This window comes from Sparus aurata, chromosome 22 (assembly GCF_900880675.1).
Source record: "Sparus aurata chromosome 22, fSpaAur1.1, whole genome shotgun sequence".
NCBI classification, from domain to species: Eukaryota; Metazoa; Chordata; class Actinopteri; order Spariformes; family Sparidae; genus Sparus; species Sparus aurata.
Window position 1 is genome coordinate 13,642,753 of NC_044208.1, and position 72,089 is coordinate 13,714,841.

A 72,089-nucleotide genomic window follows, 5' to 3' on the forward strand; every position below is an offset into this window, starting at 1 on the left:
CTCAGGTGTGCTGCAGCGTTTCCCTTCGACTGCCTCAGGCTGCTCTCCAGTGAACTCACGTCGGCTCCTGGCGGCCGGTGGAGGAACTGCAACAAGCTGAGGATGAGACAGACACTCACTGCAGTTCAGAGCTGATATAAGACCTATTAGACATAGAGAAAACATTTTATGTAAATGTTATGTTACGTTATTTAAACCGTCTCAGCGAAAAGGAGAAGAAGAAACCGTGCGGTATACTTACGAATACATATCACAACTGTAAACTATAGGTGGAGCTGATTTTGTGTCTCCTTGAGGAGGATTCCAGACATAAAGTTGCACCAGATGCAATGAGCTCAAACAAAATGTGAGTTTATTTGAGTGTTGAGAAAAAAGTCGGGCCTAAAATAAGTTGCAGGGGTGCATTTTTTGGGGGGGCCCCAGGCTGTGTGCACGACCTGAGTATCGGAGGAATATTTCAGTTGTAGGTGGAAATGTGTGTGAGGGCTGATGGATGAGACGCAGCGCGAGGAAACACTGGTCCATTAAAAGTCTGAGCGCAACTCACTCAGGGGCTGGTCCCTCGTCCCAGCCCAGCGGAGACCTCTCCCTCTCTCCCCCTCTCCCTCTCTCCCTGCTCTAAGAGGATAAGCTCGTCCCTTTTTCTCCCCTCGCCGTGATTGGACGAGTCCACTTCTTAGGAATGGCATCAAACTATTTAAATAGCACTTTGTCCCCCCTCGGCTTAAAAGGGAGTTTTTTAGCGGCCGATACCAGCAGGGACAAGGTTTTTTTTTTCCATCAAGGACAGAAAAACACTTTGCAAGATTTAAAAAATATATATATTATTATTTACCGTCTTTTTTCACGTTGGAACTTTTTCCCTTTTAAATAAATTCTTTCCTGAGGATTATTGCTGCGTCTCTGGATATTTGTTTTCTTCGGGATTTTATTGTTTTATTTTGATCAGCTGTTGTCGCAAAGCAGGTGAGTGACAGATATTCCGAGGAATGCGTCTGTTTCTTCAGCTGCACCGGCAGTCCTTAATATTTTTCCTCATATTTTCAACCTGTTGCACGCTGATTTTTTATGATTTTAGTGTCATAAATAATTAGACTGATGTTTTTCCTTGTCCTTATGTGTCACAGGCAGCAGGTTGGTGTTGCACCATGAAGCTGACAGGGATATTTTTGCTATTGATGCTTTGGACCTGTGAGGGTGCGAGAGTCGCAGGTGAGCTTTGTCTGGTCCAACTTGAACTCTTCTTTTCATGTACGAAACAAATGATGATTTATTGTGAGGATGTGACATCCAGTGCGCTGCCACACAAAGCCTGACTGCTTCTTGTTATTCACCCGCAGAGAGTCGAGACGACAACAGCGTGTATGACTTGTTCGAGCTCGTCCAAGTCCCCAGGAAGAACCACGGGGTCACCCTGGTGAAAGGAGACGACCCGTACAGCCCCGCATACAAGATCCTCAACCCGGACCTGATCCCCCCGGTCCCCGAGAGCGCCTTTAGGGACCTGATCGATTCCATCCACGCCGAGAGGGGATTCCTCCTCTTGCTCAACTTCAAGCAGTTCAAACGCACCAGGGGAAGTCTCCTGACCGTGGAGAAGCAGGACGGCTCCGGACCCGTGTTCGAGGTCGTCTCCAACGGCAAGGCGAACACCTTGGACATAGTTTTCTCCACCGAGAACAAGCAGCAGGTGGTCTCCATCGAAGATGTGGATCTGGCGACGGGCCACTGGAAGAATATCACGCTGTTCGTGCAGGAGGACCGGGCGCAGCTGTACGCCGGATGCGACGAGGTGAACACCGCCGAGCTAGACGCGCCCATCCAGAGCATCCTGACGCTGGAGACGCCGGCCAGCGCGCGGCTCAGGATTGGCAAGGGAGCCGTGAAGGACAGGTTCATGGTGAGAGCATGGTCATCATACACGGGAGATTAATCCTTTCTGTTTTTTTAATGTTGTCAGGGGATTTGTTAACAAATCCTAATGTGTAATTGTGTCCAAATGCGTAAAAACGCACACGTTGCAGGAGTAAATGATTATTCCAGTGCTTATGGTGTAATGTCTTATTCACTTTACACACAATTGTATCCTAAACTGAACTCTGATACCTGCAGGGAGTCCTCCAAAACGTGCGGTTTGTGTTTGGAACAACACTGGATGCCATCCTGCGCAACAAAGGCTGCCAGAGCTGTGAGTAATCAGACATCTCGTGTGTTTACTCATCACTCATCTGCTTCATGCGCTGCCAGGTCCTGGCAAATCCTTATCAAAGAAAAGCGTATGCACTCGAAACGCTTGCTGATTTCTACATAAAAGCCTGGCTGTGAGGCTGCTCACCACTTGTCACACAGGAATGCCAGTTTACAAATATCTCAGGGCACTGTGGTCTCAAAGTATGCTCTCTGGGCTGCACTGTATTACTTCTCCTAAAGATTTATAGCAGTGCGGGATGTGCAATATTTAAAGAACAATATTCCACCTCATTAATAAACCAACCATAACGATGATGTGCAGATATGTGATTTGATTGCTTTTCTTTCAGCCATGACGACTGACACCATGATCCTGGAAAACCTTAACGGCTCCTCAGCCATCAGAACAGAGTACACAGGACACAAGACTAAAGGTAATCACTGCTGTGTGTGTGTGTGTGTGTGTGTGTGTGTGTGTGTGTGTGTGTGTGTGTGTGTGTCTCAGACAGGTTGTGGACTTCCTCTGAAGATTAGACTGGCCACTAGACTTAATTAATGACCTCTCTCCCTGTGTTTTTTGCTGTGCTGAAGATCTGCAGATGGTCTGTGGCTTCTCCTGTGAGGACCTGGTCAGCATGTTTAAGGAGCTGAAGGGCCTCGGTGTCGTGGTCAAGGAGCTGTCCAACGAACTCCGCCAGCTGGTAAGGAGGAAACCCACCAGACTGTCTGGTGGCAGACTGCTGCCTGTCTGCCTTTGTGTGTGTTTGCGTTGTCGGGTCGCATCGCCACCTGTGTGCAGCTGTCCGGCAAAATAACATTAGAATTACATTAGTGTACTGTGTGTTCAGCTAAGGAGATTTGGTAAATCTAACAAGTTTGGAACTGTAAAAGCACATGTGGTTAAGAACACTTGAGCACTTGCCTAAATCACTACTGAAATCGGCATAAATATAACCACAAAATGAAACTTTCATCATCCATAGCTCCTTTATTTTAGCAAATCAAAAGTTTAATATCCCAATGGCATCAGTCCAAAACTGTTTTCACTTAGGCATATTTTCTCTGTGCATCATATTTTGGATGTTTGTATAAGCAAAGAACTGACCTCAGGTACAGTATATCCATCGCTTTTAAAGATGCCATTTCAGAATTTTTCAAACATTCAAAAATGACTAAAATGATCGACAGAATGTAAAGAAATCACTGTTTTGTAATCATGTAAGAGACGCTTATGTGTTATGTTGCAGGGATATCTATTCAAGTTAGCATGCTAAACAACTAGCCCCTCGCCACTTTGTAAGGTGATAGTCTGATAGTTAACAACACCAACACTCTCCCAGTGCTCCGAGCCAGACAAAGTCAGCTAATAGCTACGCTAGCTGCACGGTTAAGCAGCAGTTAGCAGCAACTCTGATGATATGCTGCTCCCATTTGTTTGTGAGTATGAATTTATCAGGTTGCCAATTCTTACATAGAATTGGCAATGATTACCTGAATATAAGCACATAAAGACTGAACTCGTTAAAAAATATTTTTAAATGTTGATAACTTTTTCAAAATCCCCAGATGACATCTATACATATCTTGTTTTCATCTGCAACCAAAAGATAGTTGGTTTATTGGCACAGAGGAGAAAGGGGAAAAAAAAAACAGAAAATATTAGCATTTGAGAAGCTAAAAAAAAAAAAATTGAGAAGCTGAATTTTTTTAAAGGCTAAATATTTAAAAGTCTTGGTCGAATACATTCAGAACTTCAATACATTTGTCAAAAGAAGAAGGAAGGAATAACAGTTTTTGATGTTATGACATCTGTTTTTTGGTGTTGCAAAACATGTTTAGCATGCTAACCAGCTAGCCCAAGCTAGCAGCATTGCAAAAACCAACACTTCCCTAGAGCTGCATGGCTAACTGAGATAACTAGCGAAGGGCAGCTACAGTTAGAAGCAGGTACAGGCTACTTTGATATGCTGCCCCCTACTTGTAATGAGTACGAATTCAGCAGGTGGCCGATTCTTACTTATTGCATCTTTAAAAAATTGCTAAAAACGTTTAATCAATGCCAGAATAGTTGGCGATTCATTTAATAGCTGGCAACTAATAGAATAATTGACTTATTTTAGCTCTTAAACTCATACATTATACAGTAAATTAAAATACAGACTACAAAAAATAAGTTTTTGCCAAGGTAAAAACGAAATGGGATCAAAATAATCATTAAACAATATCTCTGTTTTGTCTGTTTCTTCTACCCCTCCCTCTCAGACGGATGAGAACAAGCTGATTAAGACCCGTTTTGGCATTCACAGCGGTGTCTGCATCCACAACGGCATCGTGCACAAGAACAAAGACGAGTGGACCGTTGACGACTGCACCGAGTGCACTTGTCAGGTGAGAGCTCAAGTGCATATACATCGTGTGAGGGGACGCACTCTTTGATCGGACATTTATATGTACACGCACTCGTATGTAGGAACACACACACTTAGCAGCACTCAACTGATCTGGCCAGTAATTAGTAGTTTAAAGGGCTGGCAGCAGGCCAACAGCCTTTACTGTTGTAATGAGAGGTCTGTTGTCAGAGTTCAACTCGAGTGTGGCCTGGAGGGACTTGACCAGCACTTTAAGTGATGCAGTAATTAAGAACATGGCCTTGGCTTTGAGAGGTGAAAAGAAGGATGTTTCTTGGTGCAAAATTGGCTAAGAAGATTCCTGCAACTCATAGGTAGACTTTATTTCCTGTTTTTCCCTCCTACCTCTCCTATACCCTCTTGGTCCTGGATCATATCCAAGAGGCAGAACATTAGCAGAATAGTCAGGGGCAGTTGTTACCCCTGAGTCACCCACACAGGTTGTGCTGGCAGGCTGGCTTTCCTTGTTTGAGGCTCAGTGCCCAGGCTGGCTCCACAGTGAAACCGACTTCCATTATTTGGACTTTGGCTTCATTCCCATCCTCCCCTGACCCAGTGGGCAGGTGGTTGTCGGCAGGGGTCTCCGTTCTCAGCCAGGCTTCTGCTTTTTAGTTTTTTTCTGGCACGGTAAATCTGGGCAAACTCAACAAAAGATGTAGAGCAGATGACTGAATGGGTTGGTTGCACGAACATGGAGTAAGACTTGAATAGGAAATTACCCCGCAACACGCACTTAGTAAAGTTTACACAATAATCAGCTCTTTGTTATTGAAACCGTATCTTAATCCAGCACCTGGAAAAAAATTGGAAGAGAACTGCAGCAGCATTTGGGTGATACGCATATATTCGAGCACATGTGTAACCGTACATTTGATCTCTGTGCTTTCGCAGAACTCTGCTACCGTGTGCCGCAAGATCTCCTGCCCCCTGATCCCCTGCGCTAATGCTACTGTTCCTGATGGGGAGTGCTGCCCGCGCTGTGGAACACGTAAGCATTTGTTTTCATTGTTCGCATTACATAGCCAAAGAATGTGCACTGTATTTACAGCTACGTAAACTTGCACCATAAGCTACAGCACAAATGGCCCCTGTAAGGTACAATTTCAACTAAAAGACACAGCCTTTAAACAGACTCATTTACTGAAAGAACCGTTTTTACGTTATGCGTCAAATAAGAAAAGCCACAAATATTTCCCCCACATGTAAAGGTTTCTATTCAAGAGAAAGCAAGCTAATTTTAGAGATGATTTAACTCCAATAACTTCCGAGGAAATGAAAGGGCGCTTATGTGTTTGGAACATAGGTGCTTTGTGCTCCCAAACATATTTGAATCTTCAACCTCAAATGGCTGTAATTTGTCAAATTGGCTTAAGCGGAATGGAAAATCGGTCGGCTGTTTAGTGAAGCCATCTTCTGCGTGAGGAGAAGTGACACGTTCTTCATACCTATGCAGGCTTGGCTGCAATTCTTCACTATAACCTAAATAAACAGAGGGGGAGTCACATTCATCCAGGCCTCAGCCACTTGTTGAAGTCATTACACACCCAAGACCATGTTTGCAAAATCAGTTTCCTCTTTGGGAAAACATAAGCCAGTGGGGCATCCCTATGCATCCTGAGGACAGTGGCTCTTTCTATTCCTCCAGCTTCTCCCAGTGTGTTAGTCTCTGCCCTCCTGCTCAACAGACGGCCTTTTCTCTGTCTAAGTCGCAGCTAAATCCACACTATTAGCCCTCCGCTTTAAGAGCTTTCCCTCCTCATTTAGGCTTTGGGGTGTTTCTGAGGGGGTGCTGCCTCGCTGGAATAGCTCTTTTATTGTGTCCCTCTTCCCCTCTCCCTCATATTCTCTCCCTCTCCCTCCTGCTCAGCAAGCGACTATGCAGAGGACGGCTGGTCGCCATGGTCTGAATGGACCCATTGTTCTGTGTCATGTGGGCGGGGCATCCAGCAGCGTGGGCGCTCTTGCGACCGTATCAATAACAACTGTGAGGGCACCTCTGTGCAGACCCGCGACTGCTACCTCCAGGAGTGTGACAAGCGTTGTGAGTCAACACAACACACTCTCACACACAAACACAAACTCATGATTAGAAGCCAGCTTTATTTACATGTAGTTCACAGGTCGTCATCTATGGGACATAAAGGTCCAATGCTTTGCTTCCTGATAACTGACCTCTGACCTTTCTTTGTGACTTTTAGTCAAGCAGGATGGCAACTGGAGCCATTGGTCACCCTGGTCATCTTGCTCTGTCACCTGCGGTGCTGGTGTCATCACCCGTATCCGCCTCTGCAACTCCCCCACCCCTCAGCTCGGAGGAAAGGACTGTGAGGGCGAGGGACGGCAAACCGAGAAGTGTCAGAAGTCTCCCTGCCCGAGTGAGTCCCACCAGCTGATATTCACTTCCTGGTTGTGTTTTGTATTGAAGACAACAATGAATCATGATTTTCTTCTTGTCTCCTTTAGTCAATGGCAACTGGGGACCCTGGTCACCATGGGACACGTGCTCTCTTACCTGTGGAAGTGGTTCCCAGATTCGAAAACGCGTGTGCAATGACCCTGCACCAAAATACGGTGGCAAAGAGTGTATTGGGGATGCCAAAGAGACCCAGTTTTGCAACAAGAAAGCCTGCCCAATTGGTGAGGCATTTTAATCACTTACAGAGCTTCTATAATTGAGGTCCATGCATCTGTATTATTTTAAACATGTTTACTGTGCTTAAGTTTACTTTATTACTGTTGTTTTATGGCATCATCTGTTTAATTATTTTGTTGTATATTTATATCCTGAGATTTCCCTTTGCCGTGAGATCATTTCTAGTAAAAACGGTTACATCTGCATGAAACCTTTCATCCTTTAGTTGATGGCTTGATAATGAGCCAGCATTGTTGTTCTCAGATGGGTGCTTGTCTAACCCCTGCTTTGCTGGAGCCAAGTGCACCAGCTTCCCTGATGGTTCCTGGAAGTGTGGAAAGTGCCCAGCTGGCTACACCGGCAATGGCATCAAATGTAAAGATATTGATGAGGTAAGAATTTCGAAGACCATTTAATATTGTTTGATGTCTGTTGAGACCTCTGCCAAGTCATCTTAATAATCACAATGTTGTTCCTTTCAATCCTAAAATAACAGTGCAAGGAGGTCCCGGATGCTTGCTTTGAGTTTAATGGTGTGCACCGCTGTGAGAACACAGATCCTGGCTACAACTGTCTGCCCTGCCCTCCTCGCTACTCAGGACCACAGCCGTTCGGCAAAGGTGTGGAGCAGGCGGCTGCAAAGAAACAGGCAAGTACATTAATGTCTCTGTGTTAAGCAGTTAATAGATACGAGATGAGGGAACTTATCATGAATAAACCCTAACCCCGAAAGTGTAAGGTGGTTTAAGGCACATGAATACTTGCGATCATGAATGTGATCTATTCACTCTCCAGGTGTGTACGCCCCGTAATCCCTGCCTCGATGGAAGCCACGACTGCAACAAGAACGCCCGCTGTAACTACCTGGGGCACTTTGCCGATCCCATGTACCGCTGCGAGTGCAAACCGGGCTACGCTGGCAACGGCCATATCTGCGGAGAGGACACAGATCTGGATGGATGGCCCAACGCTGACTTGGTTTGTGTGGAGAACGCTACCTACCACTGCAAAAAGGTATGGAGCAATGAAGCAACAAGGATCTAGTTATATTCTTTTCTGTTTGCTATAATATCTGAATGTCTAACTGTGTTGACTGTTTCCCAGGACAACTGCCCCAACCTCCCCAACTCTGGACAGGAAGATTACGATAAGGACGGGATTGGAGATGCTTGCGACAATGATGATGACAACGATGGCATTCCTGATGATAGAGTGAGTAAAACTCTGCAGATGTGGCAATAACAGAAGACAAGAAGTGTGCTTGTGTGTGTGTGTTTGTGTGTGTTCTGTGACTGTGATTGTGTCTATGCATTCATCATTCATGCTGTGTAATAAGAAGGCAGGTGGAGGGGGTGGAGGAAAGAGAAGGGGAGGGGAGTTGTGGCTCTGCAGGAAAGCAAATGTTTTTCCTCATCCTGCGCCAAAACCTCAAATTCCAATGGTGAGGTACAGCCCTGAAGGAGCAGCACTGTGTGTTTGCAAATCCGAACATTAGATTTGGGACAGGTCCTAAAAATAAAAGCACCTTTTCATCCGACATCACTGCCCCCCTGTAAATAAATCCAGTCAGGCTCATGCACCATACCTGAAATCCTACCCTCATCTCTTTCCCTTCTCCTTTGTCTTTCTATTATTCAAACAGGACAACTGTCCATTCGTGTACAACCCCAGGCAGTATGACTATGACCGTGATGATGTGGGTGATCGTTGTGACAACTGCCCCTACAACAGTAACCCAGACCAAACAGACACAGACAATAATGGAGAGGGAGATGCTTGCGCTGTGGACATCGATGGAGACGGTGAGGACTGGAAACACAACACTGACATCTTTATTTCTGTGCTGAAGTGAGGTCTTATATTTAGCAATATAATTTGTACTTATGTTTTGTGCTTGATTCGACAGGTATACTGAACGAGAAGGACAACTGCCCCTATGTGTACAATGTTGACCAGAGAGACTCAGATCTGGACGGAGTGGGAGACATGTGTGACAACTGCCCTCTGGAACATAATCCTGATCAGGTGTGTGGACACACTGCCCATCCCCATTTCCTTCCACCTCACCCACCAACAATAATCCACATTCATCTCCCTGCCTCTCTCTATAGCTCAGCATTTATCTGTCCTTCAATTGAGACAGAGCCTCTGTGATTAGCCCTGTGTAGCTGTCTGAGCTTTATCACGCCATGTAAAAGTGGAGTAAATCCTCTCTGCAGCTCAAGGGCACATCAGTTCAATAAGGCGTGGTGGGGGGCGAGGGGTCTTTTCAATGGCCCATTGACGTGAGCTAGCTAATGTGAGAGAAGAGGCCCCAGGCTGGGGATATTACTGAGGAATGGGCTGGCCCTGGGCTGTGTGCAGCATGGGCCGGCTCGGTCCACCTGTGCCATGCTACACTGAGAAATAGGAATGTGTTGAACAACAGGACTGAGGAAAAGGATGGGGTAAGGAGGGGGGAGTCTATATCTACACTGATTTGATCTGTAAAGATTGAATTGTACCCTGCAATCAAAGGCCAAATGAGACAAGTCCAGACATGGAATGCAGCAATGTTACCTGCTGGTCTAAAGACTACAAAAACACCCTCTTCAAAAGTTGCAGTCTCATTGAGATCTTTGAAAGAAGAATTTTTGATTCTACACATCCCATTCCTGCTCCCACCCACCGTCTCCTCCCATTCATCCCCCTTGTTCTTATTCTTTTCAGTGCCGCAGGGTGTGTCTAGTCCTGCCGAGTAGGGCTAGCATGTCTTCGCCCTTCAGTGCAGATGCTGGAGGCACTCAAGGAGCAAATTGGAGTAGGAGGAGCGACAGTCTTGTGGAGTGATGTTTGATTTTCAGTAGCTGCAACCTGCTGACAGAGCTTGGACAAATTGAGCTTGGCAGGTTTAAGGAGGCAGAGTGATTTCAGCCTAAGGAAAGCCTTTGATGAAAGTAGGAGAGGAAAAATGAAAGACCAAAGTTAGCAGGGTACATGCAGTAAAAGGAACTAGACATGATGGAATGTAATCGCCTATGTTAGCATGGTAATACTACATTGTCCCCTTAAGCCGTACATTAAATGATATCTCTGTTGCAGGTGGATTCAGATGATGACCGTGTGGGAGACAAGTGTGACAGCAACCAGGATATCGATGAAGATGGACACCAGAACAACCTGGACAACTGCCCATACATCCCCAATGCCAACCAGGCTGACCATGACAAGGATGGCAAGGGAGATGCATGTGACCATGATGACGACAATGATGGCATCCCTGATGACAAGGACAACTGCAGACTAGCCTTCAACCCTGACCAACTGGACTCTGATGGTGAGCATAACGTGCCAAGTCTAAAGGAAGTGTCCTTAATGGTTAACAGCATGCTGGAGAGCTTCCAAGGATATTATCAATGAAGATTATGTATATCTTTCAGGTGATGGTCGTGGAGATGCTTGCAAAGATGACTTTGACCAAGACAACGTGCCTGACATCTACGACGTGTGTCCAGAGAACTTTGACATTAGTGAGACAGACTTCCGCAAGTTCCAAATGGTTCCTCTGGACCCCAAAGGCACCTCGCAGATTGATCCCAACTGGGTAGTCCGCCATCAGGGCAAAGAGCTGGTTCAGACTGTCAACTGTGACCCTGGCATTGCTGTCGGTAAGTGTTGTGATTGCTTCTAAAATGCACCCAATTCCATTAATAGTTATTCAATTGAATGACCACTAACTTGCATTTTTCCTTCAGGTTACCACGAGTTCAATTCTGTGGACTTCAGTGGGACTTTCTTCATCAACACAGAGAGGGATGACGATTACGCCGGATTTGTGTTTGGTTACCAGTCCAGTTCCAGGTTCTATGTCGTCATGTGGAAGCAGATCACACAGACGTACTGGTCAAATAAACCCACCAAGGCCCAGGGCTACTCTGGCTTGTCCATTAAGGTGGTCAACTCCACCACTGGCCCAGGAGAACACCTCAGGAATGCCCTCTGGCACACAGGGAATACCGCAGGACAGGTAAGAAAGATGGTGGACTGGACATTTTATCACCTAAAGGATTATTGTGTTATAAGATAAGCTGATGGCTTTTCTCAATGCTCTAGGTCCGCACTCTCTGGCATGACCCAAAGAATGTTGGATGGAAGGACTTCACTGCCTACAGATGGCATCTGATTCACAGACCAAGAACAGGACTTATCAGGTAGGAAGATGATAGAGGTGTACACTTTACAAGGGTTTTGGACATCAAAGTCCCAAGCTTTTGACCTTACCAACTTAAATGTATTATTATTTTATTATTAATTTATTTATGTCTTTATTTCCACAGAGTTGTGATGTACGAGGGCAAGAAGATCATGGCAGATTCTGGTAGCATCTATGACAAGACATATGCGGGCGGCAGGCTAGGTCTTTTTGTCTTCTCACAAGAGATGGTATACTTCTCAGACCTCAAGTATGAATGCAGAGGTAAGGACTTCAGCATCCCAGAAAGTATTTGATGTTCAGCTCTTACAATCCATGTCCCTGAGGAGATCATATCAACCTCATTTTGTTATGTTTTTGTCTTTTAACAGATGTCTAAATGCACGGCGCAGGAAGCTCTGAGGAATGCACCTTTTTTGTATAAAATATGAACTTATGTATTCTGATGCAAAGTCCAGGGACCGATTTATCTCCGCAACTCTTTCTTCTGCGGCACGCACACTCGGACGGGCCGAAGGGCATGTGGTCGGCCTCAGGGTAGCTTGACGCTGGTTTGGGCAGAGTACCAACCTGTTGATTGCCAGTTGAGGATCAGAGAGCCCCTCCTCCTCCACCGCTAGCATCCACGAGAGCAGGGTGAGCTGGAAAAAGAAAAAAGAAAACAAACCCTCTAGATCTGCCAGTAGGACACAAACACCTTTCTATCCCAGCTCTGCCTGCTTTCTCACTCTCTGAAAGACCTCATTCATCTCTGTGCGGGAACGGCTCCCCATAGACAACTATGCACTTCCAAAATTTACATCTCTCTCTCTCTTTCTGTCTGGCTTCTTCAGCCTGTGTGCCTTTTCTACCGTACCTTCTGGATGGACCCAAAGAAAAAACTGAAGAAATATTCCCGTTGCTTTACTAGATCTGCCAGGATGTAGATTCTAATTGATACAACTTTTGAGGACTCGGAGGATGAAGACAGCAGTAACATTTTTTAAGGAATCTTTGTTGTTAAGGACTTGCTTTTTAAGAAGACGGTTGGGAGTGGCACAAGTGAGAAATAACGGGAACATGATTTTGTGGTGTATTTATGCATGAACTGTATGTGAAAGACTGGCCATGAATGAAATAAGAAAGTGCTTTTACGTATCGACCTAAGAATCTCTGTGGAAAGGAGGAAAAAAATAATAACATTTAGGTTAGCTGTCTTTTGAGCTTATAGCATCATGGGCTTTGTTGATGTTGTCTGGTTAATTAAACAACTCTCAGGGTGAGATGGAGGTGACGACCTTCCCGTGTTAAACCAGTAACAAAAAATATGATTATATTTTACAAATTATTTCTAGAGCCAGTGATCTCAAAGCCAGTATTGCTTCCAAAATGCCCCCATCTTTCAGCACAACCTTGGTCAATGAAGAGATTTATCTCCCTCAGCTTTTGAGGATTTCCATTTGAAATTGTGTAAATACATATAATTTATGGACTTTTGCCTACAATGTAGGCAGCAAAGGAAATTTTAATGCTAGTTTACTTTTTTTAAAAGTAAAAACCCATCCAATATCCCAATGAAAACTGACCTAAAATCAGGTACAGCCAGGTGTCAGACGCAGGATTGCTCACTCTTGTCGGTGTCTATTATCTCCAGTCGTACAAAGTGAATTAGGTGTGCTTCGGGGGGGGCTGTTTTGCATGAAGTGTATGTAACTTGTGTGCCTTTTCTTCAGAGAGAGATGAGTAACAAAGGAAATCTTTGATGTACAAATATTACCTCAATGCTGTTGTATAATTTGATCAAACAAAAACACAACCTGAGTACTTTTTTTCATATTCCTTTGAAATGATGGACATCTTAGTGCTACTGTAGCATGAGCTGTAAATAGTATGACATTTCATATCTAAAAACACATCGAGCTTCCAATCCCGTGATCTTCCCCGGTGAAAATGACCGTAAAATGGGAGATTCCTTTTTTATAGATAATTTTGCCTTATTATGTAAGTCCAATGCTGTTTTTAGCAGATAAATTATTGTTCTGTTTTGTCTTAGCTGTTTGTGAGAGGTTGATGTGTGTGTGTGCATGTGTGTAGATAAATGCTATTTAAATAATTTATCAGGATATGTTGCCTTACCAAAGGGCACATGTCCATCTGTATAAACGGTTTGCACACTGACGTGAGGATGTTCTGTTCTTTTATCATTTTTACCTTCTTTGTTATTGTGTATCATTGTTACCATTATTTTTGTACAATTAGTTTTGCTTGTCTGTAAACATTTTCTTAGTTGTACAAAGCAAAAAAAATGCTGTTTTTATTCATAGCAATTATTTTGTTACATACTTCAAGACAATAAATAGTTGTTAAAATTCTCGAGCATGTCTCTGCTTTTGTTTTGTTGGAGCTATTTTACCATGATTCATCCATGGTGTCCATGGTGATCAAGTCTTGATTAGTTGGAAATATGACTCTGATTAGCTCTATTTTAGCCCCAACACTCAACACTTCAACATACTCAAAGTCAAAGTGATTGCCCAGTTCCCCCGAGGCACAGAGTTGTACTCTCAGTCCTTTCTCTGCTGCAGACAGGCACACATCGCCTCTGTGATGAAGGACACATGAGGAATGTGACACAGACGTCTGCTCCTTAGCTTGATCTGCCTGACCTCTCTGATCTGCGCTGACTTCTGCAGAAGGTTAAACAACACAGAGAGCAAATATTAGGCCGACACAAACCTTGACTTTGGCTGACTGGCAGAAAAAAATCCACTGGTGGCAACGCAGGAACACAACACAGCAAAACTACAAAGTTTGACCTCATATACCATTGTGACGTATAAACACCACTGTAATGAGTCTCAAAGACATTTTAACATGATGGTCGTGCTGAGTTTATTGAACTGGGTGCTCCTGAGCGCAGTGTTGGGCTGTTTCAAAATTTTGCGACAACCCCGGTGTTGCCCGGTACACCGGCCTCTTTACATGAAAAGATGCTCAATAGATGTGGAGGGCAGTATTAATTTACAACAAATGACACTGAACAGCTCCTCTTGCAGCAGGTTCACATTAAAAGCATCACATGGCAAAACACGAGCTGAACCAAGTGCAATGTGATTAGTGAGCTTACCACTCACTGCTATTGTTCATCAAAAATAAACGAGCATTTGTTAAAAGCTGATCGGTTTGAAAAATGTAAGGGAGTAGTTGTTATACAGTCTGTGGGAATAATGATACAAGAAGGAGCCGTTAGATGAAGAGCTGCAAGCGACAGACTGCACCCCTCCGACTTCTCAGTGAAGTAACCAACTCCAGATCTGGAAAAAATAATGACTGTTTTGCTTGCAGCCAAACGCCACTAGCCATACGGTCTGTGGTGAATTAAAACAAATGCATAAAAAGTAGGATTCTTTTCGTGAGAAACTGGAAGTATGAGAAATACAATTTAGCACTTCGCCAAGCATAAATAAAACTTCAGAGCGGACAGCTGCACCATGTTCACAAGGCCAATGTCTTCTTCAAATACAGTGTCATCTTCTCAAAAGGTCACACTGCAACTGTTGATCACCTCAGGGAAGATAAATGGTTAATAGGTTAAATAACTAATCTTATGTGCACATAATTTCATGTGTTAAAAGCTCTATAGCGGCTCTAATAGGCAGGTTTGTCTGCTAGATTTCTATTCTACTGATTATATCCATAATCTCGATGGGTATAAAATGATGAGGTAGAAAAAGGAAGTCCTCTGTTGGTATATTTATCATTTTAAGAGTACTGGTACTGGTATCATGATTTTTTAAAATGACGCCTAGCCTTACAGAAGTATAAAGCAAAGGGTCAATTTGGTCCTTGAGTCCTGCTCCATCTATGTTAGACAATGTAGTGTATAAGGATGAGATCAGGAGTCTCAAGGCCTGGGGAATGAAGCTGCTCCCTAGTCTGGTGGTATGGCAGCGGAAACTTCTGTAACTTTTGCCAGATGGCAGCAGGGTGAACAGACTGCGGCTTGGGTCAGTGTCATCTTCAAAGAAAGGGACCTGATCTGAACAAAGTCAAGGACCCAGTCAAAATAGCTTCATGTTCTACCATTTAATGAGCATTATGTTCCAAAAGAATAACAGTACATGTAAGTTTTCTCTGTACTTCACAGACACCAGACAAAACAATGGCTCTCAGTCCAGACCAAGTTAACATAAGATAAATAGGAGACAGCCCGGCTCGTGTCTTGGGTCAGGACTCACTGGTCAGTGGTCAAATTGTGTTTCCGACACAGTGGTGCCTTCTAACATAGACTTCCTGGTGATGTAATTTTTATTGTCTGTTTAGCTGTTGTGGCTTAATCTCTGGTCATTCACAAAACCAAACTTCTTCAGTTTATAAAAAAAAGAAAAAGAAAGGAAGGTAAACAAGTTTCTTTGGCCAGGTTTTTTTCTTTTCTTGTTTTTTTGCTTAAGAAAGACCGACCAGACAGCGTGTTGAGACATGCCCAGTATGAGCTTGCAATGACCTTTGAGGGCTGAGGATGACTCACTGTTATTCTGTAGCAATCGAATGGAGAAAAACACTTCTGGGTTGCAAATTCTGGTCTTTGTAATCCACTAAGTCAAGTACAAACTCATTCTTATTGATAATGAGTTATTATGGATCACTACACTGTGGCAACACCGAAGATGTACTAATACCAGCTGCAGTTCTCACACGCCTTTGCCGGCTGTCTACCAACAGCCACATGTTTACTTTCAGGATGTGAGTGTTTCCACATTCAGAATCCACACTGGTTTAAAGAAGTTTGTCTTTTGAAGTCCAATAATGTCAGCAACGATTTATATATCTTTCTTATATTTGGGAAATTCAGATATTTAATATTTTAAATAAGCATGCACATGAAATGAGCTTTTGTAAGACTGCAAATAGTGACTATTATCATTACTTATGATAAATACCTTATTGATTACGCAATCATTTAATCAGTCATTATTTTGTCTATAACAAAACACCCTTCAAAAGTTTCTCCATACACTGAAAAATGATGTCCAGATATCACATCTAAAATATTTCACTTCACAGAATCTAAATTGAGTTACTTCTTATGACCTGATTATTTTATGTTTGTAAACAAAAATTCTGCACTTGACCCAACCTTAATTCTTTGCCTTGATCCAAATGATATTCTTAACATTTTAATTATTGAACCAAACTAATACATTGAAATTGAACCAACCTAATATATTCACTTTCAACTAAATTAACATGAATTAATGTTTGCATTGACACCACTTAATTCATTTACATATAACCAAACTCTTTTTCACATTATATTTGATTCTAATTCAATAATAACTTGTATTTTCAATCTCATAAACTCTATAAAAAGAGATTACAGCAGTTCAACAGCAAGAAGTAAACAAGGTAAAGTCCAGCAAGCTCCAGCCAGACACTCACCAAGTATTTTAATACACACTTACAGTGTAACAGTACGGGAAGTCTCTCCCGGCAAACACCCCTTCACTCAAGGCACCAACGTTTTATCATCTTTGTTAAAGCGACACAATTTAACCACAGAACAAGGATGTGAATTAACCCGCAACTGTCTTACACATCATCTTATTCACAAACGTTCACAAACCATAATTACACCAACTCCAACAGAATACCCAAGAGTCTTTGTGCCACAGTCCACAAGGGGCGGTACAAGATACTTGGCCAACAGATTACTTGTATTCAGATTCAGATTCAGAATACAAAATTGTTTTTGTTCCAATGCTCCGTGCAAAGAAGAAATAGAAATACAGCATGAATGGAAACAAGCGATAAGATTAAGATGTAAATAAAATAAAATATTAAAGTAGACATTAAATAAAATAAAATATCAAAGTAGACAAAGTAGACAGTATTGATTAAATGCATTTATTCATCTTTAACATATGAACCATATGCAACATATTTAACATTAAAACAAATGAAGGCTGACTGCCTAATCTAAAAGAGGGCAGATATTGTCTGGTCAATATGTTAGTAACCCTGGACTAGAACACTAAAACTTTAATTATTAGCAACTGCTTTGCTACTTAAGTAAACAATATCCGCAATGTCAAATGGTGCGTCTTGGCTAGCATGCTGAAAGAGAGCTACGGGAATTGACATGTGCTCTGACTGTGCAGTGTGCAGTGTGCAATGCGCATGCGCAATTCACATTCGACTCAAACTAAAAATATTACCTGCAGGTCATGAAGAAAAAAAAACAAATTGAGAGAAATCAAAAACTTTGTTTTGGGTCCTTTGGACGTATATTTATTTCAGTATAAATCAAACTTGATGTCTCTAAATGCAAAATGAATGAGTTTCACTATCAAATCAATAATTTTATCCTGTTTTAAATGGTAGTTATTAGTTTGAATGAACAACTGCATGTTACACTTTTTTAAGTGTAGGCTTTGGTCAGATTTAAATTTCTTACACAACGATAATCCAAAACCCCAAAATATTAGTTTAGAAAGAAACACTGGAATCTTTTACATTTGTGTAGCAGAAGCCCACAAATGTTTGCCTCTTTTGCTTGAAAAATGACTGAAACAATTAACCAATTATCAAAACAGAGATATTCTGTCCATTAGCAGATCTTCACCACTGCTCTAGATTGAGGGCACAATCTCAAGGAGACAAAGCATTTTCCACTACCTGCAGTTGTTTTATCCAGATACAGTGACGCACATTTACTCTGGTATTACTAGTTTTATCCTAATTAGAGTAAAAGGTATCCTGATTGTAAATATTTATGGAAACCACAGTGTGTCATCTTAGCCATTCTTAGATTTTCCCAGGAAGACCGGGACCTCAAACCGGTAGCCTTCCAGTCGCAAGTCATGACCGTGATTACTTGCCACACACACTCACACTTCAAATAATGACAGACCTGAGCTGAAAAAGACCCACCAAATTACCTCCAGCACCTTTAATGGGCCTACAAAAAGTACCTTTTACAGTAGAAGGATAATACATTTGCCTTGAAGTGTCGTGACTAATGCGAAGTGCTGACGAACAGGACAAAAGCTCAACTACCCTAGAGTTACAACGGCTTTATTTAGCTCCTGTAATCCACCGGGGGAAGTGGGGAGACTGCGCTCCATTTGCAGAGCCGGCCGCCACAATCAGCCTCAAATCTCAGACTTCAAAACTGAAACGCTACATTTGATCTGGCCTCCATCCTCCTCTGGTCTGTCATTCAACACCTTTGTGCTTTGTGCCACTATGTGTTGAGGTGTTGAAGTGTTATGTTAAGATGTAGGACCCTCCACTGAATACTGCCACATTTACCCACCGTGCACATTTATATGTACAGGAGCTGTAGGGAACCACCTGTACATACAGTATCTGAGACTCAAGTATGAATAAAATAACATTTTCTTCAACAATAACGACTAAGTCTGGAATGTGGTTTAGTCAAGGCAATTTCTTTCAACTATAGTAATAGCTGGGTGCGTAGCGAGGGATCAAAACAAAACCTCAATGACACCTGTACTCTACTGGGAAAAAAACAGCTGCAGGGCTCCAGAATTGTTAAAATCATCACTTTATTCACCCAGTGGTTATGTAACATCTGGAGTCATCGTGCTTTTTCGGTTTCACACATGCTTAGCTTTGCTGTTGCTAGACATCTCTCACTATTGAAGGCTTCAAACAATGAGGAAACCTTGGAGCCATTTCTGTTTGAAATAAGAGGCTAAAGAGCAGAGCTACTTGCTGCATCTTTTGGAGACAAAGCTCAGAAGGAATTTAACTGACCGTCATGTAAAACAGAGTCGGTGGCAAATCCTCACACATGAGATGCTAGAGATACGAAATATTCATAATTAATGCTTGATCAGATTAATAATAAACTTTATTTGCAATGCACCTTTCATACAAAAATTGCAGCTTTACATAAATAAGACATAGAATGAACATAAAGATGCATAGCATGCCATAACTAATATATTGATAAGGAACATGTGTCCTGTCATCCCTTGGAGGATAAATGATGTGTTTGGGATGCACGGATATCTTCCCCACGCTGCCTCCAATTTTATATATGTATAGCTATCACATAGCAAACTAAACTTTTACAGTCAAACTTAGAATGAGACCTACAGAAAGTGTATTGAATTCTGAGAGGAGGAGTAAACTCACTGGCGACAATGTATGCATCCCATTTTTGCCCTGGTAATGCTACATCCTGATGGTAAATCAGCAGGAAAGCAAGTTAGGTGATCAGTGTTAGCAGCCAGGGCAGCAGAGTCTTGAAGTGTGTTGAGCTAGAGCTGACAGAGCTAACAGATAATAGAGCTAAACACACAGCAGGACTGAGAGTTTCTGTTAAGAGGAACAAACCATTAAACTGTAGATGATAAAAACAAAGAAACAACATTTTGAATTCTGTGCTTAACATATATTTCAGGACGGTTAAAACGGTTTTCCAGGACAGTCTAGGGACGACAGTGAGGTACGTCTGTACGTCTAGGAGTTTGGAGTCAGTAGTCATTATATAATCACACACTTTCTGGCTCTTTAGGACAGTGTAATGAGTTTTACAACAATCATGGCATCAGGGGAACAAAGTTATTTTCATCATGTCAGACATAGTGACATAACTGTATTATAATCACGTAAACACTTTGCCTACTTTTCTGTAATTCCCTTTCGTAAGCCATCATAGAATAATTCCCTGTAGAGAACAATGTGTTTGCTGTGATTGTTGGCGGTAGCAGTGGGATTCCTGGCTAGGATGTGCTTTGATCTGTGCCCCCTGAGCTGGCTGCACCTGGCGAACTCAAACAGTCGGTGAATATTTTGATGGAAAACGTCGACCTTTATCACCTTTGACACGTAGCAATATGTAAAAACTCCATCTCCAAACATCACTGTAAGGATGTCGTAAATCTTAACTCTCAGGTCGGCATGCCTCCTGGGTAAAGAAACGGCAGGTTATGAAAAGACAGTTCACATTTTAAAAACAACGAGGTGAAAAATTGTTTAGCATTTCCATGTGTCTGGTATGAGAACCATGCATTGAAATCTATCCACCGACATGTTTTTGAGGTCCCCTACCGAGACGTGTCATACCTGATTGCACGCCTCTTGTTCCTTGCCACATCTGCTTGGTGTGCTCTCTGTCCATTACCACTGTTTGTTTTTCCAGCATCTTCTTCAGGACACAAGTGAGGCAGAGCAAGTGTTTGAATAGTGAAAAGATGAATGTTCCAAAACAACCCGAAGAGGACACATTATTGGCATCACTGTATGTGTGACCAGAATTCCATTATGGATGAAATTTGTCCTTGTTCCCTATTTTATTACTTGAGTTGAACGCCAAATGCCTGCTTTTGCTCCGCAGAGTGGAAATACCCAGCACATATTTTCCTTGACAGTACAAGTCTTCCACTAGGTTAACCACAATGAGATAGAATCACTTTTTCATGTGTGATGAATTATTAAAAACCTTAAACTGTTTTAGTATACCCAAGAGAGCAGTCGTGCAGCTATCCATGGAGAGCAACCTGCATAAAATGGAGCTTCAGAATTCAGAGCTGCTTTTCTTTTCTCTTTGCTGAATCTTTTTCTTTCCTAAAAAGTGACCGAAAATTGCATCTCAACTTGACTTTTTTCCTAACTGCTTGGTTTGTCTAAAGTTTTCGAAATGTCAAAAACCATAGTTTATTTTTTTTTAAACATTAATTTAGTTGATACATTTAAATATAAAGATTTTTTTTTTTCAAATTCTAATGGCATTTCCCAACATAAATTGTTCATTTATCTCTTGTTTTATGCAGAATACATGTCAGAGTAACCGACTAACCCTAACAGCCAAACATTGGTTTTGGCCGACATTGACCTATCAGAAAATAAGATGGCATTCATCAATAGCAGGGGCCAATGTTTATCTTATGTGTCACATCAATTTTGCAACAGGATCTGGCCTGTGAAATCCCTGCCGTCAGTTTGTAAGGCTTTGAACCACTTAAAAATTATTATCAGTGAGCAACCCAGCCAGAATAACCACTGACATATTGCAAGTTAACATTTCGTTTTGGTCCAGTTTTCAATTTCGTTTTTCAGACAACACTGTGCTTATGCTCTGGTCAGGTTAAGGCACAAAACCACTGGGTTAGGGTAATGGTATTGTTTGCCCACAAAACAGCTGGAGATGCCCTGACTGCCCATAAAAAATATACAGTTGTGTCATGCTAACAAATGTTAAAACACAGTTGCACACTGTAGTCACTGGCTTTCCAGCCTTCACACCTTTAACTCCACAGCTTTCCCCTCCACCTTCCGCTATGAATGTCGAATGTAACAGTCTTACAATGCTTTTGAAACAGTTACTTAAGGTTGTTCCACAAATATATGATGCACTCCTAAAAACAGATGATGTAATGAAGGGCAGAATGACTTTAAAACACTTCAACTGATTTTGTAGAAAGAAGACATCTTTGGTTCCCTGGCACAAAATGAGGAATAAATAACGTAAAAAACAAATAAACAGACATTGGTAAAAGTACCCGCTATCAGCCAAACTGTCATTTTACACATTGGCATTGACCCAGGCATAGAACGATTTACACATCTATTTTAATGTCTTATCTTGAACTTGGGAACACATACATGCATTTTACCGTCGAAATAGGGTTTGGGACAATTAGCTAACACCTCTCGCCAAATAAAACTTTACTGTTCGCTTGTGAGGATAGTATTTGTTTGGGATGGCCGTTGACAAAAACTTTGTTTACATTACCAAAGAGTGTGGTTTAATTATTTCTTTCTCCCTCATCTTCCTCTTCCTGATCTAACAACATGGCTGAGAAAGGTGGCGGTGGAAGCCAACAGTCCTCTGCAACTCCATATCTCAATCCCATCAAATCTCAAGGACTTATTTCAAATCTTGCTTGTAACACGATCATATATGCTGTTAGATAAAGAGGCTCTTATTGCTTCCAAACTGTAGCTTTACGGTATTTACTTTTCACATTTAGGCATTTATATTGTGCAGATGTGTGCCAAATACCAATGCCAAAAATTGCCCTAGCTTTGATATAAAATGACACTCGCTAATCTTTGGGGAAATGTTGAAATCAAAGGAGGTTTTTCTTCCTTTTGGTTCTCAGGATTTTTAAATGAGACATAAAACAGACTCATCATGATATAAAAAAAAATGTGATATAAGGCAGCTGTGTTTTCAATTTACAGAATATGTTTTGAAAAATGCCCCTTACTACAGCAAACATTTTTCTTTTGTCCTCATATAACAGTGGAAGTACGAGGGTAAATGTCTTATAGACAACAGCAGAAAGGAAAGACCCCAGACACTATTAGTGTGCTATTCATTAACCGGACTGGCAGCAGATGAGAGAGGATAGGGAGACTGAAGGAAGAAGCAATGGCTTTTAATTTCCTGAAGGGAGCACGCCCTGCTACTCCTCTACAGCTTCTGTTTATCCGACAGCCTGTAATTCCTTCTGGCCTTGTGTCGAGTTACAGACACAGCTTCAAACACACAGATCCCCTGCCACAGCAAAGGCAGCGTGTGCCCATACAGTATACCTCTACTATCAGTAGCAGTGTGAGTCAGCTGCACATCAGTGTCACTGTAGAATCAGAGCCTCTGATGACCGTAACATCCACGGGACCAGCTGTGGAGGTTTAACAGCACTCCAAAAGGCTTAGGAATGAACAGATTCAAACAATTATTAAGTACACTCATGGGCATGGCCACAACCAAATGTGTGTAAAGGTAACAAAAATACATTGACAAGACCAAAATTGATCCTTGGCAGTCATTAAATCCCAAATCAGATCCTTTTTTGTCACTTTTAATTTAGCAAAATCATTCGCTGACTTGCATTTGAAGCCACAGTAGCAGTCAGTCAATCGGTCGGTCCTCCACTGTAGTCCAGTTTGACATGTCTCAACAAAGAATGGAATTATGGATGGATATTCATTGGATATTCATATTACAGTAACTGTAAAACTAATGTCTATGTAAGTTGCTAATGTAAGCTTGTTTACTGCTCACACCAAAGTTGAGTGTGTAATCGGTTTGCTCGGTAGCATCATCTTTTCTGGCTTCTCCTACCTACCTAAGTGCTGGTGCTTGAGGATTGTGACCTGCAGTTTGTCCAGTAAACACACCGACCTCTTTGGCTGTTGCAATCCCTCCTGAGCTGCCGGCTGCTGCTCTTCTGGGTTTTGTACTCCTCCTCAGGCGCCTTTCATAATAGAAAGAGCAATAATTGACTTTGTTCAAAGTTCAAGGTGTCCTGCCCTATTGGGAGAAAAAAAAATGGGGTTACAGGGGATTTTTTTTCTGCAATGCCATGAATGGACACTGAGCCAAATGGGAAGTAAGGCTGTGTGGTGGCACCATATCTGGGACAGTGGGTAGAGCGGGTCATCTAGTGATCTGAAGGTCACCAGTTCAAATCCCAGCTCCCCCTAGTTGCATGTCGAAGTGTCCTTGAGCAAGATACTGAACCACAAATTGCAGTTGCAGCAGCCTCCGTCATCAGTGTGTGAATGGGTGAATGTGGCATGTATTGTACAGCGCTTTGAGCTGTCAGTAGACTGGAAAAGCGCTATAAAAATGCAGACCATTTAACGTGTTACCTGTGGCAACACAACCGCGTGCTTTTGATGAGAACTCGGGACATTTCCTGCCATGTTTGTGGTGACATGACAAGGTATTTTAAGTGTTTTTGTGCGTTAACGTAACCAGATCATTAGAACAGTGTTGTCGCAGCATCAATATGAAAATGTAACCCAAAGAAATTTAGCAAAGTAAATAAATATGACGTTTCAATATATCAATGGTTTGCAGAATTGTACATACACATACGAACATTTATTCTGGCAATTGGGTTGGTTCCTATAGCTTCAAGTAGTCCATAACTGTGATATAAGCAGTGTTCATGAACCCAGACAGCTCTAAAGTTGGCTTCAGGACACAGAGTTGGCCCTGAAAATGGACATGATGTCTTCTGTTCAAGCACTCGCAGCAATGACTGACTACCTAGAGGAAGTCAAGTATTCTCTGTGTTGTTGACCACAAATCGCCCACCCCCCCTCTCCACACAGCGGTGTGAAATATTAGAGATAGCTGTGGAAGACAGATTTCCACACGAACACGAGACTTCCCTAAAGGCCAGCGTTGCGTGAGAGACAGAGATGTAAACAGTCAAGATAGAGACACCTGTGTTTCCTTTATGTGTTGCTTCAAGGATGAAGTATGATACTAGTCACAACTTATTTGAATTGACATATATTATAAAGGTGCAATCTGGCCTAAGCCCACTGCCTCATATACTAAGTGGATCGTAAAAGTCAGGAATAACCCAGTAACCCATTTTAGAAGCAGTTATCTAGGCCATTTTCATTGCGTTCAGGTGTTTGTTTTTGTCAGCATCTGGCCTTTATAAAACGGCATGAAACTCTAAACTCTTTATTGCTCGCTATTTTTAAATAATGGAAGTAGTGGTTAAACCCTAAAGATGCACGCATTTTACCTTTTTTTTCAGAATCTGTGATGTTATGGTCCCTTTTGCACTTCTTGTCAAACAAGTCTTGGCAAGTGGCTGTCTTTTCACATAAAATGTATTTGCATGTAGGCTGACATATCACTCTGTCTTATCTCTCTCACCCGTGCTTGAAATGCTGCCTTTTTAAACATTTGACAAGAGATAAAAGTTTGGCTTGAGTCTGTTTCTCTCTGCTGTTTGGCCCATCGGAGCAGGAGCTCCTTTGGCAAAGCTGAACCAGGAAAGAACCAACTGAGAAGAAACAGAGAGATGGGCAAACCTCCAGTCGCGAGCTGCTGCCGATGCTATGACAAGGTTTACAGCAGTGACTAATGTGGGCCACAGGGCCAGGACAGACCCTGGGTTTCCATTCAGGTTGCATGCATGTGCCAGGCTGTGTGGCAGATGGAAATGGGGGGGAAAGAAATCGAAATGAAGCAGACTGACATGTGGGTGCCAATATGCCAGTGGGCATCACTAGGGGGGAAAAACACTGAACCGAGACATGCTTTTATGGAGCCATCAAGTCAAGGGACTATCTACAGTAAGCAGTCTTTATATTCATAGTCTCTGCAGTAAAAGTGAAAATCATTAGTATCAAAACTTAGAACAAGAAAGTGATGAAATGAACTCAGGTAATGTGTTTGGGTACAATTTTGAGGTACTTGAGTATTTGTCCCAAAATCAGTTTATTTGGCTGGGTTTTTTTTTTACATTCGCTCCAGCTGCCCAAAACAAACAGAGTCTTCAGTTATTCACCAGAAGTTAACTGCCTTGAACAAGGAGCAACTATTGACAGTTTTTTCTAAAGGAGAAGGCAGTTGAAGATCTGTCTCTTCACAGAAATGAAAAGATAATGGCTTGAAATGTCTTTTGAAACACTTTCACTGGAGGTAATGTGAAGTAGAGTGAGTCGGAAGCAACATTTTATTGTATGAAGGCCTGTATGGTCCTTGGAGGTACTTGTACCGTGAACTCGAACATGTACATGAATCCGACAGAGACAAATAACAACCCCAACGACAGAGACAGAACTCTTGATATATACAGGGAATAGCAGTTTGCAACATCTACCAGAAGTTCTGGATATACTTAAGGACCATACATTTTACATTTATGGTGTATTTTAAGTAATGATGGGGTCAGAATAAAAATAGCACACTACCTATCTAGAAGCGGTAGTGTGTAAATACGCAGATACACACAAACACTGATCCTTCCTGCTGGTGTATGATCTCACACAGGTACCGTATCCCTTTGATAGTGAAGGTCAGATTTGGTACCACACATATCTAATGGCAGATCTGTGTTTACCGGCAACATTCCTTCACCAAAAAGCTTCACTTACAAGCCTCCGCTGTGATTGGCCCTGTGCAACATTCAAGTCTAATTCTTGCCGAGCGGAGCCGCTCACAGGAAGGCATTCTGCTCACATTACTGGGTCAGTGGCATTGCTTTACTGGGCAGCCCACCTGGGATAGTTTCAAGTGTGAGCGGGAAATTCCTATTTAAAGGTTACGGGGAGAAGGCAGCGCTGTATCTCATATCAGGTTAAAGGTGATGGATGTAAAAGTTGAAGAGGTACGTTAATGAAGGCAAGATTTTACTTCTACAGATCGACTTTGTTTTAAGCGGTCACTATTGCAAATGTTTTCTAGAAAACCGATTCTCTTTTTTCATTCTTGTGACTGCAGCTTCCAAACAGGCGATGAGAAACGTGAGGGCGCGGTGTTGGGTTCCCTCCAGGCCCATTTTGTGTCCTCGATCGGTGGCGCGAGACAAAAGGAGCACAGAAACCAGAGCTCGAGGTAGTGCTGCACTTTTGCCGTGAGTCAGGACGGGGAGAAGAATGGAGTCCTTTCACCGTCCGGCCTGCCTGGCTGTACTGTACACCTTGGAGAAGCACTCAGTGCTGAGGGGAGATGGGTTGCCTTGATAATGAACACACACACACACACACAAACACACAGGATTTCCTCTGCCTGCCAGAGCCTGAGAGAGACAAAGAGGTAGGGGAGGGTTCCAGGCATTTTGTGAATTCACCCGCTTGCTGAGTCACGACACTCACATTTGTGTGGCGGAGGCACAAAGTGTGAAAGCATCTTCCTCGTCTCATCTGACACTGGAAAAAACAGACTGTTCATCACTGCTTTCTTAATGTGAGTGGGAGTCCTGGCACAAGCACAGCCCTTTGAGTCCACGTAGGTATTCTTTCACACACATACAGTACAATGAAAGCGCTGAGACGCACTGAGACAGAATCTGGCACACGTATTGTGCTCAGAAACCCAGAATAAAGTTCTGCAGAGTATCGCGGTGATCCCATGAGGAGAGCGTGCTCTAAAGGATGGCCCCCACATCAAAGACGTCTGGACCACAAATCAATGAAAAATGAGAAATTGCTTTGTGCGTCTTGGGCCAGGTGAGAGAAAGCCAAGTGTTCAATCAAAAAAGAAAAACAGAGAGTTTCCCTCGGTCGCCTCAGTTTGACTCGTTCTGTCGGAGCTGATAGACGTCTCTCAGTCTCTGCCTCGTCTATCAAGGCTGTTGTAGAACTTTATTATCAAACACGCCTGTTTCTGTCTAACCTGAACATAAAAGAGATGTAGGCTGAAAGATTGCCTGGATCAGGAGATCCATATGTGAAGACACAAGTGCGCAGCTTACATAACTGAGAATGTGAGGAAAGTTCAACTATCAAGCTAGATTCACCTACCTGTTGAAAGAAGACACATGCAGAAAAAAACGCTGTTGTCGTCTTATCATCTTCCGCTCACTTCTTGTTTTTTTAGATTACATTTGATCAGCTCGTTACCAAGCTCTGCTTAGGCCTGGTAACGGCTTTCATCAGTCAAGTCAATTGTGTTGGTGCGAGTGAAACAACTAAAACATGAAGAGCCGGGGGGCCTTCAGGAACTAAACTGAAACACACCGCTGTGGATAATAGCATCTGTTAAATGTCTCGAATTGTGGCTGTTTCAGTCCTGGTCATAAACTTTGGTTTTCGTTTTTAATATACGACGAGAATATATGTTTTTTGTTTAATCTTTATCCGAAAAAAAACAAATTAAAGAAGAAAAACTCTAATCTGATGTCTTTTGCAGGCCTGAATTCATAAAGAATACAATTTAAAAGGGGTGTATGACCTTAATATCTACTTTATGATCTGGTCACCACGCAGTTCAGCAACCAGTTTGTCACGCGTTGATGCTGAATCTTTAATCCAATTTACTACAGTAGTAAAACTCCCGGACCAACCCGACATACTGTACTGCATCCTGTTGACATGTTCCGAGCTTTAACGTCACAATTAAACGAGCCTTTAAGAAAGCCACACCAGCGCAGACAGAAGACTTTCACACAGCGATAAAGTCTGTTTTCCTGCAGATTTCCTAAAGCTTGTGATTACTGAGCTAATTACTGACATTCCTCTGAGAACTTACAGGCTACTGCTCAGAACGTGGCAGCTTACGAGAACAGTGGGCTCCTTATACAGTACTGTAGCCAGACATATGCACACAGACAATATGCTGTTCTGTCTCATAAGACGTCCCTTAATGAGAAATGTTTGGTTTATGAAAGAAAGAATGTGGCAGACGGGAACTCATTTCAGGCATAACGAAAGCTCTCTGGACTTTAAAAGCTGCATAAAGCAGGAATTTTACGCAAAAACGCACCTGCCATGATCCAAATCATCGCACGAGGTTGCATAAGAAGAAAGTCATCCTTTCCCCAACGGCCTTTTGCCATATTTGTGCTGCTTCTTTACTTTTGTTTAAAGCTTTAAAGATGAATGGATAAAAGAAAAAGTCAGAAATATGGGTACATCAATGGACAGATACACATAAACCTATGACATGTTTACATAGGCGTGAATCCCAGGGGGAACCGGATGAAGGTTTTTAGTCATCAAACATCTTGATTTTAATTATCAGGTTGTGATTGACAAAAACTAAAAGAAACCTAACCTGAAGAAAAAAGCTGAACTACCCTGAAACAAGCAGCGCTAACGTTGTTAACAGCTGGCAGCCCCTCCTGACATCCTGTGACCCTGAAAGAGCATCAGGAGAAGCACTGGTTTTCAAAGTGACGCTGCTTTATTCAGTGTTTCTACTGGTTTTGATGATCAGAGTCGGACCTGTTTGAAGGAGGATATCCTACCCTACAAATTAAAGGGCACTGGTGTTTATTTCACAATGAAGACGAAGCTACCGACAGCGCCATGATCCCACGCTAATTCACAACATAATGAAACTTTGGGTTATTGTTGTAGGATGGACAACTATACTCCATTGCATCATAACCAGCTCAACCCAGACATGCTGGTTTCCCAAACATTGCCATCCTGCGTGTACTTTACTCCCATTATTTCATCTGATTTCCGAATATTTAAGTTGAAAATGTTTGGCTGACCTCTTGCGACGGACTGTGAAGTCACTTGGTGCAGCTTTAAATGCCCTGAAAGCATCCTGATGCATGCAAAATTGTTTTTTGCCTCACTGGTCGCAGCCATTAGCGAGGCAATCTGAAGGGACGCTGTTCCATAAACATTATTCATAGCGCCGTAAATCATCTAAGCAACACCAGATTTAGGTCATCAGTTTGCAATGAGACGGCACCTCTTTCATTGAAAGTAGGTTTTGGTGCTCGTGATAACTAATAATAATCTGAACCAAATCACTGCCAAAATCAAACAGAAGCACCACTGTGGCTTTCTTAGGCTTTCTGTCTGTCAACAGGCAGTTTCCTGGATGAAGGCACTTAAGTGATGACTTTGACTTCAGCTAGGGGTTTTTTGGAAATACAAATGATTATGACAAGAAAATGAAGCTATTGTAAAAACATTACCTAATCGTCTCCATTGAATACAAATGCAGAACCGTTAGATTTCCCATTTGAGAGACATCTGTAGTTATGTTATGTGATCTAAGTTTGTGGTAATAAAAAAAAAACTCTCCAAAACTGATCCAGTACTACACAATTCAAAACATTGGCTGCTTCCCCATTCACAGGCGACAGACGTTGTGACCTAATTCACTAGCATCGGGTTGGCAGACTCTGATAATGACAGGGTAACATCAGTACAAACATACGACGGGTTGTATTGGTACAATCCGGACCAGTGTCTTTCATCTACTGTACACTTTGGTGTTGGTGTCATCAAACGGCTCGGTTCAAAAAAATATCCCTGACCTTCATGTCGAGGAGTCGCTAAACTGTTTCAGCTGCCATCTGCTAGATTGGGACACCTCTAATAATTACATGGAGGCTCAGAGTTTATAGCCACGCGACGGAGACCAGGTAAGTCCATCGGGGCATGAAGAGTAACTTTTGGACGCTTGATGGTACAATTGAGAACGCTGCCTTTAACACTTTGTATCCAGTGACCAGTTTACAGTAGACAGACGACCTCCAGAAGGTCAAAACTGTATTTTTGGGGGGAAGGTTTCAGGACAGTGGTGAAAAAAAGTACGTGGACCATTTATTATGATTAGTTAGACAATTCAAATCAGGAAAACAATTCATGAAAATAATCATTACTGCAGCCCGAGACATGTTTTGTTATTATCTTAAATGCAGAGCTAAATGCACTGCAGACTGAATCAGACAGATCATGGAGGTAACAAGAATAAAACAGGCTCACGCTAAAACTGAAGATTTATGTTTAAGATTGTTTGCATAATATATTTTGCATTCATTCCAACGGCTGTCCCAAAACAATTGAATATTTGCTATTTTTTCCCCTAAAGCTCCTAATTACATCGTTTAACATTTAGAGCACTCTGCTCACTTACCGACCATGTATTTATGGTGTTATCTACATGGCAATTTAGGAATTAAAGAGTTTAAGCGTGCCGACCACAAAAAGGCAGAGAATTGCTCTCATTTTTCCATCACCCTGAAGCATGCGTGAGGGCCTTCGCTTTAAGAGAGGGACCAAAGGGTGTGCGCAGTGTGCTGGCTGGTCAGCATCCACACTAATGAAGCCATTTAAAGCACCTAGCCTGATGAGGGTTAAGCCTGGTGTAACCATCATGTCTGTAAACGTGTCCAAAGAAATTAGACTCAAATGTGTCTCCAGTCTTAACGAGGCCAAGGAATTAGATCTAATTTAGCGCCGAGATCCTGGTTCGTGATTATCTGTGTGGAAACAATCCATTTAAATCTGTAGCTGGTTTGTTCGTGTAAGGGTTTCATCCGGAGCTGAGTGGGCCGTGTTGAGGGGAGTGGGTGGTTTTGCTGAACCGCAGATGATGAGATTGATAGAGGTTTGTGGAGCTAAAAATGAAACAGCTGCCGGTCTGAAGTGTGTGGTACCAGCCTCCAGACAAACATGGCAGATGGGTAGACTAACTGAACTAGTAACTGTATTAATTTTTCTTTAAAAAGGAACATTACTTTGAACATTTAATGTTGCGTCGTGAATTTAGCTTTGCCTGTTGGGAAATAGTGTAAACCACCAAACACACAAAAACAAAGATATCATTTCAACAACCTAATGTAACTTTGTGGATAAAGATAAATGACTGTTGAGTCTCAACCCTGTGTCGTCAAATACTGACGACTGTGCTGTACTACCCAAAGTGTCAGTATTTTTTGACGACATGCAGAGAACTTAACAATCTTTGTGCACAAGTATGTTGTGTAATATATTATTGGTTGAAGGTCCAGTATGTAAGTACATCATTTTAGTTCAAAACATTCAAAAATAAATGAAATCATTACAGAATGTAAAGCAATAACAGTGGTGACGTTATAGTGTCTATTCATTGTGTTGCAGGTATATCCACTGAGGTTAGCATGCTAACCAATTAGCCCTTTCCCACCCAAAGCTGCTGTGCTAGGGGTGTAAGTGCTCCGAGCTCCCAGTCTGGACCGCCAGCTTTATCTATAACTGAGCTGACTAGCAAACAGCAGCTTCAGTTTGGAGAGATAAGCAGTTTCTCTGGTGATATGCTGCCCCCTATTTGTTTGGAGTATAATTTCGACAGGTAGCCAATTCTTCTAAGATTATAATATTGCACCTTTAATCATTACCTGTTGGCAAAATGCATCCCGCTTAGTTAACCTGCATTCTCTCTCCATCCCACTCTAAGGTCACTAATAGGCACACGGCCAGACTTATCAGTTATTGAGAACTACTACATTTTGACCTTGGTGTCTATTTTAACCAGGGAAGTGTCTCTCCATCTTTTCGGCAGTAGCAGCCCAGGGAACTCAGACCAATACACACATACAGCGTACTTGCTATCAAACGGGTTATTTGCAACCCTTGTCAGAAACGACATAGTGCGCTTTTGTGGGTGATTCTTGACCAAATAATATGTGTAGTCATATGTAGGATAGCAGTTACACAAAAAATTTAATGAAAGGTCTGCTCACCAGCTTTTGTTGGAGTTTTCATCGGCATATCAGCGTTCTTATCCTTGCACAAAGATGTTCCTTTTCTACCCAGTAAAATGATGACCCAGTTGTATTTTCAGACAAATATCAATTCATGGTTTGCATAACAACAATAACTCTGCAGGCTAAGAGGTGCAAACTGATTTTTAGTCACAGGCCCTTTTGCACAATATATAAAATTGCCTGAAGGCGTGAACACTGCCTGCTTCGTGCTGACAGTTCAAGTCCTCCTGTATTTTACTGTGTCTCCCTGATACTTACATGTCAGCAGATGTTATAAATTTGAGTCATAAATCTTTGTAATTGAAATACAAAAATCATTGCCTGCGATCTCTTTAGCTGAATGTCAAAAATCCCCCTAGAATGATTGCAGCATCTTCAGATTACGCGTCATACAGGGTGTGGAGATGGCTCCTAATTAAAGATCGAGAGCAACTTGACGCATTCCCCTCATAGCCAATCAGGGTGTGATGACATGCTTTTGGGAAGGCTTAAGAGAGGTCTGTTTCAGCCTCACTGAGATTTATTTGCTGTCTTGCGCTTTCTGATTGAGGGAAGTTTTGAGCGTTCTGCAAACCAGGTGTGTGATAAAAAAGTTATTATTAACCTGCATCAGGGCCGTACTAATTGTGCAAGAGAATGGGTCTCCTTACAAAAGCTCGGGGCCTGCAGGTTTCCTTTATCTTCACCGAAGCCCCTCTTTACTCCTTCTGTTTGTTTACTTTCATTTAATTTTTTAAGGGTGGTAAAAGGATGACATACATCCCAGTTTCATTATCCTCTGCAGATGCATCATTTCATTATTATTGAGTTATTTGTAAGAGCTTGGATCCCCTGGAAAAGAAATATATTATTATATTATAATATATTTTTTTTTACATATATTTGTATGTGGTGCGGTTCTCATGCATTTTTCTGCCAGGTTTACCCTCCTTCACACCCGTGGAAAGAGTCAAAGAGATATCTGCTTGTTTGGCATGTTTCTGTCTGCACACGACACCACTGTGCGTCAGTCAACGCTGCCCTCTGAGCAGGGTCACCACGCTACATCAGCTTCTACTTATCCCCACTTCCACTGACATGCTCTGTTGTCGTCTCTCCTCGAGCCTCACTGGACAGAGACAATGCCCCTGCAGTTGGACGACTGACATTTATTTCTTTTATCTCAACAGAGATGGGAATTTATCAGATGCCATTGCCGTCGTTAATTGTGATGGAACACGTTGAGAGGTAGCGGGAATCTTTTTTTTGGTTTTTGTTCTCTGGCCAAATGAATGTTCAAATTTTGCCAGCCTCTCAGTAGATTAGTGTTGGTTTTTTTTGCCATTTGTTTTTTTGGGGTGGGGGGCTAGTGACTGAAGCAAACCTACCAATTACTTGCACGTCTAACAGCTTTTGGTTGGTGATGGAGTTCATTTCAAGCATTGGCGAAAATTGTGCTTTTAGATCAAGAACGAGATTAAAAAACGAGTGGTAAGGATTACTTGGGATGTTATAAAGCTGGAAGAAACTCAAAGTAAATAGTTGTAAAAGCTGCCATAAGCGTTGTCATCATTTTTGCTAACTTCCTGTCTGTTGCGCAGTTAGCAATCCCCTCCCTCCTCTCTACCTCACATATATTAGTGCCAACTTTTTGACCCACAAGTTTTCATGTTAAAATATAAAAATGATTATATCTTAATATTATATTTATTTATCATAGATCTCATTGTGTTAATATGTTGCCAAGGTGCCAGTAGTCATCCCCACAACACTGTCAAAGGGTGCTGTAGTGATGTGTCCTCAACCTTTTGTTTCCAGTGTTGGGCAAGCTACTCAGAAAGTGTAGTGAGCTAAGCTACAAGTTACTCTACATTAAATTAAGCTTCACTACACTGAAACTACTCCCCAGAGAAATGTAGCAAGCTAAGCTACAGCAAAATGTCAAAAGTAGCTTAACTACATCGAAGCAATTTTTTTTTTATATTGGAACAACTTCATTCCAAGTCAAAGCTATCTCAGTGATCAATAAAACTATCAATCAGACAGATAGCAGGCAAAAAATTTTATGTTCAATTGTTTATTAAACAATAATCTGTGCTCTCACTATTAGGGATGGGTATCACCAGGTACCTCGCGATACGATACTATCACGATATTTTGCCCACGATAACGATAATATCACGATACAGCGATTCTGCGATAATCGATATATTGCGAAAAATTTCATCCGCGATACATCACGATATCTGTGTCACTGAAAAAATTCAGAATTTATTGACTGCACTGAATCCATTTCACAGGGATTACAAAACATTGTCAATCAATTTCACATGAATGACAGCCAAGTAAACAAAGAGTATATTGCACAGTGACTGTTCTTAACGCACATACTGACTACTATCATTATCTATCATTAAATATCTATATGTGTGGGTTTCAGAGCTACTTAAACCATTTTTTAAATTTTATTTGGTTGTATACCTATGTTTGAATAAAGATAAAGCTGTCCTCCGAAGAGGGGTTGTGGTGGTGGATATTTTAAATATCGATATTTGGCACCAGTGTATCGATAACGTACCTCAAGACGAAATATCGCGATATATCGTAGAATTGATATTTTGGCACACCCCTACTCACTATTGTGTATATTGTATTATTCAACTATCAATGCACACCTAATTCTAACATCCATGGACAGTCATTCACCTTGCTACCACAGCAATATCCACCTGACTTACACTAATGGACAGTGTCCTACACTGTAGCATATTAACATAATTAAACAGTGTATTCTCAGCAAATAGTATATTATAGTTGTAGTTTTCGTTAAGGTTCTCTAGTCTGTGTTCTAGTTTCAGCTTCATAATTTATATTTGATATTTGAGTTAGTCTATTTAGTTATCGTAAATAATTCAGCCTTTAATTGTATTGTTTCTTTTACCTACCTCATTGTTTTTGTATTTTGATTTATGTCAAGTGGCTCTAACACTTTAATTTCCCTTTGAGATTAATAAAGTACTCTATCCATCAACCAGTGTCTCATATAACTGGCAGTTTCAAAAGTAGTATTTTTATTAGGCCCACTCTGTAGTAGTAGCTATATCTACATACATTTTAAACTAATAACTTTGACTAATCACCATACTTTGGTTTTGTAGAAATTGCATTTTTGCTGTACCCTGTGCTGGTTAAAAATTACAAAAGTAATAATTCAGAGTAACGTAAACTTTTCAAATGTTTCTCTGTTCCCTTATTTCCCCACCTCTTACCTCCTATATGTAACGTTACTGTATTTGTTTATTATTCAAGTTTGTCTTTTGGATCCCACAGGATCAACTTGTCTCCGTCCTCCTCACCCTCTGCCATCTTTCCATCAAGTAACGTAACTCACTCAAGCTAACCTGTCTGTATTCCCGTGCAGCAAAGATGTTGTAGGCAAGGATTCGTCCATGGTGTCACGTCATACGGAAGTGCTTCTGTTGGCTCCACATACACGGCCGTGTATGGCGGTGGCGTCACTGACTTATCCTTTCATTTCAGACTGCAGCAGAAAGCTCTGCTGCGCTGAGCTTCAGAGGTGTTTGTAAAAATATAGCTAGTGTGGACGGTACCGCGCTACTTGGTCGATAAAAGAGCTACGCTACTGAAAAGCTATTTCATTCAGAAAATAGCGACGCTACCACCACACTACTGAGAAATGTAGTTAAACTAGTAACGCAGCTACTTGTAGCGACGTTACTGCCCAACACTGTTTGTTTCCCTTTTCTGAAAGTCAATGTACTGACGTGTCTTTAAAATAGCGGTTGCTAACAAGTGGCTAAATAAGACTACGGAAGTTGTCACGAACATTAAACCAAAGACTCATCTAATCACTAGTCTGACTTTACAGGCCGACTTTAGTCACAAACAACTCCAACTTTACAACTTGCAGATTGATCTATATAGAAAACTTACTATACTTGTATATACTGATTGTTAGCTGTGGTGAATTTGAAGTCCTACAAGTGCAAAATAGTCTGTTTATAGCCTTACATTAGGTTTTTACATCTCGCGATTTAATTTACGCTTCAAAAATCATGTTCATCAGTGAAGAGTCTCCTGCTGAACAAAACGTGTAAGTATCATAAACAGCACAGAGCTTATTTTCGGCAATAATCCAAAATCAAATAAAAAAATCTCATATGCTTTTGTTCGAGGGACACAGAGCTGCTAACTTCTGGGCTAGCATACAAAAATACATCATCCCTGCACCACTCTTTATCGATATTGAGGTATTGGTCCAAGACATTATGATATTTGATTTTGTCAACCAGTCCTAACATATATGTAGCACTTTTGAGTAGATCTTAAAATACTATGATACATATCATAAAGCTTAAAAATAACTATTATCCTAAGGTCAAATGGCCAAGCCTTTAACTGTGTGGGTTTGCAGACACAGCCACTGAAGTTCAGCAGGGTCACCAAACAATAGTTATGCTACATTTTAAATGAAAAATACAATCAGAACTGACAGTTGTTAAAGAGAAATTTCCCCCAAAAGACCTCCACCTCTACTTCACGTTGGAGTCATGCAGAGAGCAATATTTATTTTTTACTGTAAGCCATAAAATCTGTGCAAGCAAGAGTGTGCCTGTTTGTGTGTGTGTGTGTGTGTGTGTGTGTGTGTGTATGTGTGTGTCATGTGCAGCATCTGTGTTTTTCCCTCTGCCATTCACATTAGGCTGACTTAAATGGAAGCGCCGCTGCCAGGCCGACTCTCTGGACGCGCCCGAGGAAACCCCTCTCCGTCGGCTACTGGCCGGCCTGGATGCAATTAAAGTCCAATATGAGAGAGAGAGGGAGGCAGGCATGTCAGACGTGCCCAGTATAACCAGGCTGCGGCTGCAGTGGCCAGATGTGATCCTGCTCAGCCTGCTCCGGGTCTGATGCAAACCACTTGGCTATTACTGGGGGAGAATGCCACAGCTCCAGGGTGTTCCAGGTGGTAAATGGGTACTAATAGAAATCACAGAGACCACATCCCAACTCAAGGCAAAGGTTAACCTGATTGGTTTTACACACCTAAATAGAAAACTGCCTATACATACATCGCCAAGGCTAAACGTGGGACTCAACATATAGCTTCTGTACATAAAGCTTATGTTTCAAACCTGTGTAAATACTAGGGTGGGGGTAAAAACCTAGATGTGTTTTTGGAAGGTAAATGTGCCCATAGAACAGAGTAACAAATGAGGGAGGCACATTTCAGACTGTGTGTTTTGAGGATGTTTTTATGGTTTCTTGTGGCAGAAGTATCCGCTGCCATAACACCAGACTACGCAGCTTCATTCCACACGCCGCAAGACTCCTCAATTCATCGCCAACACTTCATTTTCCAAAATAGAATACAAATAGTAGCAGAACTCAAAGGAATCCAATCTTGTTTTCTTTTTTTAAATCCTTGTGATTTAAAAAATGGCAAGTGTACTTTGTGCTTGTACCTTGTGGGTGTGTAGAGTCCCAAAACCAACCTGACAAAAGGTTATCAGAGTAGTTACAAATATAGATCAATAAATAATTGGGATAGGAGTCTCCAGGCACCTCATATTCAATTCCAATTTAGAGGCCTAAGATGCAATTATTGAACTAAAATTGTTTTTGTTACTGATGTATACATTTTCTTTTTTTTTTACTTCTAAACATGATTTATTTTGTTTTCACTGTGTGAATAATTGTTACTTTTAAAATGTAGCGTATTTTTAATGAGAAATTATTAAACCAAATTTTGAAATTTTGGCTCAGGTTCAGCCATCTTCACCAAAACTCAATTAGCCTTACGCAGATATACCTCAGCCAAGTAAAGTATATGTATATACGCTTTACATTTATATGCACACTATGTTGGCAACCCCTGGATTACCACCAGGCCTTGACAATACAGATTATAGAAACCAATATTCATTTACAGTAAAAGATCAAAATCTTAGTGTCAAAAATTAGAACAACCAGTAATGAAATAGTACAATTTTGAGATACTTCACTTGAGTATTTAATTTTTCTGCTATTTTATGCATCGTCTCCACTACATTTAGTAACTAGTTACTTTGCACATTCAAATTATTCACTGCTAATAGGCTATTGTGATGTGTTACCAATCAGATAGTGTTGTGGCCAACACATTGTGTGAGAGGATGTTGCCTCAGAGCCAAAGCAGCACATTTATTTAATCTGCAATCTCACAGAAAAATCACTGATACCAATAATCTGAAAAATGCTGAATATTGGCCTGGATAATCGTCCAGTCTGATAATCTGTTATGAAGGTTAACGCATGTTACATTTCACCATCTAGTTGGTTCACTCCTACAGAACATACAGCAAGATCTAACAAAAATTCCAGATCCGATCATAATGTCAAGTTGTTTTTTTGGTGTTTTTTTCTGATTATTTACTTTTCAGCGTTCGGACATAATCTTTGGTTTCGTTGGTTGGTTTGTCAGAAGGATTACACAAAAACTACTTAATAGATTTCCACTAAACTTGGATGGAGAATGGGTCTCAGCCCAGAAAAAAAATATTTTTGTTCATTTCTCTGGGATTAATTCATGGATTTTGATGAAAAAATTCAGTCGTATTCAGGTGGCTGGTATCTATAAGCGAGTACAATTTAATGTTGATCTGGTGAGTCTAAATTGGGCTTAAGCAGTTATGGGTGATTAAAAATTTAGAGAATTGACTGGGCTGTCAAGTTTGATATTGGATTAGGCTTGACTGAATTGAAGGACTGTTGGGTCTTGCCGGAGGTATGCACTCTACTGTGTGCCATTCTAGTTAATTTATGGCGTCTTTTGTTATTGTTTTTGTTCTGTTGTTTAATTTTGTACTTTGGTCTAGGTAAGGTATCAAACAAGTATCAGATATTTGTACCAACATTTTGAAATGTTAATATTCCCAATAGTCCTGGTAAATACAGAGAAAAAGTATTTTTCTTCAAGTGCTCCCTGTTTTATGAAATCAATATCTTCTATCATTTCAAAGAAATCCCAAAAAAATATATTTTGTATGATTTCTAAGCCACAATGAAGATTTCACTGTGAAAGCTTTGTAATCATTTCAGTTGAACTTTAGCACAATGCCACGCTTTAAACACTTCCCAAGCATGAATCTAACCTCCTGCCTGATCTGCAGCAGGAAATGCGGTGGTTTTTTGTTTGTCTGAAAAATAAACCTCTTTGTAGGCAGATTATGGCCTTTGTTTCAGGCTGCACTCACACAGGGAAATCGTTTTGACAGAACAAATAAGCACACACCTAATTGTCACTTTCACATGTCATATCAAAGGATCAGATCAAGGCATGACTTGACCAAAAGTGGTTTATATCGCTTCATGGTTTATATCGCTTCATGGAATGAGACTAGAAGTTCATTGTGGTGATTACAATCTGCTTTGCTTCACCAGGAAGTCCCAAAACACAGTGAAGATTAGGCTAACCACAGGATCAATATGATTAGCTACTGTGGTAACGCAAGTAAATCAGATTGGGTCGCTAGAGCATGCCAACAGATTCATTATTCTAAACAAAGGATCATTTTTTAAAGTACAAGTAAACAAGGACCTTATGTCTTAGACGGAAGGAACAGCAGTGCCTTCTGGGGCAAAAGATTTTCATAACTTTGATGGCATTTCAGCCCTGTTATATAAAGCGATCATCTGTTGTTTAGAGCTTGACATGAATATCCCACTACATAATACCATGCCACTGAATCAGCTGTAAAAGGAGAGAGGTTTAGCAAAGTAGCTGCAGGAGAGAACAAATGATATTTCTCCATCTCCTCCAGGCGAACTGGTCAGGGCTCGGAGTTGTGCTGAGTTCAAATAAGGTCAGAAAAGCCCTGCTGTGTTGCCTGCGGTCGTGGATCCATGTTGCTGTCAGCTCTGATCTCAAACCGCGTCAAAATCATCACGTCAGTGTGAAATGGGAAGTGTAAGAAAGACATGACATCTTACTTTACATCCTACTGCTAATAGTGATTTTGAGGCTTCACTGGCAATTCACCACGACTACTCACAGCTTTGACAGCAGAGGATGGCAGCCCTTTCAACAGGATAAAATGTGTCGTATCACGTTCAAGTTACATGTTTATTACCGGTCTGTCATATTTGGAGGTGGAGGGACAGCTAGACGGCTTGATGCGGCTTTTCAACATTTATATGTGTGAAACAATATAAATGTTGTGTTTGTGGCGACCAAACCCGGTATTTTAAACCAAATCATGATCTTTTACTAAACCTAACCAAGTGATTTTTCGACCTAAACCTAACTAGAGCAAAAGCACAAGGGTTTCGCAAGAGAAAAGTCCAAAAGAACCCCAAGAAACTTTACGTTTCAACATATCTGTGGTTTGCAGAAATGTGCATTGCGCACATTTCATCTGGCGATTTGGTCAATGGTTTGGTTGTTGGTTGGGGCAATATTTGACTAATTGTGTAAGTTTGAGGAGAGACTCAGCTACTGTCTATTCAATCCCTGACTCCAAGGGTCTTAAAAGTCAACTCGATGGTTGGCTTTAGGATGGTTTGGAGAATAGAAGAGCTCCATTTCTTTCTCTTTTTCTATCTTTGTCGCTTGCATCTTTTTCGGCGCAGTCAATGCAAAATCTCCAAAAGCCAGTTTGAAGATAGATCTGGACATCCCTGCTTTTGTACACTGCATTTTTATGCCTGAATCTATTCTGACCAGTCCTCACTGTCCTTGTGTTTTGGTAGCATCTTACTATTTTTATTATCTATGAAGGACAAGTTTTCTAGGTCCATTTTTGATCAGCTCCAAAACTTAGCAACAAATGTACTCAAAGTCTGCTTGATGCAAATGAGCGCGCTGTATTTTTGAAACAGTGATGTCAACACATTTAATGATCTGGATGACATTCAAAACAATCGCCTCGCTCATTAAATTGTATTATTTCCTCCGACTTTAGCAGAGGCAATATTTATTTTCACGCGAGGCGGAGAACCACTACTATAAAATGCTGCAGAAAAAGGCTGCATTTGAAGGCCTCAACTTTCTTTCTGCAGCAGTTACGAAATGCAAAACTTAAACTGTTAACAAGGTGACAGCAGAGGTGCTGAATACCTTTTTAAAAAGTCCCAAAGTTGAAAAGAAAATGGCCTTTAAGGAATAGGGAATTGATACTGTTATCCAGCCACTTTCTCCAGTTTGTCATGTTGAGACAAAAATCTCACATGTGTTTCAACAACATCCTTTGTGTGTAGTGTCTGAAAGAGGACCTTCGGGACCCTTTGTGGTATCCAAACCAACCTCAATGCCAAGAATTCCCATACAACACATGAAAACTCACAAATGTCAGCATATGGAGAAATCAGGCCGCTAATCGTCCTTTGTCACCCGGCAACATTCCTGATGTTCGCCCCTGGCAACCAGGACTTAGGGAAGCGCAGAGATTTTGTTTGACAGCCATGTCACCAAGCTTAGTGCCTCTCAGGGGGGACCCCCAAGGACTGTGTTTGGGTGAAGAGGGGGAGGACGGGGGGAGCTAATATCACAACACAATGTAGTTCAGACAAGGACTCAAAAATGGTAGTGCTGTAGAACGTCAAAACACAGTAACAATTTTGAATAATGAGGCAGCCTTTTTGACGACTTCGAGCCGATGGTGACAGCTGACAGACATATTTAAGTTGTAGCGCTGCAACACTGAGAGTTAACTGATCAAGTGAATAACATATTCTGTCAGTCAGCAACCATGGGTCAGTTAAAAGGGGGGCTTTTTTTCGACCCATTCAGAGTTTTGTTTTGCAATTTGATGACGAAAACCTAAACGCAACCTTATGCATTTTGTGACTTCTTAGATTTTAAAATCAATTGGATACTTACTTTGGAGTACTTTTGGAGTACTCAAATTATATTTATATTACTGTTATATTCAGTTATATTATGGAGTATACATCTCAAATCACAGTACAGCTCGGATCAAACAGCAACTTCAGATTGGTATTACTTTATCGATACGGATATTTTCATACACAGGAAGTTGAGCTTTTTTGGATTCATGCGCCATTGAGGAGCTTTCACAGGAAATAACCAGGCGCCATCTCCAATGCTGTCTCCAGGTCTCATTATACGTTCATGGTCACATGCGCCACAGACACACCACACACACCATCGGGGCATGACAGAGTTGACAGAATAGACAAAATGTTCTGCACAATTTATGACATGACAGGTAGAATGTATTGTGGCGGATCCTTAGCTGATTTTAATGTCTGAATGTCCAGTAGCCAGTCTATAGGCAGAAATTCTCCTAATATTAATGGCCAGATTGGCTGTCAATAAAAAAAAATCTAGTGTAAACTTGCAAAAATGTAAATACCAAGAAAAGAACCTCCGAAGAAGAAAAGTGACTGCCAACCTTGCCACTTGACTAAAAATGAAAAATATCTTGTCAGCATGTTTTCCTAAAAACCAAAACAACTGTGCTAAAAAATCCCACTATACCAACAACTCAGCAGAAACTAAGCTGCTGAGGTCTTTGATGCCATTTTTATGTAGTTGGTACTGTAATTGTCCATTTTGAGAATAAAGCGGTTTAGATCCTTTGATTAGAGACACGGCCAGCTGGAAAGGCTCTAAAATGAGCACAGAGGTTCCTGATCCAAAATAGTCGAGTCTAACTCTGGCTACACTCTGGCCAGCAGAGGGCTGTTTCATGTTATACTGCCTTTGGCTATTCCTGTCACTTCTCCGCGGGGTTCAGATAAACACTTCCATTCAACAATCCCAAAGACATAGTTAGGAGACCGCGATTATAGCCTTGGGAGTGTTGTAAAAATATCTCCATGGGGAAGGAGGGGTGTCCTGACAGCCACCGTTTCTCTTCCTTGTTCCTATTTAGCGTGTGCCCAACAACTTTCCTCTCCCAGGCTTGTTGACCTGCAAGGTGAACTGTTCCTGCACGTACCGAGAGTTTCCCTTTGACTAAAAGTAGGTCTACTCAGACAGCCTGGCTCCCTGTCTACGCCTCGGCCTCATAGTTTTAAGAGCAAAGCAGCTATATTTATTCTTCTTACTGAATGTGGAGCACAGTCTGTAGCAATGGTACTTACATATGTTTGCATGACATAGTTTGTGTGGACTATGCATACGGCAGTTTCAATGTAAACATTATTCTTTACTTTGGCACAAACACAATAAAAGATTTTATCTCCAACTGTCTTCACAATATATGACCAACACCGCAGTCCTAACTGGAGTCTGACACATTAAAATACTCTCTAAGAACACAAATCCAACATTATATGGTGTAATAGGGGACAAATTGTGAGGAGAAATATGACCAAGACCCTGGCTGCAGTTGATACATCCTAGTCTGTAGCTGCGGTTGCCAGGTCCTGGAGGAAAAACAATGGGAAGCGGCTCAGCAGTGAATGTGGTCGGCAGCAGAGAAGCCGCCCCTGTCTTTTAATGTGGCTTCTAGCTGTCTCATTGGCCGCCAGCTCCTTGCTGATTTACACCGCAGCAGCAATTCACAACCCAAACAAACCCCAGACAACTAATTATGTCAGGTTGACTCTGTCAGCTTATCATGGAAGCAAAACAGAGGAGAAAACGTTGACCACATAGGCCGACATCTCTGGAGTGTAACTCCATACAATATGATGATGGAGCCCTGCTGCTGTCTGTGGCCTCGTTGTGGATTTACTGTACTACAGTGCATAAGCCCAGGGAGGTCTGTGGAGACTGAACTGTATATTTTATGAGGGAGGAAAAGGGACGCTTGCAGAATAATTCATATCCCAAGTCTAAGAGGTATGTATGAATTTTAAATCAACATTAAAGCATATTTGTGCACAAATAACCACAACTCACAGAGGAAGGAATTGCTGGTTTGAAGTCTGTGACAGTCATAGTCTTCAGAAGGCGGGACAGGAGGCCAGGAGGAAACAAAATCCCTCCTCCTGTCAAATTAATCTTAACAGCTCTCATTGGAACAGGACCAAAGTAAATCTTGTTTTGTTTTAATTAGCAGTAGTTGCTTTTGTAGGAAATACATCTTCAGTGCTGTCACACATCTTCTATTGTATATTTGCCTGAAAAATACAAGTCTGTAAGTGCAATACACAACATTGTGTTTATTATGAAATCCTAGACAGTGACATTGTGTCTCTGCATTTATGTCGCTAAGATAAATAAGTTAAAGAAGATGATGATGATTTGTTTTTCTTTATTTTAGGCGCAAGCTAAACCCTCCATTTATGAATATCACTTTACATGTAACACCAAAACAAAGCAACAGTCAGATATGAAAAAACACTCATTAAAACATTCACATTAAAAGGTGACAACCTATCATTACCAGAGTCTAGACATGTTGCAAATACAAGTTTGTGGCTTCAAAGCTATATTTTATTCATGCAATAATCCAGTCATTTTTTTGATGCACTGACTACAAAGGAATGTTGTGGATTGAATTCAGAAGTCATCAAGTAAATCAAGCCATGTAACAATGGTGGTTTATGTATTGCTGCGGTCAAAAGTGTATGTGCCAGAGCATTGGTAGGTTTTCTTTGCTCTTTGCATTCAACGTACAGAAAAGAATTGCTGTAACTCTTTCATCCAAGCTATCAAATGGCTTTTTTCTACAAATTCAGATCTCCAGAAAGATTCCCAATGGTTTCTAGAAACGTCCTCCCCCTCAAAAAAGGCCAAATATGATACTGTCTGTGCAGCTCATTACAAACTTTCGCAACTAGCATCTGCAACAAACTTATTCTACCCCAATAGTTAGTGGCTTAAACCTAACCAGACTGCAACCATTTCACACCCTTTACCAAGTTCTTTATTGTTACCATGATGTAACCAAGCTGGTTATTTCGCAAGATTAAGAAAGTGTCTGTCAGGTACACCTGTCATAAACATTTCATTCTTGGAGTCAAACTATTCTGTCCTTTAAGAGGTTGAGCCAAATCACAGATTGCTGAATTTATCATTTCCAAATTAGAGTCTACATACTGTATGTTTTCTACCCTCCACTCAGTCTTCACACACCTTGAGAATATCATAACAGAAAAGTCGCTACTTCTTGAGGAAACTACATTTATTAAATCTCTCAAACCCCCTGACTGGCTTCAAATTCAAACTAGACATACCAGGCTTTAACTACTTTATATCCACTTATAGGGTATTTAACAGTTTGACCTACCACCTGGAGGATAGGTAAGTCCATAGGTTAATTAACTTTTGCATCCAAAACTTGAGGCTCATGGACTTGACCAGTCAGGTTATTTTCCTTTTGAGGAAGACTTTTTGTCATTAAAGCTCCAGCCTGCAGTAAATCCCAGCCTCTGAGTGTAGCACATGCTGTTTAGTAGTCTGACTCCCTGAATCCTCGTGTCTGGCTCAGTGTCCTCCCTGCATCATTTTGGCCTTTGTTCAATCCGCCTCTCGCCTGTTATAAAGGCTCTTTTTTACTGCATACTTTCCTATAGACTCCTGGCCCTGAGGTTCACAAGTTTCCCAGTCTTAATGGCACCACAGAGGCATTTTCGGAGCCTGTTAATTATTTCATCTTAAACTGTTCTCAATAAGAATAACAAGGTATCAGGAAAGATATTGACCAGATCGGAAGATAGCTGTTCTTACTTTTTCTTTTCTTTAGGAAAAGCCATGCCTGTTTATTGTTACAGCTTCAAAACACAAAAGACAATTTCACATCTACTCCGGGTCATGCTCACCTCAACATGTTTCTTTCCAAATGAAATCGGAAATGCAGATGCATCACTACAGCTTACTGATACTCTACTACAAAGGGTACACAAGGCATTTAATATGATGCAGATTTCAACTGCCTATCTGAAAAGGATGGGAACGGTCAGACTTGGATCTTGAGGGAACTCCGGGTATGTCCTTTCATCTTTGCTCCCTTGGGGGCAGAAATAATGATACCATCTCTCCTCAGTTTATCCAGGAACCAGTGGTCCAAGGTGGCCATTTATCATGTTAACAAACAGATAATTACATTTGCTCATCCAAAGCAAGACCTGCTATTTTAATTTTCTTGTAGGACAGAAAGGAAAGTTTCATAAGATGGTACTGTATTTACTAGTTAGGGAAAATCAGTCATCATTATGACAGAAAGAGAATAAACTGTCAGGGCTTTAATTTGAAGAGACGTTTTGCGTCACTGGTATTGGATGACAAGAAATTTTCTGAATTTAAACAGTGTGTTTTGTTTCTGAAAAACAAACTGAAGGCAAGCATAAATAGATGTGCCAAAAATTCTGTTTCTGTCTGCATACAATATGATGACTGTTCAAAAACTTGACATGTTCAGTGATTCATAACTGCACTGTTGTGGCTCTTGCTACCGAGCATATTCCAGCCTCTTGTGAAACATTGGTTTTGTTTAATAACATAGATTCTGCCCTACTAACCCCGTTACACTGACCTCTAAAATATAAAGTGAAAGTATTTCTTAAATAATTTTAAGTCAAAGTCTTTACCTCAGCTTATATGCTGAGATCAAACATTGCAATCGAGTGTCTGTGTAACAATTGTCACTGTGAATTTACGAATGTGCTTTGATCACGCATGTGCGCCAAAACAGAAGTGTTAACATTGAGGATTTATGTAAAGCTGTTCAATTAAACAAATGCAAAGCAAAGAGATGTCAGGGAAAAGATGTTTAAAACAGTTTCCGACTCGGGCAAACACAGAAGCAGAGATCTTATGATGTTTATACATTGCTTTCAGAAACTTGAGAGCAGGCCATGTTGGTTTCTCCCAAACAACTGACACAAACACTATCTTTCAAAGTCTCTTGTTTAGGCTGGATACTTTTACTGTCAAGGACATTGAAAAGAGATGTCTGCAATGTTTTGGTTTATTTTTGGTTGAGGTCCATGCCATTGCTGAAAATAAACTGAGGCCTTTTGTTTGTGTGTTGTACAGCTGTCTTCATAGCAGCCCCGCTGTGCTGTTAGAACTGAGAGAGAAACAATGGATGATGAGGAAAAACAATTGAGTTGAAAATGAATGCGATGAGAAGAAATTAAACCTTTTAAGCTATTTTATGATAAATTCAAGGTGCCAGTTTCTCCATTCCTGTTTTTATGTGCAGAGAAATTGCAGGAAAATGGTAGAAAAAGGTATCTGAGGTTCAGTATGACTGTTTGTGGTGGGTGTTTGTGTTCATGCTAACTGGCTAAAGGGGGTGTGGCAGTGGGAGTGGCCTATAACAAATCAAAAAAAGGATTAATGCAACATGACAAAATTAGGGGATATAAATCACATGTTTCTCGAGAGAATATTATATACATTTTCGGGACGACATCCAGCGAAGATGTCATTTTCCCGCAATACAAAGAAGATGCCATGACTTTCTTTTCTGCTTTAAGCCATATAAGAAGAAAAAACTAATAAATGTTATCAACCTCGCTTTAATTTTTTAGAAAGAGGTGTGCTTGGACAGAAAAAGTGACACAGACTTGACAGGGGAAATTCAAAATGAAAGCATATCTTTAAGATGATGACTATCAATCATATGGGATTGTTGATTATTGAATCAATATATAACAATCAAAACTTTGTTGAAAGATACACATTAACACACAGATTTGCACAGTTATCATTGTTGGGACTTTAATACCCACCTCAAAAATTATGTTTTGCCACATCAGTGTCTTTGATCCCCATGAGGATTACTGGTCCCAACAAGGTCAGTACCAGAAAAGGTTCCCAACAGGTAACAAAAACATGTATTAATAAACACACACACATACACACATTTACACACACATACATACACACACACATGATTTTGCCACATCCCCTTTCATAACTATTGATCCAGTTGTTGTACACTACTGTGGGAGGCATCCATGATTAACAATTGATTATTGGTCCACAAAGTTGTGTCCCCTCAGTGGCATCACAGCTTTCTATCTGTGAGGCTGACATTTGACACGGAGGTCAAGTGTAAGTTTCTGTGCATATGAATTAATGAATGCATGGATGCCTGCGTGCACCTGGTCATACCTATTTCAAATTTGGGCTTGTTTTCCTATATGGGTCCCTTTGCTGCGTGTCACTCCCCCTCTCTCTCTCCCTGTTTCCTGTCATATCTTCAGCTGTTCTATCAATAAAGCCATAAAAGGCCAAAAAAATGCAGGTCCTAGCCAAATTTGGAAGATGTTGATATATTTTGTCCTAAAGTTTGCATCAAAATCTTACATTCCTTTAGGGACAAATTCAAGAAATCACCTGCTCCTCATTCCGGACGGACTTCCCCATAAAAATACCAGCCTGCTTTGTAAACATCTGACTGTCCTGTTAAAAGTTGAGGAGTCCTCGGTTCTAATTCTGCTTTACGTTCAGCAAGGCTGTAAATCTCGACATACAGTAAAGATGTGGACTTGGTGTAAATCTTTTGCTCCTCTTTGCCCTGTGGCCTTCTCCTCTGAATGGGGTTCAGTGTTCCAGTCACACCTGCTCACCTTTCTCAGCCTGCAGCCCAGGGACATGGGTGAGCCGAGGCTGAGATGAGAAGAGAAGAGGGGAGGACTTGGAGAGCTTGGAAAGGGGCAGTGACCCTGCATACCCCAAGAAGTCACAGTAATGCCTCTGGCTCTGTATTTTGCGGTTTTAAGTCATGTGCGAGGGCGTTGTCACGTGCTTAGGAAAGATTCATGACCGGTGGATTTCGGAGCAGTGAATGCTGGCACACTCCGAACAGAAAGCCACACAGCATGAAGTTTGCGAAGGCTTAAATAAACACACTTTATAGTCTCAAGTAGCCCTGCAGAGTGCCTTCACAAATGCACTGCCATGTGACTGGGGTGTCACTTATTCTAACTTTCAAGGGAAAGAGAAAAGTAGAGCCATGAGTGTGCTTACTCATTCTTTTAACCACTAACAATCCCTCTTATATCTATACAGAACATGCTGTATTAACCACTGCATGTCTAACATTAGCACGCAATGATTTCGCAGATAATATCAAGCAAGCAAAATATAACTTCTGGAGTCCTTTTAGTCTAAACATATAATTCTCTTGCAAATTTTGCCCTGCTGTCTCGACATTATAACCACAAAGTGTTTGATCAGTAGTCTATATGTGTTAAAGCTTGCCTGCAAAATTATAATAATACAGTGTAAATACTGGAGGTGGAAAAAAGATTAAAATGTTTTGAAACGTGCTCAGACTGGGAGAGGATGGAGACACGTTACGGAGCACAGACGATTGGCTTAACTAATGCTAACCAGGCAGTGTGAGAGGTAGGCAGGGCCATGCTTTTCATTAGCACCAGCTCGGTAACTGGCAAGTGCAAGCCAGCTTAGACTTTCCAGATGTGCCTGTCCTTGTATGATACTCAGCGCTGCTCCGAGATCTCACCTCAGGGCTGCAAACCGAGACAAGGAAACACACACAGCAAGGGCGAGCCCGCTCAGACAGCCAGCCTCACAAAGAGTTGTATGTATGCAGGAAGCTGCACAGACTTGAGGGCAGGCTGCTATTCAGAGGGTACGCCACGTTAACACCACATCTCTGCAGTTAGTGCCTGGCAACGATGCCTACAAAAAGATGCCTATCTTTTTTTTATTTTATTTTCACTCTTTTTATATATGAAGTTGCGTGGAGGGCCGTACAAAACAGCGTTGGAAAGGCCAGGTAACATAGATGTGTCCAATAAAATCAAGGGGTTAAGGCTACATTACCCTCCAAACGGAAATTTTTCAGAGGCACACTTCAAACTGATGGGTATGAGAACTCAGTTGTTTTAATGTTTTAATAATCATGGTCCTTTACTTAAAAATATGCCGAAACAGTTGCTATTATTTTTACTGATGTCTTGGTAGCTAAGAAGCTTGCTAGCTAATGTTGCATTGTAATTGCTGATTTGTGCATGACAGGCCCGCATTTTGACATATTTCCATGATGCATTCTCCCACTTTGATGGCATATGACGCTTATAATTAATATTTTTAAAATTAAACTTGAAGAGTTGTTTTCATAGGGGGAGATTTCAACCACTACCCCTTGTAACTCAGTTCTGATGGGCAAGGGGGCAGTCGGAAACTAGGGCTGAAAAAATGGAAATGGGATTATGTTCTGATGTTTTAGTTACATTGCAGACAAAAGCCTTGTGATCTGCAGACAATAACAGCAATTTCAGCCTCAAACTAAATTAAATTTGGGTGGCCTGAAGTCTAGAAAGTCTCCCATCCTGCTGAGCTCTCAGAGCAGAGGTGATTCATTGAGTCAGGCCACCGTCTGTGGCTCAGACGCTCACCAAATCAAACGATCCCAACAACAATGCATGAGGCCAAGTACATTCAGGCTTTCGTTCTCTTGAGAGTAGTGTTTGTGGATTTCAGGCTGATGTCAAAAGTTGCGAAAGGGCTGCATCTGTAACACAAAGACACCAGCTGTTAGCTGAGCAGCTCTGCAGCCCAGTGCTACTTACAGTGACACAAAATCTGGGGGTAAAAGTCAAACTGAACTTGACTTTATGTTAAACTAATGTCAACAACAACAAAAAAATCCAATAAATTCACTTGTGAGGCAGCTAGATACACAAGATTACATGATTGTTCGATCTCTCAAATCCACCTTGCCAGGCCTTAAGGTATGTGGTTAGAATCAATCAGCATCCTACGAGGAACTACTGGCCATCGAGAGAAGTGACTGCTTGTTTGAAAACAACAATGGCAGCTTGTTGTTTGTAGGTGCCGCTATAGCATCCGTTTAACTGAAACTGAATAGTATATGTCAAAGAAAGAGATGAGTAAAGAAAGGACCCTGAAGGTTTTTCTCGATCTTCTCTCACCTGGCTTCGGAGTAAGATTTAACAGTTAGTAGCGCTCTTCTACTGTTGGTCTGATTGGGTGAGGTCCGCCCAGATGGACGGTCATAGAGGGATGGTTTGTCCAGTCACCTGCAAAGTATTTTTTTTAAGGTGCCTGCCCTTTTCCAAACAAGTTGGCTCTGTAAAAAACACACCATCTTGTGTGTCAGGTTACCAGATAAATCTTTTTAAAAAATCCCACTCAGGCAGAAAACATGTGCAACAGCGACAAAGATAATTGACATTTGGATAAAGTCTCCACTTGCTGTGCTCTGTAAATGAATAACAAATGGATCTGCCAGGGAGTGACGAACACTGGCTCGACAACAAAACTCAGACTTAATAACCGACTTTTCATGTTTGTCCAAGCATCAAAATCACACACTGTTAATGCCATGGCCTACTTCTTTCAAGGACAAACACGCATTTGACTGTCAAAATGGTCCCATATTCAAGAGAATGCTTTCTGCTCAAGTGAGCCAAGACAAAATTGAATTATTAGTGGGCAGAGGAAGAGAGCAGAGCACATTAGGCCATCATTTAAGACATAACATCCACAGAACAGAGGGCTTTAAAGCATTTTATTTAGGGTGGAAACATGACGCCAGGTGTGTCTGGATATTATATATCCCATTAATTCCACAAAAAGGACAATAAACAGAGGTAAGAAGGGGATGTGTAAAGTTTGGGTTGCAAATGTAGGTATGATATCTAACTAACTGCACCTCAAGAGTCACCTCAATGAGAAACATCCAACCATAAAACTGAAAATTCTGTTCTGAGGGTGATAAACTATGGGCGGCTAAATGTTGCTCTTTTTTTAGGAAAAACTTGACTGAAACTGCAGTTGTAATCAATTGTAATCAATTTATTTATGAAATCATCGGTCACTTTGTACAAGTTCAGAAACACTGGCAGGACGTTTTGTTCCCAAACTGCAAAGACACAAAGGTTTTTAAATTTGCTTAAATTGATATGAAACGCTGACTGGCTTCTACTACAAAAAAACACTGACTCACTGGCACTGTAGTATTTGGAGCGAACTGTCCTGTCAAAACTGACAGAGAAAGCAAGATTTCTTACAACTCCAATGCTTGTTTATCAGATGAAGATTCCGTTTCCTTAGTTTCCTGTCAACGTGTAATTTTATCTTTGAACAATGGACTAATCTGTACCTTTTCTCCTGCTGACCTCAGGTGATCATACATACAGAACCACAGTCATTGGCGTTAAAGCTGTGCAGATTTCACCTCGTGTGACTCCAGGTTTGCCCCCAGTTCATTTTGTTTTGCTAAGCATTCCGAGCATGAGGAACTGCTGGCGATCAGATGTCAACATCTGTTTCTGTATACACAAAAACGTTCTTGTTTTTGGGGTTGCCACCTATAGTTTTGTATTATGTCCTCATGCCTGAGTAGCAATAAAAAACATTTGCTTGAAAGTGAACTGAAACCAGGTCTTGAGATTAATGAACTAATATAGTCCCAGCGGCTGTAGAATAGAGGTCTGCAACTGGGATGCCTACGGGATAAAAGGGATATTTGTATATATTGTCGGCCTGTGTATGAAGGCAGTGTATAACTTATAGTATCAGAAGAGCACAATGCTGCTAAAGCTTACTGCTCTCTATTTATAGAATATCATTCACCTTAACTATCCATAAAAATGTGCGTCCACTGGAAATAGTGAGAGCATGAAAAAGGCCAGATTAACACACTGAATTTCTCATCTGACCTCAGTCCAGCTGTGGCAGTTCATAAAGGGACCATTCACTGTTCCCTTACCCACAAAGTTTCTGAGCTACACTAAAAAAGGATGTTGTTGTCATCTGCTCCCCACCTCTATTTACAACTACACAAACCAACCAGCCATTATCACACAATGTCTCCGTGAAATCATATGCCGTTCACATTCTCATGAGCCCCATACCACTCGATATGCAGCACAAAACCCACCATGTGGGTCACAGTGTCAAACCCAAATGGTTCAAAAATGTCTTTAGTGTCAGCGATGGTCCCTAGTGTCGGTTGCCGTTGACACAGACTGTGTTCATAGAAGACCACACAAACAACAAGGGATCCATTGAATTCTGCCGGGAGGTGCCAAATCCACAGTGAAAGCAGATGGATACTGATATCATGTTGAAAACAATTAAAGCGTCACCTCGTAAACAGCAAGGTCAAACACAGAGCACTTCGAACATGAAACGATCAGTTTTATTTGCTAATTTTCACATGTTTTCCTGACCACAGTCAAACAAACATGATCCCTCTTTACGTCTTTGCACGCAGTTTAAATGCATGCTGAATTATGAGATTTGCGGCGATCAACTGAAAACTGTTCTATCACTGCTGATGTTGATTTGTCTTCATGTATTGACTCGACGACAGTGTTCCACCACAGAATGACAGCAGAGTGTTCAAAGAATATGACTGAATTGGGAGAAAGAGGAAGAGTTACCACACTATCATTGGATTGGTACGCGGTACTGGCCAATGTACATCGTTCAGGTATTGGAATCAGCATCAGGAAGGATACTTGCAGTCGTTCAAAACTCAAATCAATTCCTCAAGATATAAACAGAGAAACACAATAAATCCTTTCATTTCATTTTCGATGCTGGAAACAGAGAAAGATTCAAATGGATGCTTCCTAAATCTTGATCCATAGATCCAGTATCAAAATTAAAGCTGAAATGATTAGTCAGTTAATAAGTTAATGATTCAAATTATTTTTTAATCATTTATTTATTTATAATTGTGATACAATTTGTAATTTATTAATTTTTCCAGCAAAAAATGTCAAATATTTGCATGTTCAAGCTTCTCAAATGTAATGGTTTGATGCTTTTCTGTGTCATATATGGAAGTAAAGCGAATACTCTGATGTTTGGACTGATGATAGTAGGACAAATGTTACATGTTTTCGTCTCTTTGTTCTTTGGGAAGTGAGAATATGGTATTATTCCCTTTTTCCATTTTTACAAATCAAGTGATTAATGCACCAATTTGTCTAAATAATCCACACATCAATCATTGCTAGTTTTATTTGCTCAGGAGTCGTGCAAGAGAATTGGGAAGTTGTGTTCTGCCCGACAACGGGGTTCGACATAAATTATATATGTTAACCTCTTCAAAAAAACGTTCTGGATATAAAAGTCTCTGAAATGTATATGGGGACATTGTAAGCTCTCAGTGAGCCAAACGAGGGCCGCGCTGCTTATTATTATCATCATCGCCCGAACTTTGATGATGTGCAGAGTTACTGCGAGACGTGGAGAATGACAGGGCACGCCGTCTATATGGGTCACCGTGGGGTTTGAATGTGGCCGAGGGAAATGTGAGGGAGCGAGTGGAAGTGGAGGGCTGTGTTGTCGCTCCGGGAGCCAAGCCACAGCTGGCCAGATTACAAGAGTCTGGATTAGAGGCCGGGGGTTGGGGTAAGGGATCCCATTGACGGTGGAGCTCCACCACACGCGGAGGCCGCACATTATTAAAGCATCACTGTCGCCGTCGAGACACGAACAAGCTCGAAACTACTAAGGCCACAAAGCGAGCCGTTCATTTCGAAGCAGCGCTTTGGTCCTTGAATTGTGTTTTACGTGGCCTTGATTATGAATTTTTATGACACAAGCTGCAAGGCCAGAAAAGAAGGGAACATAAGCCCAGTTGCGTATAAAACAAAACAAAAAAACAACACTTTTTTTTCTTTGCATTTGGCACACCATTGTTCTCAGACAGATAATAGCTTCTCGTAAAGCAGAACCATTTAGAAAAGGGGAGAATGAGAACAGTCTGCGCCGCACACTGTGCCTCTGGCCATCGCTGGCAGGGCATGAAAGCTTCATTGCGCAAAACAAGATGAGCGTTATGATTGTTTTCTGCATCCTCAGCCTCACTAAATCACTTTGCCAAAATAATAACTTGCTGTTTTTTTTTTTTCGAGAGCAGCCACACACAGAACAGGATGGACTCAAAACATGTTTCGCATCAACGCTAATATAGGTACCGCGTGTCTTATGATTCACATGAACCTAAAGAAGACTGACAAAACATTTCCAGGCGAGAATCGATCGTTACAGGGCAGAACAGAGGGTGTGAAGCAGTTGGAAGGCAGGTTTAAGGCATCAACTCGCATGCAATAGATTTATTTACGACAGTGCCACTGGGAAGTGAGAATAATACAACTAAAATAATGATTAAAAAAAAGAAATAAGAGATATTTCCCCATCACAAGCAAGGGGCCTCTAACTCGGTTAAAGATGTCCGGTCCATCAGTATCCATCATCTGTTTACTGTCACTGTCCTTTGCCACAATCATTCAGCCCTGATTATTATTACTATTATGACCAAACTGACAGTTTATGTTCATGAATCTCATGTGCAACAAATCTCAGTGTGAAAGCTTTATTTGGTTATTTATGAACCAGTCATTTTTTTAAGGGGTTGCAGCCTTGGTGCTTGACGCTGGGACGTCAGTCTGGTCTGTTGCGTTTAAGTAGAAAAATGTACAAAACACAGAGATTTTTAGTCCAGTTTTGTTTTGTTCTACTAACCCTGTCTGGATGATGTCTATAGAAAAAAACATAGTCATGCTTATTTTTTTTGCATATGTGTTTGACTTTGAACAAAAAAGAGACTGAAGCGTGATCACAGTCTAGACTTTGATATAGTGGTATCCAGTGCATCTCTCATTAATGAACCGTGGTTGTTCTTACATAACGTGTAAGACCAAATATTACACTGCAACAGCATTTTCACGTTAAATAATTTGACTCTTAATTCTTAAGGAACAATGCAAACGTATCCGTTCCTCTGGCGTGAAATTGTGTGATTCTCAAAGTTTTCATTTAGAGAGTCAGCCTCTCGATGGTGATCGACATCGGTACGCTCCCCGTGATAAACAGAACAATCAGTGAGGCAGATTTTACAAAATGCATGCACCTTTCCTTTAAAACATTATGCGAGAAACAGAATTCCCTCTCTCGCCTGGAATGTAGTATTTCTTCCTCTCTTCCATTTCTCTGTCCATTTCTCGTTCACTGGGGAGGACAAGGTGCAGCAGTAGCGTGGACTGCATATTGCACTGCACCAGAAACAGTTTTAGTTGACTGAAAATGGGAAAAGGGTGTGAACATTTGTGACCCCGGGGTGAATTTTTTTTAAATCGAGCCAGCCTGGCATGTTTATGTTTCTGACGTACGGATGAGAAAACAAACACACTGTCATTTTTGCAATCCAAGAAATCCCAGTTTGAGTGTTTCAGTAAAAAATTTAAATGTTTTACTTTGACTGTGTCTGGTCTCCTGGTGCACATACACACACACACACTTCAGATCTGTGACCCTGACGTTACTGTGACCTGGCTTCCAAACAAGGAGCTTTGTATTGCACATCAGCAAGTCCATCCAGTATTTTTAGCAGCAGGTTTCAGTGACAGGCGAGTGATTCTGAGCAGATGCTGTCTCCTCCCGGCTCCTCCAAGAATCTGACAGAGAAAATTAATTCATTTTTTGCCGGTTGGCTGGATTCAAACTGCCCTTTCAACGGCAATTCAATTTGCACTTGACCAGGAATGCATTCTTAGATCCACCAGTCGGGCTTTTTCTTCTTCCACCTGACTGACACAACTTTTTATACATTTTAATAAGACACAGGTGTAAGATTACTGTTCTGGAGAGACAAGTGAACCCTTCAGGACAAATAATATGGCTTTTCTTTCCTTGCATGTTACCCGTGAGGGCTATATCCAATCAGTCTGTGACTATCAAGACTCCACTGCTGATGATATTGACCTTATTGTTACTCAGAGAGAGGGTGGAATCCATCAGGAAAGCACAAAGATTCATGAATTCACACCAATCAGAGGGACATCAAAGCGTTCTTCCTTAAAAAGTAGACTTTAAGAGTTTCATCTTGGACATTTTCCATCACGGATAGAACAGCAACTACGTAATATCAAGGTGATCCAACTCTCATAACATTGCATTCTCCTCAAGTTTCTTGTTTTGTTGTGTTTCCATGAACATTGACATTACGGACCCATCATTATGGTCAGCCGGAGTCAAAAACCAACTGTTAATTGGACGCTGCCAAGCCGTGGCCTCCCCACACGGCCCATACACTCAACGGGAAGCTGTGACTTCATAACCACATGTGTGAAGGCTGTCGGCAAAAGGAAAACATCAACAAGGTTTATGCATAAACGCGTCGTTGTTTATGGGGAATTCCCTGGAGCGAGCGCCTGGTCATGATGCAGCCTGTGAATTAAAATGTGATCGCATGTGACGCGACTCACATTGACGGTGTACATTTAGGACACGTGACGCTCTCCTTTAATATTTTGCCTGAGGTTACGTTGGACCTTTAAGCTTCATGGGTTTGTGTGAAAACACTCCCATCACATTAGATGAATTCATGAAGCAAAATAGAAGAGATGTTTTTTTTAGGCTCAGCAGGATGGGAGCCACACTGTTGGATGGGTCCAACCCAGTCACCAGTAAACATTTTGGGAGCTAGTTGGATTCGGTTTAGGTACAAAAACACTCGGTTAGGGTTAGGAAAAGATCATCTTTTGGCTTAAAATGCCTGTTTTGGTGTCCCGAGGTCTCATTAAAAACGTCCAATTTTATCTCCACGAGCACAGCGGAGATATCCGGACTTAAAGCGTAAATACAACTTGAGTTGGTCCCGAGGTCTCCTTAAAGGTATACAGTAGTGTCACGTTTACAAGTTAAAGTGCTGTGGTCCCTTGTTCCGAAAAAACCCAGAGAAAATTAAATTTTGATGGGAAAATACTCGTACTCTCTAGGCTGTTGTATCTCTTCTGTTTTATTTTTATTGTTCTTTATTTTTGCTGTGTGCTCCTGGCAAAATCAGTGCGATGATTCCCGACATCCATGTTGATGTGAACCAAACTTGAGTAAAAATGGACTTAGTTACCTTCCACCATTGTAAATAGTTGTAGAGTTAAAAGTTACAATATTGACCTCTGAATTGTTGAGGAAGAAGAAAGTGAGAAAAAGAGAAAAGACTCGAGTGCAGTACTTGAGTGATTGTACTTTGTTACATTCCACTGCTTCTCTGAGCCTCACCGACTAGATGTTGTTCAGCTCGGGCCCTCCAGTCGTCTGTGTGTGTGTCTGTCTGAGGTGGTCCTGATTGTATCATGGCTCTGTGGCTGATGCCGCCATGATAAGTTCACGAAACCGAGGACCACAGCAGACCATTATTATCCTCCTTTACATCTCTATCCATTACGTTCTCCTTGCCAGAGAAGTTCCCATGCGGGCACAGCCAAGCTCTTCAAAATAGAAGCGTAAATGTAGCAGCGCACCACCCAAAACCAGCAGCCAGCCGGTCGTCTTGGTGTCTTTCCACATATTTTACAGAGTTTGCCCCCTGGCTTGATGTGGCCCTTAACAAGAGGGTGGTGGCACAGCACACCAGGACTTTTCCTGACACTGTGCGTGTGACAGGGCAGAGAGGAGAGAGACTGGGGAAGCATGCTGCAGCTACCAGTCATCTCAGCCATGGTCTTTCAGTATTTGTTTGTAATCCTTTTCACAGTGAGGCATAACAATGTCTGCATCTGGCTCCGGTTTTCATTTCCAAAATGGTAAAAAATGACTTCTAATGGGAGCGGGAGGCGAGGTTGCACCACAGGAGCAGCGCGGAGACCTTGATTCCGGCAGCGTGATTTGATTACGACTGAATCGGGGCTCTCGAGTAACAAATGCGGTTTCTCTGGTTTGCAGAATCATAACTTCCATTCCCCCACTGCCTCGGATACCTCTCGCTCACTCAGGCTGCATGTGACCACAAATCCCCTTCTATTAGCCTCTGCTCCAGACCCCTCAAAGGAAGGATGTTACTGAAAAGTGCACAGTGCTTCTCCTCTGGACGTCTTCAAGATATCTTCATATTATACTTTATGCCATAGATCTTACCGTCCTGCAACGAAGAGACTACTTCTAACGCTGTTTGACTGCAAAGTCATTCAATGAGTGAGTGGCATTGGGATAATCTGGCTGCAGACACCTGGATGAAAAACATAATTCACTGAAATGAAAAATCTGATCTTATTCTCAATACTGAATGTAGTATTTTAGGTCAACAGGATATGAATACTACAGTAAAAATAAGTTAACAGTCAGGATTATCAAACGCTGTGACATCCCCTGTCATGTCAAAAGGTAGGAATAGAAATAAGTATGAGAATCAGTTTATCATGAGAACAAAATAAAATAAAAAGAGGTAAAAACTGAGGTAAAATGATCAAAATGTAGGATTGTAAACCAATTACAGACGTGTCATTGTATGATTCATTGTCATTTCATCTTCCCCATATTTGTCACGTTTTTCAGTCCATGAACTGGCTTCAAAATGACTGAACAAAGGGGCTCATTTAGGCTGCAGCCAACAGCATCTTTAATATGTATTTGGGGACAACGATGTGGCTAGCTAATTAGCAACTCTAGTTGTTAAACACACCATTTGACAAACGACTGCATTGTGATTGACTTTGAATCTTTTTAGCATAACGTTATCTTTCTGGCTAACAGCTGAGCCAAAGTGAGTGAGCACACTAGAAGCATCTCCCAATGTCATGTTGCATCTAAGGTTTGTCCTACTTCCTGGAGAAGTAAAGAACATTTCCATTGCATATTAACCTTATGGGATGGTAATGATTGTTCCAGCTTTTAGTCCAACCATCAGTGAGTTATAGCTTGTGGAAAATGTTAGATTTTGCTCACAGAAATCATGAAAATACATATTTTTTTCTGTGGCAAGTGACAGCAGTATAAGCGGGACAAGTTTTGTGTGTTTATTAAAATCAAAATCTCATTAATTCTCACCATCAAGTGAATTGAAAAAGATCGAATATAGGACAGAATAAGGTTTTTTTTTCTCAATAATCAGAACAGCTTTGCAGCATCAGTTTTCATCAGCTGTGTGGAAAGGCTCAGACAACTCGGTCCCTCTTCAGGTCTCAGAGGTCACTGATTAAATCTGCCTGGAGTGGAGACGACGGCTCATCATTACATCTCGCAGTTCGCAGGGTGCGTGTCGCTAATCGTCAGCTGATGAATGGTAGCCTGGGGTCACTCTGCGAGCTGCCTAATAACGCCTGTCTGCTGGCTACAAACCATCAGAGATAAAAGGGCTCTCGCGGGATGACACTCCCAGACTGACTGCAGAGGTCAGACCCCATCTGAAGAAGTCCCTGGTCGGTCAGCTGTCTGGAACTCAGCAGCAGACCGTCTCAGTCAGAGTCGGAGATGATAATGAGACAAATACCAATAAAAATGTTCCGTTTCAGAAAAGATTTCATGTGAGAGAGATCTTGCTCTCATGTAGGAGTGTGCATCATCTTTCCTGCTAATCACCCCACAGCAGACACATAAAAACAAATGGCTGGTGCTAGCTAATTAGCTTTCAGAGTGCATTGTGCTATTTCAATCACTATTATTACATTTGTGGACTACGAATATCTTCCTGACTTTTCATCAGCATTGGGACTAAAGGGATGGAGACAACATTTTCATTTTTGGGTGAACGTTCCCTTTAATTTGATCAGATCAACAATACATAAAATCCACTTGTAAAAAGGTGACTAACCAAGAAAACCAAGAAAAGCTAATATGAATCCAGACTGCCAAACATTCAAACACAATGTTTCTTTTTAATTTCCTACAGACCATCACTGACAGCTCCCACTCCCCTCCTATAGATGTGGTTTTGCACTGAGAGCAGACATGTCAGCCTTGCACATTAAACCTCCCAGCATGTACCTGTGGAGAAGGTCTCGGCAAGTTTGAAAACAGTCGCGGCCCCGCACGGGCTCCTGCAGAGTAGCGAGGCCACAAGCCACGGCGTGTTGTTACTGCAGCTGCAGCCAGACATTTCCTGGACGTCCTGCACGTGCCGTGGAAAAACACATCGCTGTCCTGCCTCCAGCGTGAAATCCACTGCCCTTTACCGATCCACAGAAGAATGCGAGTGACGCATTAGAATCACAAAATTAACAGACATTCCTGAAAATGAATGGAAAAGCAATAAAATGTGGACACGAGAATGTTCAATCTGTGAGATGTTTTCAATTTTAGTGGTCAGTCACATGATGAACAGTATGGAAAACAGGTTGCAGCATGTGACTCTATTATTTCATGGCTTTTGTTTTTACATGGGGCACCTGGACAAAGTAATATCCTAATGAACGTGTTTACATGCACAAGTGCGAGCGTTCAGTCGGTATCCAGTCACGCCAATACTTGGATGACCTGAATCGTAACGCAAATCCCTGTAATTATCCTAATCAGATCAAGATTTGAACCACAATTGGAGCACAGATTTTTTTATTCTCAGTCTTTTTCTTCTGTAAGATTGTTTTTTTTCTTTTTATAAACAGTGCATGACAGAGGAGACCGGCGCAAGCAAGAACTACCTGTATTGACGAGCAGTACATCTAATATAATGGTAAATGAACCCAGCAGAAATAGACTCATCGTTTTTTAGACAACTTTTCTCAAAGCACTTGTGCAAAGACTGATGGTGGGTAATTCAAACACAAAGATGTACATTAGAATTCTCAATCTGTTAATGTAATGCCGGCCAACCTGCCTCAATCTGTGCACAAATCTTTAGGCTTTGGACTTAGTCCAACTTTGTACCCATTTTTGCTTTAAGATCTATGGAAGACAGATGCATCCTAACACCAAACTTAAAATGTATTTACAGTATTTGGACTAGAGCAGCTTTAAGATGTAATTTACACCAGGGAGGCAGAAAACATGTCTCCACCACTTTTTGAAATGTTGTCATAGCATAACCAAGTGAAATATGCACACAAAGAACTTCTCACTCAATGTTAACTTACAAATGTGATATTATGCATTTTTTTTCCTGCAGTAAATCTACTATGACCTGATAAGATCCCCTCATATATATATATAAACATGTCAAATTTTACAAGTAAAGTAAATGGTTGCTCATAGAGGCTACTTCTAACGTCGTCTGTGGAGAAAGTCACCAGACTCCCTTTAAAAAACGCTCAATTTTTGTAACTCATGCATTAAGAGAAACTCTATAAACTTAGTAAAACACTGTCTGCAACTCACTCTTAACAAATTGGGCCTTGTTAATTCGGCAAATGTTATACATGAAAATATGTCTTATATTATATTTGTGTAAAAAAACGCTTTTGTAAAAAACAAAAGCGGTTTGTACCAGTGATGTAGATGTACATTTGCCTAAATAGAGGGGAGGTGAGATCCGATCATAAGAGGTCAATCAAGACGCACGTCCACCGAAGCAACTCGTCAACTCAGTTAACGTATGGCCCCAAATTACAAATTCGCCTCAAAGGGACCCTATGACCCTCAATCTCATAGGTGCAGGCCTGTTCTCAATGTAAAGATGTATTTGCCTACCTGCCTGTGTCACCTCTGCATCAGTTTTATTGGATGTTAACAAGCAGGAATGATAGATGAGCCTTCTCCGCACTCTCCTTCAGAGACAGCTGCAGCACTCTAACTACACAAGTGTCTCCTCTCCAACAAGAAGATGACTCAAGAGCGCACACACACGCACAGCCTGAGAGGTGAGTTATTCATCAAGGGGTCACTACGTGTTAACGTCCTCCAGAGGAGACGTACTTTTCTTGGCATGCCGCTGCAAACGATAAGGAAGGTTTTCTTAATCACCAGGTGTGGCTCTGGCTCGTGTTCATCACATCTGGTTGCGAGAATAATTATACTCCGCTGACAGGTAGAGCTGCTGCGATTTCAGACATAGAGGAGACGGGGTCGAATGGTCAAATGGTTTCACATGAAGTAGGTCACGCATGAGACTATCATCAGTATCTATATGTATCTACTGATTATATGAGGTGTGAAATGGGTCGCTCTAAGTGATGAAACCAACAAAGAATTATGATGTGCAGCTCCCCTCGGCTCTGGGAAGGGTTTTAGTACCTTTCAGCCCATTGTTTTGGTTTTACAGTTCACAATTTTACCGCAAACCCAGTGTGACATCATCTTGGTTTTTTGGAGCTGGATATGACCAAATGCGGGAGAGAGGGGGGAGCTGGGGATGATGTTCTGGTTGGGTCTGAGGGTCAATCATAAGGTAGCCATGTGCTAAATCCCAACCTGCTTTATCGTCTATTTTACTCTAAATTGGACCGTAATTAACAAAATGAACATCAGGCTGTATTGAAAAAGACTTGAAATAGCGATTAGGACCATAAATTCATTAGGAAACTGTTTACTAAGTTAACAAATCAAGTGCGAAGTAGTGTCATTTTTTTCATAAGCTTACATCCAATCAGACTTATTTTTGCAAACAGTGGAGAATGCAGGTTTGAAGCTCTTACTCGGCTTCATTTTTCAGGCCCGGTAGCCCCGTCCACTCCATTCTTCAGTTTCTCTTTCTAACCAAGCTGTTTGTGCTTTGATTTGCATCGAAGAAACTAGAAGGAAAAGAAACATTTCCTATTTTGTTTTTCACACACACTGAGAACCGAGGCATACATGAGTTACTGGCAGGCTCTTGAATTCCGTCTATGAACATGGCCATAGCGCACCAACTTCAGAGTGTCAGGTCGATATGCCGAAGAGTGTCGGTGATTGGAAAATTAGGGCTACAATCTTGGCAAAGTCTTGCCAAAACTCGGCCAATGCAGCAAAAAACCAAACAAATTAAAACTGCTTTTAAGTGCTCTTGAAGATAAAAACAAACGGGTCATATTTAATTTCTAAGTGTAAATCGTCAAGAAAGTTTCATGTGGAGGTACATGTAAGTCTCTTACATACGTATTTACCCATTATGGCCACCAAAGCCGAAGTTTAGCCTGATTGGTTGATTCTGTGCAGAGCTGCCAAGAAAAGAACATAATGGCCAAATACCTGGTGATGCTGGCTCAGTGTTGCCTCTAGTAAATGTCCCTATAGAGCCACACCGGGCAGGCTCATCTTCTGTCAGATCTCCAGCCTTCAACCTCAGTTGGTGACGTGGTTGCAACCTAACCCAACTGTGGTTGTACCACCATCCTGTGTTTTGAAGCCTGTCCAGAAAAACTCCCTGACCTTGAAGATACATATTGAAACACTCTCTGCACTGCCAGGTATTTTTCCTGAAACCTAATCCCACAGAAAGCCCGGTGCATATGGAGGGCACTGTGAGGCACTGTGTGGCACAGTGGCACAAATGAGTCTTTGTGTTGCCTTGTGGGTCTTACATCATTTCCAGACTCCAGCTCCAGGACTGACTGCCTGGAGCTGGTGGGTTTGGTGGGAGATCCCTGCGGTACGCTTGGCCCGACACTGAACCCATCTGATTTTTATCTCTCTCACAGGAGCTGCTGTTAACTTGATCACAACCTTTTATTGTTACCATGAAAGTTTTTCCAGGTTCTGTCAGGTTAAAGCCTCACTTCCCTATCCTGAGTGAGCCTTGCTGCTTTGGATCAGGAGCTGCCGGGACCTGAGTCTTGCACGTTGGCAGGTCAATGCCCCGAGTGTTGCTGCACGAGAGTATGCCTGCCGCTGCTGCTCCATCTCACCCTGCCTTCCTGCCCGCCTGAGCTCAGCTTTTCCAGCCGTAACTCATTCCTGCTAATTAGGACAAGGGCTTTTGCCGGTCCGCAAGGGAACCACTTTCACATGGGAAGCCCTCGGTTTGTTTCCACCCCCCCCTGTGCCCGGGGACAAGTTAGCGCTGTTGTGAGACAAGTCTCTAACTGAGAAAAACACAGACAAGAGTAATCCTCCAGCTCTTCTCCGAGGTCGCCGACTTCACTTGGCGACAAAAAAAGTTCCCCTCACGTGAGCGCGGCGAGGCCAAACGCACAAACATAAACAATCGATGGAAACACTTATGAGCTGCTCATCCTTCGTCCAACAGACTTTTTTCTCTTTCTACATGATCTGTCTTCACACAGTAAAACTACTGTGTGAATGATTTTTCCTAAACCGCACAAACTTCAAAACAAGGTTCTGTTGATCGAACCGAACATGTTGACTGTGACATGGATGACTCATCAATTCCAAATCTACACATAGCTGGTCATTACTCAATGGCAAAAATGCTGTAGTGAGATTTTTTTTTTGAGTGTGGCTCAGGTAACCGCTGCTTCTGCTGACTTTAACGTGGCATTGATCGCCGCAGGATTTAAAGGGTCATCCTGTTTTTCCCCTATTTTTACATATCTTGGGGTCTAAATGACAAATGGGTGCAAAAAAGTGTTGCAATGTAAACACTGAGTGCAACTTCGACTGTCAAATAGTTACTATAAGTACTTGATTTTGCCACTGACAGGCAGTGTGGAGTGTAATTCTAAGTGAATGACAACATTATGGAAAGGATCCAAACAAAAATAGACCTTCCTGGTAGAGCATCCTCTTTGTTTTACCAGAAACAGCCATTAAATCTCTTTTCTAAGCCGCGTTGCTGTTGACAAAAACAGACTTTGACTTTCTTACTGTGATAGGACTATTTGCAGCCATTGCAGCCTGTTTTGCATCTGCCGTCTGAGGTGATCTACTAGAACAGTTTGCAAACTTTTTGTATATTTTAGGCTAAAGTCACACAGTAGGATTTTAGTCCAGATTCAGCAGATCAACACTCACTCCCGTGAGCGTCAGTCGCCATTTGTGAATGGTTCTTTAAGATATCTAGCTAGCTAAATCGCTGGTTGAGCTGCTGACGGGTCAGTGAGCCGACTTGTGACTTCAACTTTACATTTGTTTTGGAGTAATAATCCTTTTGTTTTGGTGCTTTTAAAAACTGGCATTAACTAATTAAGCACTTGGGGGCAATGCAAGCTGTAAACACAACATTGACCTATTATCACCTCATACAGTTGTTAGTGGCTTTGTCTGCTGTTTGGTGCTGGCCAGATAGAGCTCAGTGGGTTATGCAAAGTTGTTCTCTCTTTTTGTGCCAAAAGTAGCTTCCTGCTGGTGAGTAAAACGGTGAGCTGAAAAAAGCCAAGGTGGTCGTCAGTGTTGGGTGATAATTGTCGTTCACTTTACTTTATTTTCATGTCCCATTTTTCTACAAATGCCACCATGATGATGATGTGGAAATCACATAATAATGCCACACATAGTTCTTGAGGTATAATGCATGACAAAAGTGTAACTTCAACCTTTTCATTTCTATCAGATTTCATGCGTACCTGTGTCAAATATGTCTGGGAATTACAGACACTTTGTTTATTACAGAAGGAAAATAACACACCGTCATCCATTGGTTAGACTTGGATCAAATGTCCAATGTTATACCACTGTGCCAACAGCGAGCCTGTGACCCTGTGGCCCCCCTCTCTTTTTTTTAATGCGCCACAAAATGGAATGAGCTTTCCAGCTGATAAAACTGCACCTTGGTAGCAACAACACTCTGTGCATGTTTTTATATGAGACACAGTAAAGTGTGTTGCAGAGCGAGGCGACTGGATGGAAATAACAAGAGGGAACACGCAGCCCGAGCCGCTGTTGGGGGAACCGAGAGAGCGCTGGCAAAACCAGAAAATCTCCCTTAAAATTACGAGATGCCAAAGAAACAAGAGGCGAGGACTGAAAGCCAGGGATGGGAGGAAGCGAAAGAATAGAGATCATAAAAACTTGAACACACCCTCTGAGCATCCAAACAAAAGGAGGAGAATCAGTAAATGCCTTTAATTGGGAAACCCTTCTAGGCTGTCTGGTGTTAAAAATCTATATTGCTCTGCAGGCAAGAATAAAGCTTGCAGCATTAGTTAGTAACATTATGATATAAAGGCTGGTATTTTGATGGTAATGATGATTTTATTACATGATAATAAACCCATGCGGACACACAAGTACATGCAAATTAAAGGGTCATATAAAAAGAAAAGGAAAGTACATTTAAACTGTATTTAAACGTCCTTTTAAAAATGTATTTCTGGGTTGAGTTTTTTCAGAAGTCTTGTTTTGTGGGACTCCCTTCCTAAACAACACGTCCGTTTGGCACCCAGGAGGTGTTTCTGGCACCGTGGTGAGACCCCGTTCCACGTGAGTTGCAGATGTCTACTTCACTCTGCACCCCAGGAAGACACATTTTCTGAAAGCAGACTTCTCTCCCAAACCAAAGCACTTGTAAATCCTTCCTCAGGCTCATGCGATGAAGCCAGAAATCAGCATCACACAGCTTCTGAGCCGGGGGTCAAAGAGTCATATTTTAAATTTCATATTTTCATGTACTGATTTCTTCTCATTATATTTGTGTAGATGGTCTCAGATATGCTGATGGTTTGTGCATGTAGAAGCTCACTGCAGCACATGAATGAAGTGTTTTACCCTGTTTCATCCAGCAGATGGGGTTAGAACTCTGACCGAAATGAAGCCCTTGATCAGAGCTAATTATGACTTTACTCTGACTGCTTTGTGTATGAAATTACAAACCATTCAGAGCTGGGTTAGTTCAGAGATTCTTATCTCGTGCAGTCATATAAATATAGAACTCTGACTCCGAAAAAGCCCGAAACACACAGGAATTTCAAAACGCTCTTGCCAAACCCAACAAAGCCCCCTGAATCCTAATTAAATACCGATGATGAATTCCTTTCAGCGCCACTGTTTGCAACAACATTTTTGAACCGGAGCCCATCCGCAAACCTGAGAAATTAGCCGAGTGTGGTCGCACTGGATGGAATAAATATCCATCTCTGTGTAAAGTCAGGCAGGGTTTTTACAGGGGAATCTGTAAGTCAGTGTGCCACTGCAGTAAAACAGTGGATGGAAAACAAATTCAAATCAGTGTGCTTCACATGTACACATTGGCCTGGACCATACGCACCAAGTCTGGCTTTAAATGTATCAGTTAGACAACAAGGCTCTGGTGTGTATGAATGTTTTTACTGGCATTTGATGAATAATATGGCATCAATATTTTCAAGGCCCATATTATTGTCCTCATACTTTCCATTTCTGCAGCCCCTCTATTCGCCCTCTGTCTGAATGCTCCGTTTAGTAAATGTCTCGTAAAGGCCTCCTGAAAAACCAGTCCACTCTGATTGGTCAGCTCCCACAGGCCTGAGCAGGCACCGCCCACCCTGTTTCAGCATCAAGTCTGTTGGTGCTTTTGCAACCACTGCAGTGCCAGGTGACGTGGCTGAGAGCGGTGGCTGTATAGTTGTGACATCACAACCTTACGGAGGCACAATTTCTGAAAACAGGCTGTTCTGCTAGCACCTAGACCGGCTTTGAAAATAATAAGACATGTGTGGCTCACGACTTTGTGATAATTGTGCAGAACTATCTTAAAATTTTCATACTAGTTCTTTAGCCATTTTATCAAAAGTAAAACTATGGTCTATAACAGGATATTTTGTGTGTCATTGCTTTAAACTGCCCTGCTTTGCTAATCTGGCTAATTGTGTGAAAATGTGGTCAGTAACAGACTTCCTGTCTTGAAAATGCTGATTTTGTTTGTATTGTCAACTCTGCATCTTACCGTCTTGTGTTTGTAGTTCTTAACCTGCAGCTTCATTATAATAATAATAAACTTTATTATTACATAAGGTTACAAAGCACTTTTTCAGTAAAGGAAAAACAAAGACCCAAGTAACAACACAGATTAAGAATGAAACAAACAAAAACAAGAAATAAAAAAAACTCATGGCTGATAAAATATTGCGCAAAAAATATTTTAAAATAAAGAACATTTGCCAAGTGCAAAACGATGAAGCCTAGTAACTTATATAAAAATTCACAAATGCAAAACAGAAAAACAGCAAACTGAACATTCGTCTTCCACTCTGATTTACGCGTTTCATGTCGTGACGGGCTCAGAATGGTGCCTGTGGCTGCGAGACACTGGTTTAACGGCGTTGCGTGTGTGAAGTGCAGCCACTTACATGACTCAGATTTATGTCTTCCTGTCAGCGCTCTCTCAGGTCAAAACAATAACAAATGAAAACTGGGACAATGTCAATGCTTTCCCTGCTCTTCTAGTATGTCAAAGGCTGTGCAATTACTGACTATTTGGTTGCCAGCGGATCTCCATGGTGATATTGATCTGTAGCGAGGCCTGTTAGCCGCTCAGAGCTCCGGTGCTAACTATCCTCCCCCTAATATGACTAATCCAAACCGTTAATCTAGATATTAGGTTGTCCTGATGTAGGCTCCCTCTGTGTCTGCTGCAACACTGTGGGGAGTGGTCACAATGACTATGTGTGCAAAAGCACAGGACCGTTTAATGTAAAAGGTCTAATGGGTTAACTTTACCCAGCAGTACCCATGGGGAGAAAAAAACACCCAGAGACAAGGTGTTTTGATCCAGTAAAATAACTCCTCTTCTCCTCCTCTGACTTTGTGGAACTTTCTGAAAAGACTGCATCACTGTGTATCACACATAGTGGCAAAGAAATACTAACAGTGTCTGCAAAGTGTCACATTCATCTAGAGTTTGTCTGTATTTTGCGCAATACTGTAATTAATAATGACAAACGTGACGGCACCCAGGAGGAATGTCATGCAGCGTCAGTGATTTAATTGATTTAAGTCGCACGTCAGTAACACATTTGTCGTTTTATAACCCTGCACCACATCTACGTAGATGGTGGGATACTTTTCCGATGGTGCTCACATCCTTACATTCAAACAGAATTTAATACACGTCTCTCAGATCGCAGACATTCTTATCTCTTCTTATCAAAACTTTGATATCTTCCACTGACCTCTGAGATTCTGGGGGTGCAAGCCCTAAAAAATACACTTGACTTGACACACTCTGACCTACTTTGGAGCACAGTTGGCCACTTCAACCTTCAGACAGCCGACATTGTGAATGTTTCCGTCCTGCTCGACTCGGCGTTGAACCTGCGCTCCATCATGTTTAACACACATGTCTGAAAAGAGATGGATGGGCTCCTGTCAGCCTGCCCATGTGTCGTGCTGCTACCTGTGGACCGAAGCACTGACGCTTTGATGGCCGCTGTCATAAAAACATGAAAAGAAAAACCGTGAAATAAACGTGTCAGTCCTGTGTGTGAAAGCCGCCCCGTGGGGCACGTTCATTTGTCAGGAATGAGAGAAAGTGCCTGAGGGATGATGGGACGGCGTGTCATCGCGACGAGTCGTCACAGCCAGACATCTCTGACTCCAGCAACATGACCTGCTGAGAAGATGACTGCTTTTATCTGACCCAATTTACATTCCTCAACACTTGGTTGTTGTTCTTCTTCACCTTCTTAAGGAAATCTGAGGTATATCTGTACATTTACTTTCAGGGCCGATGATCGTGTATGAATGTATGAATGAGGTGATTTTGGGGTTTTTTCTGTCTCTGCATGCTACTGTCAATAAAAGGAAAATAACTCAATGATGAAGAAGTGTTTCTGTGGGGCTCTGCTGCCCTCTACTGGCAGAACAGGCAGTGGTTGAATTTGTTTCTGCCTTCAGGTGTGTGTGCAGCTGCTATTCTTAAGATTTCTCTGACAAATAAGTTTATTTATGAGGATTTTTGTTTTGTTTTGTTTAACTTTATCCTGTCTTTATTCAGTCTCAGTGAAACCCACGTTGTATCAGTTTGTGTTTTAGAGGGTATGAGTGGGGGGAGTGAGTACAGAGCATTGTGTTATTGCAGGACAGTCCGTCATGGAGAGTAAATATGGAGGACCGAAAGTGCCAGAATCAAAAATAAATAAATAAATGACTAATTAAGTGAAAGAGGTAGTCGTAGGGATTTTGTTTTGTTTTGTTTGTAAGTAAATAAAAAATGTACCTCTTGGCTATACTGAAGTATGAACCTGATGCAATAAAAGTTTGTTTTTGTTTAGTTTTTAAAAAAATACAACTAAATGAACCAAAAATAACATAAACAAATGTATCGAGGCATTCATTCATTTATGAAATGTGACACACATTACTATTTGCATTTTCATTTGTATTTATTCATCTATTCTAAAGGTATTCTTATTTCTATGGCCTATTGGTTTTTGCATTTTCCTCAGATGTATTTATTATTATATTTTCTTGCTAAGTGTTTTTTATGCATTCTGCTTCATCATGCTCATGAGGAGGCTGTCATGCAATGTGTGGCATAGATTAATAAATACATATAGAATAGAATAGAATAGAATAGAAAATAATAAAATAGAATAGAATAGAAAATACCAGAATATAATAGAATAGAATAGAATAGAATAGAATAACTTAACCAGAGCAGGAAAACTGTTATATAAAGACATACAGATTCAAGTGTTCAATTTACACTCTCATATTTGAAAAATAAATGCAGATAAACATGGACTGAGGATTACAGGAGCTATTTTAGAAAAATATCTCTTTATAGCATATTTAAGCGCTCAATGCCTACATTTATTTTTAACATTTCCAGTGCATAAATGTCAAATCCATTCTTTAACTCCCTTATTGAATTTTTCAATATATGTACTTTTGATTCTCTGCACCATGTAACAGGGAAGCTGTTCAACTAAAGGTCAATCTGAATTAAATAAATATAATGCTGTCACCTAATGGCTCTGCCCAATTGGCCAAATTTAGAAAATGAAAATGTCACACTGGATCATCGCCGTGTGTGCTAAATGTCTGAGGAGTGGTCTCTCGGCTGAATTAGGAATTGCAGTCATGTTCAGGACAAAATGTCAGCCGTCTGGGAAAACACAGGTAAATAAACAAATAAACACAGTGGAAATGCTGAGCTTTTTTTAAATCACCTCCAAATGAAGCTACATGAAACAAGGACAGTGAAGTGCAGTGATGTAACTGAAATGCCGTTTGCTTTGAACTCCACTCAGTACTTCTTGAAGCTGCAGTGCCTCTCTGAGTTTAATAGCATGAACAGAGTGACTAATCAGTCCTCTTGGTTTAGAGGGCAGCACTTGAAGTTAATAAAGAGAAACTGTATAATCGGAAGTGCCATAAACCA

At 41.3% G+C, this 72,089-nt stretch overlaps 1 protein-coding gene across 1 annotated transcript; it reads left to right on the forward strand.

Moving 5' to 3' along the window:
* The first annotated feature begins 714 nt into the window (after nt 1–714).
* On the forward strand, nt 715–13,777 carry thbs1b (thrombospondin 1b). The gene is made up of 23 exons (XM_030405720.1): nt 715–966; nt 1,128–1,212; nt 1,341–1,900; nt 2,113–2,188; nt 2,541–2,624; nt 2,782–2,891; nt 4,453–4,578; nt 5,490–5,586; nt 6,466–6,639; nt 6,797–6,973; nt 7,062–7,235; nt 7,495–7,622; nt 7,727–7,879; nt 8,026–8,244; nt 8,335–8,442; nt 8,873–9,032; nt 9,137–9,255; nt 10,312–10,546; nt 10,650–10,877; nt 10,965–11,236; nt 11,323–11,420; nt 11,547–11,686; nt 11,794–13,777. Exons 2-23 carry the CDS (start codon nt 1,149–1,151, stop codon nt 11,799–11,801), a joined length of 3,510 nt encoding a protein of 1,169 aa, XP_030261580.1. The 5' UTR covers nt 715–966; nt 1,128–1,148; the 3' UTR covers nt 11,802–13,777.
* Nucleotides 13,778–72,089: the final 58,312 nt, after the last annotated feature.

Coding starts and splice junctions, on each gene's coding strand:
- thbs1b (XM_030405720.1), top strand. CDS start 1,149: ATGAAGCTGACAGGGATATTTTTGCTATTGATGCTTTGGACCTGTGAG. Junction 7,880..8,025: donor AGGCGGCTGCAAAGAAACAG/GCAAGTACATTA, acceptor TTCACTCTCCAG/GTGTGTACGCCCCGTAATCC. Junction 11,237..11,322: donor CAGGGAATACCGCAGGACAG/GTAAGAAAGATG, acceptor TCAATGCTCTAG/GTCCGCACTCTCTGGCATGA.